Raw genomic sequence first — 72089 nt, 5'->3', positions numbered from 1 at the left:
TCGGAAGACTTTCTCTGACTCAATGAACCTAAAGTCCAGAGGAAGGCTGTTCCAGTACTTGGCCGCAGTCACTCCGAACGTTCTGCCGCCACTCCTGGCGATCCTAAATCTGGGTGCCACCAATAGACCAAGGCTGTTAGATCTCTGGTGTCTGGCTGATGCAGATAATTTGAGTCTTTTAGTCAGGTAAGCCGGTCCAGTTCCATGTATAGCCCAAAAGGCAAGGATCAAGATTTTGAATTGAATGCGACGGGTGATGGGGAGCCAGTGTAGGTCGTTCCGGTATGCTGTGACCGAGTTGAGGGTAGGGATGTTTCCAATAAGTCTAGCTGCCGCATTCTGAACAATTTGCAATCGGTCAATAAGATAGAGGGGGGCGCCGGTGTACAGGCTGTTGGCACAGTCCAAGTGTGCCGTGATGAGAGCATGGACAATCGTTTTGCGGGACGTCTGGGGGAGATAGGCAAAGATCTTCCTGATCATGCGCAGCTTTCCGAAGCAGGCCGCGGTAACTTTGTTTACCTGGGCTTTGCAGGACATGGCGTTGTTGAAAAGGAAGCCGAGATTGCGGGCCGACTGTACAAGACTGGGAGTGTGGAAAAAGGTAGGGCTAGGACCTTTCTCAAGATTTGCCCGGCGCTAACCGCCCTTGTACCATTCAAATTACCAAGCAATGAGGCAGGCGCCGGAGACCAGAAGGCAGGAAACAGAAGTTTATTCCGACGGAGCAGAACACATCAGATCAGACAACAAGGTATCGTCTCGAGGTGCTCTAACAGCCTCTCGGAGGCCTGGCCTCTTATACACTGGTTTATGGCATGTGACCTTTCTTTATTACAATCAGAACTTTGTAAAGCAAGGAAAAGACATCCCCGTAATCCTCGTGTCAATCCCACCCCCATATACCTTCACAATAGAGGTCCTCAACCTGTTGATAAGAGGAGGGGGTCATCACGCAGCTGAGTGTTCCGTCGAGTCTTAGGATGTGTGCGCCTGATCATATCACAGGGGGTGGGGAGGCCTGGATCAATAGAGGGTCCTTTGAAGGAGAGCGACCTCATACAATAAGGGGCAGTAAATGATATCTCCCGGCTTAGGCAATGGCCTCGGACCTGTGTGGACAGTCGGACACGGGGTGAGGGGCCATCAATGGAGTGGTATTCATGCTGCGTGGACAATCCAGCGCAGGAGGGAGGTTTATCAACAGAGGGGCATTCATGGGAGGAGAGGAGGTGTTGGTCAGGCGCTGGCGTGACTCCCAAGGACAGGGTCATGCAGAAGGGTCATGCTCATGAGGGGGAGGGAGGGGGAGCCAGGGTGCGCGGAGGCTGCTTGCTGGGTCAGAGGGGCGCGCTGGCGATTGGTCGTGGACGGGGAGACCATGATATCTAAAATGGCTGCCGTGCACGTAGTACATACGTGACCTTAGAATGGCTGCCGTGCACGTAGTACATAGGTGACAAGCTGGCGCAGATGATGTTCAGATCGCAAACTAAAATTCCACAGTCCTCCCTTTTAACATATCTCGCCAACTTGTCAGTTCGGATTTATCCCCATAAGGCCACGTATTTCTACTTCATAGAGGTGGCTCATGTGCTCATTTCGGAAGTCCAAAGTCTTTGGGCACATACAGTTAGAAACAAGGCCGAACAAGGGTGGCAGACATTGGATACCTAGGCAACACCCACATAATATTACAACAGGTATCAGCACGAAGGAGAACAACTTCCAACCCCAATTCTTCAAAGAGTCCCAAAACCAACTCCCAAGCGACCATCCTTCCTGTTCTTGGTGAACCTCTGAGGACAGTCTGTGGAGGTGTTCAATGGCTTTGTAGACTGAAGGCGAGTTGTCTGGCACGTAGGTGCAGCAGCTGGATCCGATGATGCGGCATGCTCCTCCTCGGTCGGCTAGGACCACGTCTAGGACAAGACGATTTTGAAGGGTCACGAGGCGGACCGCCTGAAGCTCCGCAGTGTTGTTGGCGAGGATGCCAGCCGTGATGTTGATCGTTGTTTCTACTGCCTGGGTCAGGTGTCGGATAGCACGGCTGTTTGCCATTGGGCCCCACAGAGGAACAAGTCCCTTTGCTGCATCCAGGAACTGTGCTCCGGTGGAGTCGGCTTGTCCAAGGTCGTCTGCACGCCTCTGCCGGTGATGGTTGGCAGGGGCTACATATGTGGGTGGAAGAACGAAGGCAATGTAACAGATACCTTTCCAGCCTCTCGGGAGCCAGGTGTAAGCTTTGGTGCCACACACAAAGTACATGTTCGGAGAAGCAACAAAGGAAGGGGGGTCAGCTGAGTCCAATGTTCTGGTGATTCGGCAGGCGCTGTGACCCACCGGCTGCGTTCCATGGCCTTCGAGACACACGAGACCTGTGACATTGGTAACAGACAGGGCCACAGTTAGAGTGGCGGTAGTTTGTTTTTGCAGATGAGTGAAGGTGGTTCTGGCTGGATTGTGGAGCACCTGTACTTCGACTCGTTCTTTGGCTGGAATGTCTTTGATGAAGGTGGCGCCTGCGAGCGCAGGACACAGAGCAGCAGGGGTCTTTCCTGTTTTGTTCAGCCAGAACCCAGAGTAGAAGTGTGACACTGTCCGGCTGGAGGTGGCGTTGTGTTTGTGGCTCTCTTGCATGAGGATCAACCAGGCGAGGCAAGAGCCGTGAACTGAGAAGGGTGAAGGGATGAAGGGGATGGAGTGTCCAGTGGCATGCGGGAGCAACCCGCAGATCCAACAGTTCGTAGCATTCGCAGCAAGGTTGTGTTGGTGCAACAGTTGCACGAAGGAATTGTTCCAGAATTCCCTGCGCCTTTCTCGGAGCTGAGGCGACAGAGAGATTAGGTGATGCTCTTTCAGGGGTGTTGGCTGTGCAGTAGGTAGCAATGTCTCATGAGCCGGTGTGCTTTCCTCCAGAATCCAGAAGGAGGTCATGAGGAGGAGGCAGAAGAGGAAGACAATGAAGAGTGCGATTGTCTTTGATTTGTGCAGGTTGTCAGTCTTTGGATTTCTATACTGGGTATTTCCTGTTGCTTCCATCATCTTCATATCTGGCGCTTCCATCATCTTCTTATCTGGCGCTTCCATCACCTTCAAGGGGCTCGGTAGTGGGCAGAACCACGGACTTCGTTTAGCTTCTCTCCCAGCAACCCTTGATTGTGTTTAGGTCACCGTTCTGAGATTTAACTTAGTCCGTGGCCTACTTAGCCGAAACTCCCTCCTTTCGACGCAGGAAATACCCTTCTCTGGATGGCACAGTGGGATCAGAGAATTTTGCAAGTTCGAGTGCCCCAGTATCGGGATAACAGTCCAATATCGGTCGGTCTTTGCTCAGGAGCTCTTCTTGGGCGCTGACGTTTTCGGTCGTGGCCAGGTTTGCAGAGACCTTCCGGCAATGATGCGCGTGCAGCCAGTGCTTTTTCCCCTCCACTCGGAGTGCCGTTCGGGTGGTGATCAGCACTTGCCAGGGGCCCGTCCACCGAGGTTCCAGACTCTTGGTTCGCTGGAAATTTCGTATCAATACGAAATCTCCCGGTTGGATGTCGTGGCCGGGGCCCCTGGAAGCATCGGGGATGGCCTGCTGCACCTGTTGATGAATGACAGACAACGTTTTAGTTAACTTGCACAAATAATCAGACAGTAGGACGTCCGGGACGTCATGAATGGAGGTCGGTTTGGGAGCAGTCCAGAGATTCATCGGTCGCCCAAACACGACCTCGTAGGGGGTCAAATGGTGCTTGGTGGGAGTGGAGCGCATCGATAACAAAGCCAGTGGGAGGGCATCCGGCCAGTTAAGTCCAGTGGTGGCCACTATTTTTGCCAGTTTCAGCTTCAGCGTGGCATTATGGCGTTCCACTAGACCGGCGGATTGGGGGTGGAAGACCGCATGAAATCGTTGCTTCACCCCCAACCCCTTTAGGATTAATTGGATAACCTCAGCTATGAAGTGGGGGCCATTGTCGCTCCATAAAATTCGGCAAAGGCCATAGCGAGGGAATAATTCCTTCAGTAGTACTTTGGCAGTAGTCATGGCAGTGTTGTCACGGGTGGGATAGGCTTCTACCCATTTGCTGAAGGCACACACAATGACTAGTACATACTTCAGGCTTTGGCATCTCTCTAGTTGGATGTAGTCCATCTGAAGGACCTCGAAGGGGTGATTGGGGGTCCCAAACCCTCCCCGGGGTACTACAGTTTCTTTCCCGGGGTTGTGTTGCAGACAGATAAGGCACTGCTGAACTAGGCGTCTGGCTGAGTCAGGGATTTTGTCGTTGTGCCAGACTTTGGAAATGAGTTCGATCATGGGTGCAGATCCTATGTGTGCGGGGGAGTGAGCCATTGTCAGTATGGGGATCAGATATGAGTCGGGCAGCAACCATTTGCTTGCATCCTTCGTTCGCCAGCAGCCCTCCTCATCCTTCAAACCCACCCTTGCCCACTTAGTCAGCTCGTGAGGGGTGCTGGCCGACTGTATGTCTCTGATCATTATCCTTGTGTCACTCCATGTTTCTGCTTGTGACCTGGTCACGTACATGCGTGTCACCGTCCTATTCTCAGCTGTGGTTCGTGCAGTGATGTCGGCCAATGCATTCCCTTGTCCGACCAAGTCTGTCACCCTTTTGTGTGCCTGACATTTTATCACCGCTAATCGTTTAGGGAGGAGAACTGCTTCAATCAGAGCGGAGACTAGATCTCCGTGGAGGATCGGGGTGCCGTGGGACGTCAGAAATCCCCTCTCCCTCCACAGGAGCCCAAAATGGTGGACCACTCCGAAGGCATACTGGCTGTCCGTATATACGTTCGTGGTGGTCCCTGCGGCTATGGTGCATGCTCGGGTGAGGGCTATCAGCTCTGCTGCCTGGGCAGATCGTTGTGTGATGCAGGCTGTCTCAACTACTGTTCGGGCTGTTGTTACTGCATAGGCAGCTGAAGTGGTGCCATCTGGGAGTTTGATGCATGAGCCGTCTACCCATAGCTCTCCATCGGGGTCAGGAAAAGCAGTGTCTCGGAGGTCAACCCTACTCCTAGTTTGTTCGTCCGTGAGGGTCACACAGTCGTGGATGGGAGGAATGTCGGGGTCATTTTCAGGCAGGGGTAACAATGTGGCAGGATTCAAAGTCGTGCATCTCTTTAGTGTGATGTGGGGTGCAAGCAGAGTCAACTCGTACCCTGTCAGTCGTGCGCTAGTCAGGTGTTGGGTCTTGGTCTGGTTCAAGAGGGTGTCGACTGCATGGGGTACTAGCACTGTGAGGGAGTTGAAAAGTACAATTCCCTCGCTCTGACGGATAGAGACAGCAGCGGCGGCTACTGCTCGAAGGCAGGCAGGCAAAGCTCTGGCTACAGGATCAAGAGTGGCGGAGAAGTAGGCACAAGGGCGCTGCTTAGGACCAATTGATTGAGTTAGGACAGACAATGCACATCCCTCCCTTTCGTGGGTGAAGAGGGAGAAGGGTTTGGAGTAATCCGGGGTTCCTAGGACAGGCGCTGAGCAGAGTGCATCCCGTAATTCCTTAAAGGAGGCTTGACACTCAGTGGTCCAAGGAAGCGGGGAGGGGACATCTTTGGTCAGCAGGGCAAGTAATGGTTTCACAATGAGGCTGTAATTAGGCAACCACTGTCTGCAAAAAGATGTTAGGCCAACCAAAGAGCGGACCTGCTTTTGTGTTTTCGGGATGGGGGTGTCTAGGATGGTTTGGATTCGGTCGGGTGTAAGTTTCCTCCCTTCTTTGGACAGAAGATGGCCTAGGTAAGTCACCTGTGGCTGGCAGAACTGTAACTTCTTTTTGGAGACTTTATGGCCATTTTCTGCAAGAAAGTGTAGGAGTTGGACGGTGGCTGTCGTTGCAAGCGGGGTGGTGTCGGCCGCCAGAAGGATATCATCGACATATTGGATCAACACCACTCCCTCTGGTAGCTGGAAGGCATCCAGCTGTCTTTTGAGGGCCTGGCTGTAAATGCTGGGACTTTCAGTGTACCCCTGGGGAGCTCTACAAAATCGGTACGAGCGGGATTTTAAAGTGAAGCCGAAGAGATAACGGCTGTCTGGATGAATGGGGATAGAGAAAAACGCGTTTTTAAGGTCGATAACAGAGAAGGTGGTGGCAGTGGACGGGATGAGGGTCAGAATGGTGGTGATATCAGAGACTACAGGATATTGGGGTACAACCACTTTGTTAATCTCTCGTAAGTCGATGATGAAGCGGTACGCTTTCTCATCTCCTTCACCTTGCTTCTTAACAATAGGTAGGATTGGGCTGTTGCAGACGTTGCTAACCACCTCTTCAACCACTCCTGCATCTACCAGAGACTGAATAATCGCTACCAGTGCCTTCTCACCCTCTGGCGATATCCGATATTGCGGGAGTTTCGGGAGCATAGCGTCCTGTCGTACAGTTATGTGAATAGGATCAATCATCATTCGCCCCACATCAGAGTCATTTTTGGCCCACAGGTACGGAGGCAGGGTGTCAAGCAGGGACAGGTCAGCGTCAGTTATGGAGCACATGTGTCGTGGGGGACGGGATCTGGGCATGTCTGGGTTGTCGTACAGGATGACTCGTATTCCATCTGGGGAACACCTAATGGTAGCTCGAAAATGTTTCAGTAAGTCAATGCCCATAATGGCGTCAGGGGAGTTGGAGGAGAGTAGAAATGTCGCGTCAGTGGTGTTGTTTTCTAGGTCAAAGGTAATAGGTACGGACAGGGGGTTAGTGGAGGGCGTTCCATCGAAACCTATCGACGTTATGTGTGAGCCAGACAAGGGTGCCCTTGGAATCAGTCGTTTTGATAACACACTACGTGTCGCCCCAGTGTCTACCAAGAATGGAGACTCTGTACCCAGGACCTTAGCGGTGACATAAGGACCTTGCTGGTCAACACAGAGCTCGACTGGATCCCTCCCTTGCCCCTGGCAGTCCTATGCAAAGTCGGGGGCATTTTCACCTTCGGACAGCTGATATTGGTTCTGTCGGGGACGGTCAAATGTGTTCAGTCTCCCTGATCTGTCATTGCTGGTGTCGTTGGTGCTCCCTCGTCCTTGTACTCTATTTCTCGGACCACCTGCCACATCCCTGGAGTCTCTATTTCTATTCACTTCTAGCAAAACCGGACACTGGGATTTCCAATGGCCGAACCCTTTGCAGAAGGCGCATTGGTCATTGCTAATGTCTCTCCGTCCAGTGTGGGATGTTGGGGTGTGATCTTTAGGAGGTAGATCTCTGGGGGTGGTTGATTGGTAGTTCCCCCTTTGGTGTTCCCGTCCTACCGCTATACCCTGTATCTGGGCTATCATTACCCTTTCCTTTAAATCTTTCTTCTTTTTCTCGGACGCCCTATCATTCTCATTCTTTTGGTGCTCGTAATACTGAGCCATCTGAAGGATAGCTGCGGTTTTGGAGGCCCCCCAACTACTTTCACTCGTCTGCAGTTTTTGGGAGACCTCTTGTGTTAGTCCCTTTACATAATTTTGCACAAACAGGTGCTGTCCGGTTGCGGTGGTCATGTCTTGGCCACTGTAGTCGGAGAACACTGTCTCGAATCGGGAGAAGTATTCTGACACATCTTCCTGGGGTTTCTGTCGACAGGCCGTGACTATCGACCAGTCTACTTTTCTTTCCGGGACCAGTGTTTTTAACTTCTGGACCAGTTTGTCTGGGAGTTCCAGTATGTCTTTCACTGGTTTACTCCCCGGCTCTCGCTGTCTATCTAGTTTACCGAGTTGGTCCCAGGTATGTCCAAACAGATCCGTGTGGTCAGCCTTCCGGATTTGCTTTCACACATCAGCTGGCAGGCATAACCCAAAGAACAAGTCAATGTCCGCTAAAGTCATTATTGTCGAACCCAAGGCTGTGCCTAATTCGGTATAAAATGCCGTCGGGTTCTTTCTTAAATCGGGCAGGGTTTGTTTGAATGTTAGGATATCCTGTCGGTCCCATGGTTGGTAAACCCAATTGTACACAACCCTCCCTTTTGCATTTTCATTATTAATATCATCGCTCGTTCCCTGGCCCCGTGGCGGGATCCAGTAAGGAGCCGCTTCTCTGATAGGCATCATAGTATTGGCTACTTCTACTGAGGTCGTGTCAGGGACTGTAACCTTGGCTTCTGGTTTCTGTTCCGTGAGGTGGCGGAAGACCTCAAGCATTTGCATGAAGAGCTCCGTCGCCTCACGTTCAGTCCCATCTCCAACATCAATCTTCCTATACAGTGTTGTTAGTTTAGCGGGACCCTTACTCTGATACCTATCTTCATACGCGTTCAGGGTGTGGTAGCTGAATCGCAAGATGAAATGCCGTCTGTGGCTGTCGGCATGTGAATTATATATGCTCATTGTGTATTCTTCGCTCTCCCTTCGTTCTACCAATGTCTTTGCTATTTTGTTGATCCCATCCCGCTCATCTTTGCTTAACCTACTTAGCCTGGCTGATGATTGTTTGCTAGCCTCGGGGTCGTCTGACGAAGTTGTTAATGTGGCTGGTGCGGAGGCCGTGAGGGCCGGTGCACTAGCACTAGGGTCACTTTCACTCACACTCGGGGCTTGCAGGTTTTGTTGGCTGGGAGCATATGGAGGGGGCATGTAGATGATTGGGGGACCTAACAGTAACTCATCGTTTGTCCGTTGTTTGGAGGGCAATTCAGGGTAGAGCGCAGAGGGGGTCCTAACAGGGCATTGGCCTGTTGACCCTGATTCTGGGTTTCGTGTAGCTTCTTTTCTTTCTTTTATTTCCTCTTCTAGTTGCTTTGCGGCTAGGTGGGCTGCCTTTCGTAATTCTTTTCCTATTTTTGCTTCTTCTCTTTTCTTTCGTTGTTCCGTTTCTTTGCGCCACATGCCGATACTGTCGAGCATAGTGGGTGTGGTCTTATTCTTCTGGAGCGCTATTTCTAATGTTCTTATTTTATTTTCATTAAAGGACCCTATCAGTGGCCACTGACTTTCAGGGTTCCTTTTCGTATATTTATGCCATAGTTTAGTGTAAGCTATAGCGACTAGTCCATACTTAGTGAACATGTCCTTATTAGGGGTGCCCTCCAGTGGAGCTGGATGGTTCATCTCTAATAAGCGGTCCGGGCTAAACAGGCTACCAACCAGTGGGGAGAAGATAGGCATGACGGATTACAACGGGGACAAAAGTCTGCACTACCTATCTTATCACGGCGGGCAAAGACTAGACAGAATATTTCTATTCTCCGTTGTTTGCCGGCGGTGAATACCTCAAACGAACCAATACCGAACAATCGGTCAATCAAAACAATTCAGTGGGGAGAATAAGTGGGCACGAAAAGTTATCGTTACCTACTCTTTCTCTCCCTGCAAAGAGAGACCTTGTTCTTCCCTGTTTGCAGAAAAAGAATCTCCAGACAATAATCCACGAACGACAGTCCGGGAAACAGTGGGGGAGGAAGATAGGCACGACGGATTACAACGGGGACAAAAGTCTGCGTTACCTATCCTTCACTGTTTGCAAAGAGAGAGCCTGTTGTTTTTCTCCGTTTGCAGACAGCGAATCTCCAGAGGTTTCAACAAAGCGTAATACTAGTATTATCCAAACAAAACAATTTTCCTCAATTCGTCGTGTTTACACGACCTTACCCGGACCGCATGGACGGTTTCCTGTCCTCTGGATCCAGCGCCCGATCGTCCTCTCTCCTTCGCGATGTTCGTGGCACTCCTGATGGTTCCCAGTCAGGACCGTAGATCACTCGAGAGAGGTCTGTTCAGAACTAGTGAAGGTCGGATGATCGGCTGTCAGACGAGGGTCTATCGGACACGAGCTCTTCCCGATCGTTGCAGTCGTTCACTCTGTCATCGGGACCTCTCCCACTGGATCCACGTGTCGCTGATGGGCCCCACGCTTTGGGACGCCAATTGTGGAAAAAGGTAGGGCTAGGACCTTTCTCAAGATTTGCCCGGCGCTAACCGCCCTTGTACCATTCAAATTACCAAGCAATGAGGCAGGCGCCGGAGACCAGAAGGCAGGAAACAGAAGTTTATTCCGACGGAGCAGAACACATCAGATCAGACAACAAGGTATCGTCTCGAGGTGCTCTAACAGCCTCTCGGAGGCCTGGCCTCTTATACACTGGTTTATGGCATGTGACCTTTCTTTATTACAATCAGAACTTTGTAAAGCAAGGAAAAGACATCCCCGTAATCCTCGTGTCAATCCCACCCCCATATACCTTCACAATAGAGGTCCTCAACCTGTTGATAAGAGGAGGGGGTCATCACGCAGCTGAGTGTTCCGTCGAGTCTTAGGATGTGTGCGCCTGATCATATCACAGGGGGTGGGGAGGCCTGGATCAATAGAGGGTCCTTTGAAGGAGAGCGACCTCATACAATAAGGGGCAGTAAATGATATCTCCCGGCTTAGGCAATGGCCTCGGACCTGTGTGGACAGTCGGACACGGGGTGAGGGGCCATCAATGGAGTGGTATTCATGCTGCGTGGACAATCCAGCGCAGGAGGGAGGTTTATCAACAGAGGGGCATTCATGGGAGGAGAGGAGGTGTTGGTCAGGCGCTGGCGTGACTCCCAAGGACAGGGTCATGCAGAAGGGTCATGCTCATGAGGGGGAGGGAGGGGGAGCCAGGGTGCGCGGAGGCTGCTTGCTGGGTCAGAGGGGCGCGCTGGCGATTGGTCGTGGACGGGGAGACCATGATATCTAAAATGGCTGCCGTGCACGTAGTACATACGTGACCTTAGAATGGCTGCCGTGCACGTAGTACATAGGTGACAAGCTGGCGCAGATGATGTTCAGATCGCAAACTAAAATTCCACAGGAGGGGGGTTCAAAACAGTAGGCCACCACAGGGTGGCGGGGGGGGCTGGTTTCTGGCAAAAAAAAGCACCTCCGTTTTGTCCGTATTCAGGGCCAGATGATTAGAAGCCATCCATGCGCAGATGTTGCCAAGGCAGTTGCGAAAGTTGGAAAAATGGGAGTCAGAGTGGTCTCTAAAGGAAAAGACAAGCTGAGTATCATCAGCGTAAGAGACCACCCTGACCCCCCAGGACTCAACTACCCTGGCAAGCGGGCCCAGGTACACGTTAAACAAAAGAGGGCTCAAGGCCGAGCCCTGAGGCACACCGCACAGAAGGGGTTTATCCTCTGATTCAAAGGGACGAAGAAGTACCCTTTGGGATCTTCCTGAGAGGAAAGATTTAATCCATGGCAGGGCCGTGCCACCAATCCCCAACTGCTGTAGGCGAGTCACAAGTATGTTGTGTGACACTGCATCGAATGCAGCGGACAGGTCGAGGAGGACCAGCATGGCCTCCTCGCCCATGTCCACTGACTCGCGGAGTGTCTCAGATACCTCCAGCAGCGCAGTCTCGGTGCTGTATCCGGTTCTAAATCCGGACTGGGAATCGTGCAGCAACTGGTTAGATTCTAGGTACAGGGCCAATTGTTTCTGGACCACTTTCTCTAGGATCTTGGCAGGTTTAGGCAGAAGAGATATAGGGCGATAATTACTGAGTTGGGAGGGATCCGCATCTGATTTCTTTAAAATGGGGAGCAGCCTAGCTTGTTTCCAAACTGAAGGGAACTGACCAAGGGCCAAGGAAGAGTTCCAAATGGAAAGGAGAGGGTTAATTAAAACCGGGGCAAGATTACCCATCACTTTGGCAGGGACAGGGTCTAATGGTGATCCTGACTTAACCTGGTTTAGATGTTTCATGGCTGTATCTGGCGTGAGCTCATCAAAATAATTAAATGAGCATTTCTGGGGGTGTGATTCTTCTAACCAGAGACTAGAAGGTGCGGAATCAAAGGAGGAAGAAAGCTTAATAATTTTTTCCTGAAAGAAATCAGAAAGTCCATTACAAAGGGCTTGAGTAGGGGAGTTCTGGGGCTTCCAGGCAGGTGGATTCACAAAATCTTTCACAATTGTGAAGAGAGTTTTGGAAGAGTTCTCTGCCAGTTTAATGAGTTGTGAAAAGTAAGCTCTCATCGTGGAACGTTTAAGTTTTTGAAATTTATTCAAGGCCATCTTGTAGGCTGATTTGGTAGTAGGGTCATAGGACTGGCGCCATTTACGTTCGAGCTGTTTGCACCTACTTTTTTTCTCTCGCAGCATGGGGGAAAACCAAGGAGCAGACGGACGAGATCTAGAGGAAGTGATAGGAGCTAGTGGAGAAATGGTATCTAGTGCAGAGGTAAGGGCAGAGTTATATCTCACAACTTCCTCGTTAAGATCTTCCGTTGAATTAAACTGATAGAGGAAACAAGGGTCAATGGTATCACAGGTAACTTTGGACCATTTACGACCATTTTCTCTGTTGATAGAGGAGGGAAGGGGAAGGGAGGGGATAGTGATTTCAAAAGGGAGAAGAAAGTGGTCTGACCATGTGAGGGGTAGGGAAGGAAAGGAGATTATGCCGGGGTGATTCGTGAAAATAAGATCAAGGGTATGTCCCGCTTTGTGGGTAGGGCCCTTAATTAATTGGGACAGAGTTAATCCTTGTAAGGTTTCGAAAAGAAAGGATGCTTGTGCACAGGAGGGGTTATCGACATGTAGGTTGAAATCTCCCAGCACCGTAAAATAAGAGTGTTTGAGAGAGAGATCAGCAATAGAGTGCAGTAGAGTGTTAAGAGATGAAGTAGTGGCTGTGGGGGGGTGTAGACCAGGATGCCAGCAAAGATGGTAGTGGCAGAATCCGTAATCGTGAAATGCATGGCTTCAATAAGCCCAAGGTTAGGTATTTTTTTAATACTCAGGTTGAGATGAGATTTCAAGATAACAGCAAGGCCCCTCCAGATTTAGAATTGACTCGATTGATACCCAGCAATCGATAGCCAGGGGGAGTGGCCAAGTGTATGTCCGGTTTGGAAGAGTCTTTAAGCCAAGTTTCCGTAAGGAATAATATATCCCACTTTTGAGAATCCAACAATAGCCAAATATCAGAGGCATGCGCAGGCAAAGATCGACAATTAATTAAGGCGGCCTTTAATTTAGAGGGGGACTGTGGATTAATGACTTTCTGAATGGGAGGGTTCCGATTTCGCTTGACGGAAATGGCGAGTTTGCACAGAGAACAAGTGTAAGTAGACTTTTCAAGGCCTAGGGGGTTGCAACAGGCAACGGGGGTACAGACGCCTTGTCTTAATAGATTAAGCTGACTGCTGGGCCAGATGATTATTGGGGAACGAGAGGCAGGGGGATGAAATTAATCAAAATAAAAACATTAAAATAGAACTGTAAATTCATACTTGCAGGGATTTTGGTTGTCAATATATTATTTAACTACGATATTCTGGTACCACAGTAATTAAAACTTAATAGTCTGACATACAACTATCCAACTATGGGCCTGCAGGTGTTCTTTGCAGCAATGCACGCCAAGTTTCTGACTAAACTCTCACTTAGAATTCCTTTCTATTTCAACTATAGGGAGATTTATCTTCTTGTGGTACAATGGAAAGCTAATGCATCCTGCACTTCATTAGAAACTATGTGGCATAACAACAGAATCTGTTTTTTGCTGCTTTGCCTAGATGAGTTGGATGATAAAATTAAAGTTTGTAATAGGCGCTTTATTGGACAATATTCCGGTTTTATGATGATCTGCTTTTAAAACATTTTAGTAGAATGTGTAAACTATCTTGTTTAATATGTTCAGCATAGCTGAGCTATTTTTAATGTGTTTACTGTTTTAATTGAGTTAATTGGAAGTAATGTCTGTTTTGCCTAGTTACAATGAATATGGCCTGGGATCGCTAGATCACCAGGACTCTAGTGCGACAACGAATGATAAATTTTTCAAATGAAACCATTTTTCAATACATGTTTTATCTTTTGATTTATCACGAGTTTAGTGAATCAAAATTATTTTCATCAATTCAAATTATACATAAACGATAAACAATCATTGTGAATTACTCATACACATTTCTCGAAACAATAAATGCACAACACAATTATATGTACAACCCAATGCATTTCGGGGTTTACACCCCTTCGTCAGGGGTCTATAAAAAGGAAAGAAGAAAAGAAAAAGGAAACTCGATTAATCTAGGTGCTTTAGGAGATATGTATTATGTAGTCTAAGTTAGTACGCAAATCTCTTACCGAAATAACTGGTTGTTGCGTGGTTGTGTATGCTGTGAAGTTTTAGGTGAAATCTGAAGAAATTAATAAAAGAATTGATGACATGATTCATACGTGAGAAAGCACTATACATTGAATAGTACTTAAATAAATTACCTTGATTCCAGATTGAAAGAAACCTATCTGTAAAACTTTAAAAATATATGTCAAGTACTGTCTTTATGATGCCTGTTAGTTTTAGATGGACTAAAGCACAAAGCTCACCTGCAGTTCTTCTGAAATTAGCCGCAGAGTTGTGGAATCTATTAAGATAAATAGACGAATACTGCTTAAAACTTCATGTAAACAATTTGGTTTGCTGTGTGATTACTGAAGTCTGTTAAGAAAAAAGTTTACCTGCGAGCCTCGAGTTTAAACTGTTATGGCCTCGCTTGAATACGACGTTGCTCCCATGCTGGAGAAAAGAAAATAAACAAACACCGAATTATAGTATTTGGTTACCTTGATTGGCAACCTTCGCATACAAGGGCTTTACAAAAATCGGCTTACCGGGAGAAAAAGTGAACCGGCTTTGTAGCGGCGTCCTTGCTCGATGTTTGTACCGATGGCGGAATCATGTATGGAGTCCTTTCTCTATATTTGTTCGTTAGACTCGATATTGAAGAAGGACTAATTTGCGGACTGATGGCGGCCATTTTTGAATGGGAAAATATCCCGAGTAACTAAATATATATTCAAACGAGGTGAGAATGTTGTTTATGTTCGTAATATGCACTAGCCTTTCTATTAGTGTGTGAGCGAAAGTGATAGACATCAGTTTAGATGAAGGAAGAAAGATAAAGAAACACTTTCCTGTATTGGTGGCCAAAATTCTGCATACGATAAACAACAAAGTTTCATGTTGACACAAACCCTTAATTTGACAATCAAAAAACATTTAAAATATAAACGGTCAGATTTACAGTTTGTGGTGGGCTATGTGTTTTTTTTACAACCTGTTATGATGATCTGCTTTTAAAACATTTTAGTAGAATGTGTAAACTATCTTGTTTAATATGTTCAGCATAGCTGAGCTATTTTTAATGTGTTTACTCTTTTAATTGAGTTAATTGGAAGTAATGTCTGTTTTGCCTAGTTGGCATAATATCAAACAAATAAACGTAAAACTTGAAAACACTCATTGCATTGTGTTGTGTAAGAGTACATCTTCTACTCATTACACCTCCATCTGGCAGTACATATTTTTTGCATTGGAATCCCTAATTATATTGTGCACAATACGTTAGATTAATTCAAGTATTTCCATACTCCACATTTTTGCTGCCTAAGTGGTGTGGATGTGCTGCACACAGGACATTTGCTTACTTCGCTATAGGGGGCTGGATTGTTGGGATGTTCTTTATATGACCTTGGGCAATGTCTCTATTTCTGCTGTTTTCCCCTTTTAACGAGTGTGGAATTCCGAACTGTCACTAATTCTGCTTTAAACCCTGGAAATCACTTTTCAGATAGACAATCGCTACAGATCCACTCTTCCTGTAGGCTGGTTAAAAATAATTGAAACCTGACTACAAGGGAGTTTGCAGGAGGGCCTTCTGCTGCAGCTGAAGCCTCTAATGTGTTTAGGAGATGTAGATGAACTAAGCGATAACTTAAAATATTATGGGGCAGATTTACAAGCCTGTTGCGCCACTTTTCTGTCACTTTTAACATGGGAAAAATGACGCAGAAGTGGTGCAAGGGGCTTGTAAATCTGCCCCCATGTGTGTTGCATTTGTATAGCGCCAACCAGGCGTGCAACACCCATTGAACTCACCGGGCTTGAGCCCCCCCGTCGTGTGTGGCAGCCCGGGATGAGACAGATCCTGGGCACACACAGAGCCCCACCCGAACGTTTCACAGGTCTTTAAAAGACCATTTGAATGTTAATGAGTCCTTGCAGTTGTTTCACCCCTTCTAAGAGCCCCTGCAGCTCCACTCTGCCTACTAATTAAAGGTTCAGCCCCCCCCCAAAAATTTTCTTTGACCCCCCCCCCCCCGAAATTTGGCTCTAGTTGCGCCTCTGGCACCAACCACCATTGTTACGGTATCATAGAGCACTAATTAGAACGTTCTTTCATGCAGTTCTGAAAAAGCCATCTCAAAGAATTTAAAACCATTGCTTGATACTATTCATTATTTTGCTGGTGCTTGGTTGGTTTTCTGATGTTAGTAGCATGTTTGTACAGTGTTTTGATTTTAAATGGTAAGTTTGATCTAAGAAGATCTTGGTGGTATTTTATGTGTGTGGCTAGGTGCCTCAAAGGACTCTTTTTCTCTCTATGGGGTAGATCCAGTCTCCTTTTCCTGGCAAGAGTATAGAGCTCTTCTTATTCAAGCTTCACAAGCCAGAGGGATGTGATAAGATGCCATGTGTGTGATAGTATAACATGTTTATGCAAATGTTATCTGTGTGTTTCGAGGATATATGGTGGGAAACGGTGCTATTCAATTGGCCGTGCTTTTCCAACTATGCCCATGAAGGCTAATGGTTTCAGTCTAGCTTGGTTGCTTAAATATGACTGTTTGTATTTGAGAGTGGAAGTATAGTCTGTGGTATAATAGTTGGTCATAAAGTGTTGCTGTATGCCAAATGAAATCCCAAATATGGCTTATCGTGGTGAGTTGTCACTATCCTTCACCAGCAGAAAGCATTGGCCCACATTTCTATGATAACAAAATCTTGTCTACTTGGGGAGATTGTAAGCTTCTTTTTAAGGAAGAAAACTGCACTCATGCTTACCTTCACTAAACTTGTTTTGAACAGTAGTTTTAGAAAATGTCTAATTGGAATTATGAGCTTCGTCGAATGTTCGATCGTTGCTTCAGTAATAGCATTATTTGCATGCCTGAGTCAGTAAATTAATGTTTACATTTATACAGAACATATTACGTGCAAGTCTGTCTATGTGTAGTACATATGCAGAACATATTTTGCAAAATGACCTCTGAATCACGACAACATGGGTAACTCCAAATTTAGAGCTGTATAAATAGCCAATATTCCTGAACTCAGTATCTTGTGCATATTAAAAAAAAAACGTTTCCTTTATGCAAATGTTTCATTCATTAGATTTTAGAAAATTAATTGCTGCATGGTCGAACACAATGAAATATCACTATAAACTCCAGCTCAGTTTTTGGCAATGGGTATCACATTTTCCGACAACAAACAAACAGTATATATCCTTTGAACAGAAGAGTATGACAGATGTAACAGTAGGGGCCTCATTACGACGGAGTAGGGACCGCCACCGACACGCTGTTGGCGGCAGTTGGTTCGCCATCGTAATAGGGATGTCCGCCTGCCAGATTACAATGGCAGGAGGATGTGTGGCGGTTGGAAAGACCGACCGCCACTGTCCCGACGTGCTGATGCAATCCGACCACCAATCTGACCTAGTCCCTGAATGGCGGCAGTGCCTTTCAGGCACCGCCATAAGGATTACAATATCCCTTTCCTTTGGTTGTTCTGCGGCGGTCCACCAGCCACGAAATGGCTGGTGGAAACATATTTAGGGGCCCAAAGCGGGCCCCTCTTACCCCCCGGGCCTAGAACATGGGCCGTGGGATCACCTATTGTGTCCTCCAACATATACCTGTACCACGTGGCAGGCACTGCATGGTACCTGCACACCTGGTGCAGGGATATGTCAACACCCTATTTTTTGTATTGCGGCAGAGGCTGCAGACTGCATACCCGGGAATATAGGGAATGCAACTGTCGTGGTAGAGGTCGCATCATAATGCGGTATGTGGGATTTCTGTCTTGTAGGAGGGCGGTCCCAAATACAAAATGATGGAGGACGGACTGAAGTCTGTCCACATCGCAATCAGCCCCTTAGTTACTTTTGTAAATCATCAAACAAGACTAAAATTGAACAAGACCCAGTAGGGTATCAGAGTGCTGTACAACGAAGCCAGCTGGTAGGCTGGTACAGGAGGACATAATAGATAGCTAAGCTTTTTCAATAGAAGAGCAATGGATACAAAGTAGACATTTAAACAGGTAAAAAGATGAAGATTGGAAAGTAGACAAGAGAATACAAGGTCAACACCTTTAGTTTGTTAGGCTATTGTCACATGTAACTGTTATGGAGCAGACCTTTGACTTCTTTTTTAAATGCATAGGTTGAGGGGTTCATTCTGAATTTTGTTGGGAGAGAATTCCAAATTCTCAGCGCAAGACCTGAGAAGGCACAGTTGTAGGTTGTCTTCTTTTTGAACACTGGTGGTTTCAGCAGTAGAGTGTGTGAACGTCTTAGGGCGCGATTCTCACACGATAACTCAAGTTTATTTGCCAAGTAAGTAGACGTGTTCTGATGGAGTGCTTTGTGTGTTAAGCAGACTATCTTATTTCTGATCCTTGTATCGATGGAGAGCCAGTTGAGTTGGAGTAGGTCTGGGGTGATGTGGTCACGCTTTCTTGAGCCCATGATGAGTCTGGAAGCAGAGTTCAGCATGGCCCTTAAAGGGGCCAGTTTAGCTTCTGGGAGCCATGCCAGAGTTGCAATTCTGTAATCTAAACAGGATTGGACAGCTTGTTTTAGGTCAGTAGGTGACAGGAACGGTTTAATTTTCCTGTATTCTGTTTTGAGTGTATTTAACATAAGGTGGTTGTGAGAAAACCACTACAGAGTTTTCAAAAGAGCATGGTTGAGAGTAGTTATGTCGTCCTGTGAGGAGATTTTCATATACAGTTGAGTATCATCCACGTACATGTGCTATTGTATGTCCGACCGTTTCAGAATTTCTGTGAGAGGTTCCAGGTATAGGTTGAAGAGAGTGGGTGAGATCCTTGTGGAATTCCAATAGAGACTGGCTTACTATTGGAGAGGTCACTGTTGATTTTGATTCTTTGAGATCTATCTTGGAGGAAAGAGGCAAACCAATTTAGGACTGTACCTGATAACCCCATCCTTGTTTCTAGAAGGTTGATTAGTTTGTTGGGTTTGACCATTTTAAATGCAGAGGAAATATCCAGCAGAATAATAAGGCATGGTTTGTTTTTGTCAAGAATTCTTAATGCATCGTCTACTATGTGTGTTAATGCAGCTACGGTACTGTGACCAGATCTGAAGCTGATTGGAGTTGGCCAAGTAGTTGAAAATTCTCAATGTGGTTGCAGAAGTATGAGCGTACTTCTCAAGAAGTTTGGAGAGAGTCATGATATTGGATATTGGTCGGAAGTTGTTAGGATCAGATGAGTCTGCCTTAGGTTTCTTTGGGATGGGGGTGTCTTGCCTGATCTTGAGGCAATCAGGAATCACTCCTTGTGTGAGTGATTCATGTACAATCTTCGACCATAGAGGGAAAATGGACGAGATAAGTTAATTAAAGAATTTGGAGGGCATAGGATCAAAGAAGTGATTTGACAGTTTTAATGTAGTCATTATGTTAAGAAGTTCAGCATTATCAGGAAGTCTGAAGGTATTCCAAGAAGCATCATTTTTAAAATGTCCCAAACATCAAAAAATGGTTCACCACGTCGGGTGGGAAAGCCAGCCTTAGTAAATAGGGGTTGATTGAGCACATTTTAGCCAGTTAAAATTCCAGTTTTTAGACAGATAAGCTATTTTTGTTATTATTTACCCACTCCACCACAACCCCAATTAGACATTTCACCCAAAAAACTGATAGGGCATTAAGTTATTAGCCTTGAAACAAACAACAAGGTACTTGAGATGGGATTTTTCTGGACACATCTTGCACACTGACATTTCTTGACAATGAGTGTAGGCACCCTCAAAATGATTCAAGGCAGTGATGGAGTTCCTGTTTACATTTCAGATTTTTATGGTCTGGCTTGACAGCACAGCTGTGACCGTACAATTACTCGGGCATCACTAGAGGGGGCTTTGGTTCTACCCACATATTAGGAGCCAGAAGTAACGTTTTTAATTGGGCAGCACTTTGCGTGCCTCCATAAGAAATGCTTTCCCCCAACACAGCTGTGATCATTTTGTTCATTTATCTAGCTGCCTGAGCTTGAACGTTTGGATCAAACACACATCACATTGTAATGCCATTAAAGTGCCTTCGATCACCAGATACTTTATGGTGTGTTTCTCCGGCAGCAGTATAGATGGAAGGAAGGGCACTCATTAACCTTCAAGGATGTTTGGGTCTAGCTTGAAAGTCCAACTGTCACCTGGCCTTTTAACCTACACCAATACTATTCTATATGTTTTTGCTTTCACACAAATACATATCCATGTACATGTTATTTCGCTATAGTGCTTCATATCACCATACAACGTTCCCTTTAAACCACCATATTGCCATTGCCAATGCCTGTTTTTCAGGAGCCAGGCATCTGTGGCCCTATTCTCTATGAGTATTTCCTTTTCCCAGATGTGCTTCTGTATATTTATTTTACATTCAAGATATGAGCTTTTGTAGCACATACTTTCAGTCGCTTGGATGAGTTCATCGTGTGAACTGGTGTTCATAGATGGACACGTTTGAGAGCCTAGGCACAGGGAGTAGGAGTTTCTCACAGGGCTTGTCACTTGTTGCTTCTGGGGTTATTTAGAATGCATACTCATCAAATGATAACAAGCATTGGCAAAGCAAATTGGTCTGTCTTGTTTTAGGTGTATTAGTTCTTTGTTGTAATGGCTGTCATGATGTGGTTTTTTTTATGCACTAACTGAAAACATACATAGAAGAACCCAAATGCTGAATGGTATACTATATCAAGCACATGACATGTCGACCAGTTTTAGGCCACTCTCAATTAAATAGATGACGCCTCTTGTAAAGGAATTCTAACTTATGCTACTTTGATGTATCCCTTTTTAAGCCACCAATAGCCTTTTTAGTCCTAATTAAGGCACTCGCACAAGTACATTGTAGCGCAATTCTGTCTTTTACCATAAGGTTCAGGAAGGGTCTCTGCAGGCTGACACACACAGTGTTATCCCTCACTTATTGTTACCAGGCACAAAGACAGGAAAGAGGGCCACCTCCACAAAAGTAGTGTTGAATTGTATCTATTCGTATTTTCAGTATACAAGTGTTTACTTCACGATAACTTGTTTGTGTTACCACCAATAACAATTTCGAGTTTCTTCAGTGTGCAAGTCACCTGTCTGTGAGGTGATCTTCAGACTGAGGAGATGGAGTGATTGCATTTTGAAGTGGGAGAAAGCTGAAAATGATGCTAGCCTAAAACCACGAGTCTCCCTTTAAATTCCGTAGTGCTATCATGTATGCATCTTTTATAAGATGATCAGACCTTTTGACAGTGAGACCAGTGACATTGCTAATGGTGATCGCAGCATCCATCTGTGACGGGAAACTTCCTTTTGATCTCAGCTGCATCTGTCGATTGCTATGCCTCTGACACTTGAATGCATTCATTTGGGTTCTTTGTTCAACTTTGAGCCACATGTACCTTGTTAATCACATAGGATTGTATGTACATTTGCCATATCTATTTGGCAGCTTTGTGACACAACCAAGGCCCTGCATCGGAGCAACCATCCCCATTCCCAGTGTCTGCGCTCTTCAATATGACAATATGATAGACTGGAGAAGTGTGGCTCACTGGTTAGAGGAGGCATACCCTGAAGCTAAGGTCAGACCCGTGACCAGGGTTCGATTCCCGACACGGCAGGGTCCTGAGCCCAATTGTCCACGGACTCGATAATTCTCGCTTCGGTGCCCACTCTAAGCACGAGTTCACACTATGCAGCTCTGGGCAACAAGCTTGCTTAATCTCCACAACGATCCCCGCAGGCGTGGTGCGTCCATTGGGGCGTAGCCCCACTAAGCCCCATGGACCCACCGCGAGCCACTAAACCGCATACAATTTTTTAAAAAAATCGCGCTACCTGCCGGCCGGTAATCCGGGAGACACCCGACTTTCCCGGAGTGCGCAGGGGGTGGGGGCCTGATGGGCCTGCTAAAGCTGCGCATGTCGACTTTTGGGCACAAACATGCCCGCGCATGCGCAGATTGTTTCCCCCCTGATTTTCCCTTTAGAGAGAGGACATGGGGCCGGCGGCAGCCCCCGGGGTTGTACAGGGCGACTGGGCGAGCAGTTATGGTGCCCCCCAGCCAATCCTGGCTGGGGGGGCACCATACAGCGCCAGGATTGGCTGGTCAATACCTAGCCCGGGTACATAACCCCCTGTCAGGGGGGCCAGAGCTCTCAACCTCCCTCGTACTGCGGCCTCTGTTTGTTTATGGGGTTCGTTTGATGGAAGACTTGACCTCAGACCTGACCTGACCGGACCCAGGAAGGAATACTTGAGAGGGCGACACTGCGACAGTCAAGTCCCGAAGGAACCGCTCGGCCAGGGAGACCCGGCGTTCACACCAGCTCAGGTATGATCAGAGTGCTATGAAGGAACATTGTTTACTAAACGGGTTCACTGTAGTAGTGTAGTGTACACGGAAAGTGAAATCCGACCTTGAGAAATATAGATGCCGAGTGATTTTTATTTATTAAATTATGCGGCAGTAGCAATCGCCAGTTAGGCAGCACAGGTTTGCTTATGAAATGTGGTGATAGAAAAGTAAATACCTGATTAACTCATTAAAGAAACACTATAGGAAGTAACGTCGTTATGCACGCGCTTGGAATGGCGGTTTTTGGCGCGCTGCTACAAATGAGTGTAGCTTTGTCGGCCATCTAACTGCTAATGACTCGTTTTGCTGCCCTTATTTAGACTCGTTTTGCTGCCCTTCTGCCCTCATTTACACTCGTTTTGCTGCCTTTCTGCAACTCGTTTTGCTGCCCTTCTGCCCTCATTTACAGTCGTTTTGCTGCCCTTCTGCAACTCGTTTTGCTGCCCTTCTGCCATCAATTAGACTCGTTTTGCTGCCCTCATTTACACTCGTTTTGCTGCCCTTCTGCAACATTTGTGTTTGTCAGTGTTACATGCAATGTTTATTCCCCACGATCCCCACCCCTTTATGAATGATGGATGCAGGATGGATGCAGGATGGATGAGTGGATGGGTGGATGCATGAATGAATGATGGATGCAGGATGGATGAGGGATGGATGGGTGCATGAATGAATGATGGATGCAGGATGGATGGGTGGATGGATGGATGGGTGGATGGATGGATGGATGGATGGGTGAATGCATGAATGAATGGTGGATGCAGGATGGATGCAGGATGGATGGATGGGTGGATGCATGAATTATTATTATTATTATTATTATTATTATTATTATTATTATTATTATTATTATTATTATTATTATTATTATTATATTTCTTATATAGCACCAGAATCGACGGATGCAGGATGGATGCAGAGTTGGTGGATGGATGGGTGGATGGAAGGATGGATGGGTGGATGCATGAATGAATGATGGATGCAGGATGGATGGGTGGGTGGATGCATGAATGAATGATGGATGCAGGATGGATGCAGGATGGATGGGTGGATGGATGGGTGGATGCATGAATGAATGATGGATGCAGGATGGATGGGTGGGTGGATGGATGGGCGGATGCATGAATGAATGATGGATGCAGGATGGATGGGTGGATGCATGGATGGATGGATGAATGAATGAATGATGGATGCAGGATGGATGGGTGGGTGGATGCATGAATGAAAGATGGATGCAGGATGGATGGGTGGGTGGATGCATGAATGAATGATGAATGCAGGATGGATGGGTGGGTGGATGGATGGGTGGATGCATGAATGAATGATGGATGCAGGATGGATGGGTGGATGCATGAATGGATGCAGGATGGATGATGGATGGATGGGTGGATGCATGAATGAATGATGTATGGATGCAGGATGGGTGGGTGGATGGGTGGATGCATGAATGATGTATGGATGGATGCAAGGTGGTTCCGGCTCGCTTGCTGCGCTCGCTCTCTGCGGTGCAATATGCAAATTAGTTTACGCCCCACCACTTTCAAATGTCACTAGCCGCCCCTGGGTCCCCCCCCACTCCCCGCGGCGGGATGCCTGGCTTTCACCTTGGGGATGCCCAGCACGGGTGATCTCACAGGGAAAAACCAGGACGGGTTCCCAGGCACCGAGATGCCCAAGGGTGAAAATTGGGTGCTATATACGAACACACATATATACATACCTCTCCCAGTAGCGCACTGGCTGTGGCCATGTGTGTTTAGATGGCAGTCTGCCTGTCTGCAGTCCAAGAAGATGCATGGGCCAACACCACATGTTTGGACCTTGTCCCAGCTGGATTAGACGGGTGCCACTCCTCGCACTCTCTCCCTGTTTTCACACCGCTTCATGCCTGTAGGATGAGCAGTGGCAGGTGTAGCCAGAAAGAGTGGGAAATGGCGTAGGACAATGCGTCTCATCCCACTTCCATACTCTTCTGTGCTTAGTTTTGTTAACATGAAGAGCTGTGGGAAGAGCTAGAAAAGGGCAAACTAACTTATTGTCTCTCCCTACTACTCTGCTCTTCTGCAAAGCAGGTAATGGCGGGCGGGTGGAGTAGAGATGCCATGGTACATGAGTACAGCCAAATGTATTTATTTTTGTGCCCAATGCAATAAATCCAGGCCGGAACACTGATACACTGGCAAAATATTGGGGGCATCACTTATAGCACAGATCAATGCACAAACGTGTAAAACAAGGTGAGGAGGGAAAGACGATGGTTTTAAAGAAATTATTTCTGAACTCTTCGTAGATGTTCTTCTGACTGCGCTGCGGGCCATAGCAACTGTTTTCATGGACCAGACCGTGCATGAACACACCATCTACCATGCCCTTCTAGAACATTAATTATTCTCCACAATTATTTAATCTTGGTTAGTCATGACCAGACCTCTTCCTCCTTATTTGTCCTTCCATTCTTATGGCTGCCTCTTCCCGTCTTTTCCTTTCTGTCCACTCCCGGCTACAGGAAATGATGTCCAGTATCCATGACCACTATTTGATACATGATCCTAGGGCCAGATTAACAAACATTTGACGCTATACAATGCAGCAAGACAAGTTGCTGCGCTGCGTCAAATGAAGAGAGGAGGATTGTGCCATAGTTACTAAAATATGGCTCATTCCTCCTCTTACAAGGGAAATAAACATATTTCTCCTCATTACACCTCTGTTGGGATGGCGTAGCATTTTGACGCATTCCTATGTTTCCTTACCTTAGTGTATCTGAGAATGTGCCAGAATTCATGTGTGGAATGCGTTGGAATGCCCACACTCCACCCATGCAATGCTTTCCCAATTTTCCTACTTTTCTAAGCCACACAGAGCCACGCAAGGTGGCTTTCATTGGGTTAGTAAGTACCACTTAAGCACTTGCATTGCCTTGGATTGCATTGTGTGAGACAATAGCAATGCAAGGGCTTAGTATATCTGGGCCCAACTGTCTACACTGTTGGACAGCTCTGCATCAATAACCAATGCTCATTATTCCCCATTGACTGTGCTTAATATGTTATGTTTATTTGAAAAAAACTGTATGTGATAGTCATGTACATAAGTCACATATGCTCAGTAGTATTTGTATATTTTTGCAAAAGTTGGCATAACCCGATACCAGCAAAACATATGCTCTGTCCTCTTTTTTCACTACATGTATCACTCAAGATGCAAACAAAGTGACACAAAGTGGGTGGGTGGCGTTAACACAAAAACCTTGACATAGTACTAAGACTTTGCTGCCATGAATAGAGCAGCAAGACATACCATAAGACATAATGGTTCTTGAAAATAGGGACTATCAGGCCTTCATACTGATGTTGTTGGAGAAGGGGAGGAGCTAACCTTTACACTGGTTTTAGTAAGAAAAGGGTGAGGTGTAGGCCTCAGCAGTGGCATTCCTAAAGAAGCGGGGGTAAAAGCGGACCACTATACAGAGAGGGGAGAAGATCAGGCTTCTGCAAGGGTATTCTTAAAGATGAAATAGGCACAGGCCCAGATCTTTTATGAGATGGGAGAGAACAGACGTGCACACTAGCTAAATATGGTGTGGTAAAATATCATGTAAGCAATGTATGATTGAGGCATGCAGCCTAAGAGACCCCCACTCTACATATGGTTGCCTGCTTCCAACCCATAGACTTAATTTTCGAAAGCTTTGCACATAAATCGAGTTGACATTGTGCAACCCGGTGGAATCGGCTGAAAAAAAGGGCCCCAGGCAGACATCACGTCTCTGCAGAAAAGATTCATGGGTACCACAGTTCATGAACCTGAGAATTCCACTGTTGTGTGTCCACTAAACAAATCCTCAGAGGAAGCATGTCAGTGCACCCAAGGGTATCATCAACGTGAGGCGTGTGTTGTGAAAAATGAAAAAGTAAGCACATGCTGAGGACAGAAACAGATCTCAGTTTTTGTTTCACTGGCTAGAAGCCAGCTCTCCCATGCTAGAGGCCCGCCTCAGACAGTAACCATGGCTCCTAGAGCATAAAGGGCTCCTGTTTTGAGGACATACACATCATGTCATGTGGGCGCTCATAGTTTTGACTGAATGAGGGATAAAAAAGCCTCTTTGAACATCTGGTACAACTGGCCCTGTAGAGTTAAACAGCATCTAGAGGATTGACGGAGAAAAAACCTTTCCTGGGACAAGGCGGAAAATAAACACAGATGAAAAGCTTATCTAGAGGGAATAAGCTATAAACTGAGTGCACGCAGAGCCATGGCAGTGATGGGAGAGCTGTAACTTAAACAGAAGAGTTCCATACCAATCTCCAGAGGCCTGATTCCATGAGGTCAAAGGTAAAATGTCTGACATTTGCTCCCAAAGGGTTAATATTACTTTGGGAGAAGGTTTCTGGCTTGTGTATTTTTAACAAGGAATTTAAAGAACATCGCAGAAACTCCAGGCTAGACCTAGAGTTTCTAAAGTATTCCAATATGGAAAAATTGACCATGCTGAATTTAATTCACATTGATAATTTGCGTCTGTTAAATGTCACAAAATATGTGTTCTTCACTTTGTATACCAATAGGGAAATATTTTTTCACTGCGCAGAAATCTCTTCCATACACAATGATTTTTACATGGCTCTTTCCACATTTGCACCTTAGAAAGAGCAAACTTGTGTGTTTTCGGAAAGGGGAAGAAGATGGTTTGAAAGTAATATGTGAATTCTCACAAATGCACGAGTTTGTTAGGGTTCCGCTACTTTTGCAGGCCACCTCACAGAAGAATGTCTAGAATCCTAAACTTTTAAGTGCAGAATTCCACAATAATAGCAGACCTCCTGTGTTTATCTATGTACCTTACAGAAATAAAATTCTCCATATGTGTACCTTAAAAAAGTAGAACTCTCCAAAGCCTGATTCTGTGAAACAAGAGTGGCAATATACTTTTGCAAATTGTATTTTTTTCTCACTAAATTTGAACTTAGGTGCAGAGAATGATCTACTACCGTACCTACTGTAAGGGACACAATGTTTCTGCTTCCTTTGTCCATGCCCTTAAATTCTAATCAGAGAAACCAGGCCCCATACATTTCCAGGAGGAGGCGTTCTTCTTGGGATACTGCCTGAAAGGCTAAGGAACATTGAGAATCCAGTGTACGGGATGCAGCATCCACAGACCGATATACAGAGTTTGGAGCATAATATAAGAATGGAAACTATGTTGGACAGGGACATGGAGATTAGCAGAAGAGATAGCGTGGTTCCACTTTCAGCTTGATGGCGGAACTTCTGGGGCAATGAGGGTAGCATTAGTACGTAAGATTCTCACAGGTGCCTGTCAACATCCTCAGATGTTGTGGGTTTTCGCTTTTGAACCAGTTTGTTACCTGACCTTGCGTCACTGCACTTATTTTTCCCCTTTCCTGGTCCCCCTGATCCTTTTTATCAGCTGGGCCCTTGGGTCCCTCTTATTGCTGTATATTCAGATGGTATAGTGGCTTAATATCAAGGGACATAATTTAGAATTCCCAAAATATCGACTCCAAAATATCGAAGTACAGAATGTAGAATCCCTATCTACAAACAGGTAAGTACTAAAATATCGAATCCAAAATATAGAATGTTAAAATATAGTTAACTAAAATATCAAATGTTTTAAATGTATTAAAAAATATATAAAATTAATTAAATATCAAAAACAATTAAATAAAACATACTTAAAATAATGTAAAAAAACTTAAAATGTAAAAATAATAAATGTAATGTAAAGAATTTGTTGTATAGTGAGAGGGTAAAAATGACTATTTCCACTCCAGTGAGTGCAATAGTAGGGAAAGTGTTGGATAGCGTAGGGGTAAAAACTTATTATTCCCATTCCAAAGAGTGCAACAGTAGGGAAAGCGTTGGATAGGTAGGGGGGTAAAAATTACTATTACCACTCCAGGGAGTGTAACAGTAGGTAAAGCGTTGGATAGCGTAGGGGTAAAAATCGCTATTCTAACTCCAGTGAGTGCAACAGTAGGGAAAGCGTTGGATAGCTTAGGGGTAAAAATTACTATTCCCACTCCAGAGAGTGCAACAGTAGCGAAAGCGTTGGATAGCGGGAGGGTAAAAATTACTATTCCCACTCCAAAGAGTTCAACAGTAGTGAAAGCGTTGGATAGCGGGGGGGGGGGGTAAAAATTACTATTACCACTCCAGAGGGTGCAACAGTAGGGAAAGCGCCGGATAGCGTAGGGGTAAAAATTACTATTCCCACTCCAGTGAGTGCAACAGTAGGGAAAGTAATGATTTAATATCAAGACAAAATTAAACTAATTATCAATACCAATAAAAAATGTATTAAAAATAATTACCAATTAATGAAAATTAATTACCATTCAAAAAAATTAATTACCAATCAATTGCACCCTATATTGCTGCCTGCAAAGTGTAAATTGGATTAGCTGCTTCAAATAGAGGGTCCACTTTTCACTAATGATCCTAAGCAGACCAGAGCAGTCCCCTTTACAAAATACAGCCCCTGATACTTAGCCAGCAGAACCAGTGAGTATGTAATGCACCACCAGCTTCCTTTCCTTTTGCCAGAAGATTGAGATAGGTCGATATCACACTTTTAAGAAAATCTCTGAACTCACAAGCAAAATGCCAAGGTGATCACTGCTGCTGGGAATCAAGTGAGGCTGAAGAAGTAAAATTCATAGGGAATCAGTAACTGAAGATAGGATACCTATGCACAAGAGACAACAGTATGTCTTGATTTATGTTCATGTATAAAGCACAAACTTAACTGTGAAGCAATGCAGGTGGGTGGATCAGGTGTATGAGAGTTGAATGCTATCACGACTGCACATGGAGAGGGTGCAGTAGGTAACCATACCATCAGACTGGCTGTGTCTGTATTCCGTCCATAAAAGAAGATGTGTGTGTTATGGATCTGTGTTGATATAAGGGCTCCAGATCTTGGGTGCACAGCAGGAGAAGGCTTGCTTCTGGTGTTCTCCTTCTTGTTCTTCATGTTCTCAAGCCTCTCAATATTTGTGGGGTGGAGATCTTGAGTGTGCCTGGAAGGTATGGTTTATATTGGAGCTCTTTGGCTTGAAAGTAAAGCGATGCATCTTTATTGATTTTGCTCTGGAAGGTTTATTTACAGTTTAGCCAAGAGTTGACATGCCAAGAACCTCTACAGAGTGGAAAGTATTCTGTAGTCTTGGTTTATTTTTCCCAGCCAAGGTCATAGTCATTAAAACGGATTTTTTGAACTAATGAACTGAGCTTCTGTTACTTGTTGAATTCATGCAAATCCATAAAATCAGCTAAAGAACCATTGTAAACTTGCAGGACTAAATAACTGGAAACCGTGTTAATAATGATAATTTTTATGCACCACTGTGCCTAAATATTAATCTTATGGACCAATTTGTCAGTGACTTTCCTCAGAAATGTCCCTATTAATGGTCTGTGGCAGGAAATCTTCCATAAGTAGCATTCTGAACCCAACCTTCAGCAATGTTCTGAACACACACTAAAGGGATATCCGAAGAGTACTGATCAAGGCATATTGATTAGCAAGTTAAACATCTAACTTGTTTGTTTTTAAGGTTGTTTAAAAAGACAGTCACCTAAAACGGAGGAATTGAGGTCATGCTTATCTAAACATGCTTGCGTACATGCATGTTGGCTTTATTTGTCGCAGAGGGCTTAAATCCGCCTTTCTGTTCTGGCAGATGCCAATGCTAGTTCAGGGAAATGACCTCAACTAGCAATGTACCTTCTCTGTGCTTTCAATAGAAGCTCACACCCTGAGCTGCACCATCTGAACCTCTTCTTTTGCGGTTTGCTCTGTTACCCGCTGCCCCAATGATGCCAATCATTTTAGATTTTGTATAATTAAAATGTGTTCACCAAGTTTCACTGATATGCAACACTACTTCAATTTGGATAGCAGCAATGCAAGCCTTCCTTGCAAAAAAAGTTCCAAAATATGTGGCAGAGGTGTATGCTTCCTCACACCTAGAACAGCCATAACGTGAAATTATCTTTTGTGGTATAGTGTATTACTCAATTTTGCAAACATATTTTCATTATATAAATGTATGCATTTAGGTGATTCGTAGAGCATAAATGTAGCCACAAAGTACTGTAGATAGAGAAGGATATGGGATAGGGAGGCAGGGTGGGTGAATGCACGATGCCTTGATGGAGAGAGTTGTGAGGAATAGGTTTCCTGATAGACGAAGGGTGAAAGGAATAAGGGGCTAGGTGAGGGTTGTCAGAGTCGTGTGAGAGGACAAAATGATTAGCATTATCAGTGCATATTTCTAGGTATGGCGTTAGCCAAGAACTTTTGATTTTACTCAAATTATATGTATGATATACTTACTTACAGGGGCATTCAGCCACTTCTCTTTATCCAGTGGTCTGTTGTGTTATTCACAATTGATTCCATCCTCTGCAGCATGCAATAAGGTGCAATGGGTCTGCCTACTTTTGCAACAGGTTAACTTTAATTTGAGTGACTACATTATGCTCTTTCACAATGAGCACATCCACACAAGGTAGTCTCCTTCAGTGCTAGTGTTTTTGCTTTTTACTTCATAATTACTTTAGTGTTGCCCTTATGTTTAGATTTGTGTGAAGTAACAGACCCAGGCAAAATATTTAAAGAAGGCAATGTGAGTGAAAGAAACAACATATGCACTGAAAGTAGAAAAAGTATTCAATTTAATAAATTCAAGATAAAATCATAAAAGTACTTTGTGATATGTATGCTTAAAAGTACATAGAATAAAAAATTATATATCTCAATCATTAGATACAGTTTGGAACAATATGGATGGCAATAGCCCAATTCATTTGGGAAGACAAGACGGTTTCTTCTACGCGTTTTGACACAGGCGTGTCTTCATCAGGTGAAGCATGATGTACCGCTATCAACATCTTCTTCTAACAAAAATGTCTATTTCTAATGTTTGGTAGACCAATTAGTTTACAAAAGTCACAATTCATTTCCTTAGTGCTTATCACAGCTTTCTTTAGCGCACCCCTCATTTTCCCCCAGGTTCATCCAGTGTTTCAACCTTTCTTACAGTTTCTATACTAACGTCATTTTTCTAGTTAATTTGTCGTCATATTGTGACCTTCATCCAATATTCACCACCTCTTTGTGATAATAAGGTAAGATAGACCTAGCCAACGATACCAATAATAGACGACTTAGACGTTTTTCATCCAATAATAAAATAAAGTCTGAATTCAGCTTATATCTCCCCTGTATGGGTCCAAGCTAACGATAACAATCATAGACGACTTAGACGTCTTCCACCTAATAACAAATTTAAGTCTTTATTTAACTTAAGCTTCTTTTGTATAGGTTATCAAAAAAGTCCCACCTAAATGCAAAACCCTTTCTATGTATAGAGTCCTATTATAAACATATACACGTTGCTGCTACCCAATATGCAATAAATACCCCTTTATCGTGGTCCATTATTCCAAACAATGTACCAGTATGGCTAACTTTCTAGTTCTCATCTCCATCCTTTTCTCATTTTCATTTTTCTATTTACCCTTCATACCCTTCACTAGCACTAAGAAAATTAATTGTGACTTTTGTAAACTAATTGGTCTACCAAACATTAGAAGTAGACATTTTTGTTAGAAGAAGATGTTGATAGCGGTACATCATGTTTCACCTATCAAACTGAAGGCAATGTACTGTACCTCAAATTGGTCTTTGTATATGCACTTTGTATAATAAGCTTATATACTATTTTTTAAAAACTGTTTACTTGTTTTTAGATTCGCCATTAAAGATGGTAGTTTCCTGATGAAGACACGCCTGTGTCGAAACGCGTAGAAGAAACCGTCTTGTCTTCCCATTTGAATTGAGCTATTGCCATCTACATTGTTCCAAACTCTATCCAATGAGATATATCATTTTGTATTCTATGTACTTTTAAGCATACATATCACAAAGTACTTTTATGATTTTATCTTGAATTTATTAAATTGAATACTTTTGCTACTTTCAGTGCATATATTGTTTCTTTCACTCACATAGCCTTCTTTAAATATTTTGCCTGGGCCTGTTACTTCACACAAATTGTCTTACCCTGCCCCAGGAATTTAATCCATAATCAGGGGGTCCTTGTTATTTTCAAAGCCCTTATGTTTAGAGCCTGAGGTGACAGCAGGATGGTTTCTACCAGATTAGAGCACAGGCCACATTCGAGCTTCATCAGTTTCTGTCTCATAACAATGCTGTTGTAAATTCCTTTTGGAGAGTTCTTTGTTTATTTGACTACTGGTACCTCACAGAATAACAGATTATATCCGCATGACACAGTTCTTTGTTAATTTATTCTCTTTTTATTACGCATGCAGTACACAACGCTAAAGATTGAATATTATACATGTGAATTCATAAGCAAAAAATTCTTCAGATCACATATACTCTGCACTCAATTTTACCAATGGTTTTTTGATTAACTTTGCTTTGGAAGAATATCAGCCTTTATTTTGTTTAATGTGCAGCACCTGTAACACTTCTTTTTAAATGTCTTTCTTTCTTTCTGTTTTCCTTTGTTCTTTCTTTGTTGCTTTCATTCTTTCTTCCTTTCTTTCTTTCTTTCTTTCTTCCTTTCTTTCTTCCTTTCTTTCCCACTATCCTTTATTTCTTTCTCACTGTCCTTTCTTTCATTCTCTCTATCCTTTCTTTGATTCTCTCTTGCTTTACTACATTCTTCCATTCTCTGTTGCTTTCTTTCCTGCTTTCTGTCTTTGTTTTTGTGGTTTCTTTCCTTGTATTTGTGGTTTCTTTTTTGTGTTCTTTTTTCTTTCCTGCTTTCTTTCAAATTTGCCTCTTTGCCTTTTTTCTTGCTGTCTTTTGTGCCTTCTTTCTTTCTTTCTTTCTTTCTTTCTTTCTTTCTTTCTTTCTTTCTTTCTTTCTTTCTTTCTTTCTTTCTTTCTTTCTCGAAGTCAGGAGGCTGGCTGACAATTGCACACAAATGGCTTTTCTTTAGGTCTCTGTTAGCCAAGACCCTTGGGGCCTCATTTATGAAAAGTGACGCATCGCTGCGAGAAAACAGCGATGCGTCACTTTTCATTGCGCCCTCCTTGCGACCCCAATGATGCATCATATTTACAATATGACGCATCATTGCGCAAGGACATACAGATATATCAGTATTTCTGACGTATCTGTAAGCGCAAAAGTGACGCATTGCTGGAGTGTGTCACAAAAGTGACGCAACTCCAGCAATGCGTCCTTTCACATGGGGCAAGTCCCATGTGAAAGGACCTGCGTCAGTCTTACGCCTGCTGTGAGGCAGGCGCAAGATTTTGACGCAACGGCGTCCTAGAAGTGACGCAGTGAAATCACATAGATTTCACTGCGTCACTTCTACGACCTTTCTTGCGTCAATACGCCCCCCTTGCATAGATTATACCTGGCGCAGGTATAATGTGACGCAGGGGTTTACAAAGTGACACATCTACCTAGATGCATCACTTTGTAAATATGGCGCAACAAGGCGCATTTTTTACGCCACTGGTGCATCACATAAAAGTGACGCACCGGCGGCGTAAAAGTGACGCAAAGGCTCATAAATGAGACCCCAAGTTTTTCTAAAAGTATGTGTATGACACCGTTATTTATAGGGGCTTTCAACCACACTTCATTCCTTTGTCTGTGGTTGTGTTCTCCAACTCATTCAAGCATGCATCAAGGGGCACTACATCTGCCTACTTCATCCATTGGCTGATTTCACTATGAGTTACAGTATGCTGCCTTTTCACAATGAACACATCCACACAGAGTAGTTTCATTCATGGTAATGTGTGTTTTTTGTGAGCCAAAAATATTTTTGCCTTTAGTTTTTTTGTTTTTTTTTTAGATTGATGAACACTTAGCAATTTCTTGAGCAGTAACGTTTTGCAAAAGTTCTGATAAAATAAGAATTGCCAAAAGGCTGTCAGACAATGCCTGGCCTATTGACTTTATCAATGCTTGTTTGTTAGTGTGCCAACCTGTATTTGGCCACTCATAAAATACCTCTTTGTTGTGTATTGATACAGTCTCATGAATAAGCTTACATGTGAACTTAAAAACATATGAGTTTGAACTGTGATTCCACTTCCATTATAAACAAGTTGATATTTAGCATACTTAGCTTTACAAAATCAAAACAAACTCACAAGATCATTCACAAACCTTTTACGAGTATTACTCACCAATTAATACATTCCAAAGCTTAAAAAGGTGCACAATGTTAAAATAACTCAATGGGAACAACTAGACACTCCAAACTGAAACAGAGTAATTGCTTTTACAACGTTCAAGTGACTCATCCACTTTTTTTATAGCAATTGAGCAGACCCGACCACATTGAACAGTCCTGAGTCACCACACCCACGTCTGGTGGCTCAGTGGACTAATGTGTCGACTGCAAAGGCCTGTGTTTGACTTCATGGTCACAGGTTCAAATCCCAAAGGTTCACTCAGCATTTCATCCATCTGAGTTCGATAAAGTGAGTACCGTTTAATTATGTCTGGGTTTTGAGTTCAGAGAAACTGGAGGTAGTAAAATCAAATCCCTAATTGGTAAAAATAATGACAGGCCTTATGTATGAAAAGTATTACACCAACTACTGTTCTTCCAAGCCTCATCGCATACCAATGGGCTGAGAGCCTTTTATAATGCTATGGATTTGGAGACAATTCCGGCACTTGCTATCTTTATATAAGGCAGTTTCCCCCGACACTTTGATATGGCATTGAAGCAATCAATTTGTGGAAGTGTGATTTCTTAGAGAAAATGGAAGTGCAAATTGTGGAAATTTAAATTTGTCTGTCCCCGTTCCTGCTTTGAGACTAGAATTTGGCTTAACAGGTTGTTTTGTGCAAATATTGGCTAGTGTGGTTCGGTTGGGTTTTGAGCTCATGAAAGGCAAAGAGTATTCATTGTGGGGCTTTCTGAACTCAGAAATGTTTGGCTCAGAAGTAGGAAAATATACATTTTCCAGGGATCTTGATCATGCATTAAACCAATTTGGCTTCACTGACCTCTTTTTCTCATACTCTTATTAGTCAATGGTTGGACGTAAAATATTACGAATCAAAGAAAAAGTGTGAGGTGTTGACCTCCTCCTGTCAGTTACAGGAAGCCCAGCAGTATTTCTCTTGGAATCTCGAGCCTAACCTTCGTCATTTTTGGACATTATGATGTATACATTTGCTGCCTTTAAATGTATTAAAAGCTAACTAGTCTAACTCCAGAGACAAAAAGAATAAGTGTAATCTGTGCAATATGGGTAGAATTGTAATCATGTTTTATTTGTTCTCCCCATACTGATCCTTCAGCATTGTTACATCCTAAAACCATTTTTAAAGAGTAATATTAAGACAGTAGCAGCGGCACAACGATTTCTCTTTTTTCCTAAAAATATGGTTATTTGTTCGAAGGTTATTTTCCATTTTTAGGTCTCGCTGGTGTGGGCTGCGCACGTGCGCAGTCTCTCTGGCGAGATTTTACGTTTGATAGGGCTTTCATGTATCAGGCTTTAAGCCCGCCCCTCTTTCCCATTATCCGGCGTCACCGTTTATGCTAAACGGTGGCCAGCCATTTGGAAAGAGTTTTGGCTGACGTAGACTTTCTGTTTTTCTGCCGTCCCATTTGGACAGCCTCGCCTGCTTTCCTTCTGAAGTAAAAGGTTTCTTATCTTTATGGGGCCAAACACATGGCCCCATAAAGATAAGAAACCTGTTTCTTAGAAGGAAAGCAGGCGAGGCCATCCAAGTAGGACAGCAGAAAAAGAGAAAAGTCTACGTCATGGCGAGCGCTTGTTCTCCCTTTCGAGTACAACATACCAATGAATATGAGCACTTTAGAAAAGAAAATAATTCTTGCCACCTGAAGGTATACAAGTCAAGTCCTCCAATGATAACCGACAAACTTTCGGTCACAGGTGGAGGGACCTATTATCATTAAAATTAGCTACATAAAGAGTGTCCTTAAAATATGTTGTTAAAAGGGTCACTGGTAAAGTCTGTACGTTTAGTAGAAAACCTGATCCACACGAGGTTGGAATTCATTCATTTTCCTCCTGAAGCGTATCTCTAAAGCAAACCAGGTAGCACACGGAATGCCCGTACCAGAACCGCAACATCTACCTCCTGTAGGGTGATGATTAATGAGGTGTGCTGTAGGTGTGGGAAAACAGTTGAGGTGCGCTGTCATTAGGGATTTTATCATAGAAGAAGGCAAAAGGGATACTCCCTACGCTGTCCCAGCATGTTTTGCAACACCCTAGAGCAGCGGTCCAGAGCACCCCGTCAGCAGGACTCACCAGTCGAGTCAGTGACTCCCTGCCAATACTGAGACCCGGGACGGGGCTTGCCCTCAGCAGTGGTTGCGTACTGGCTGGCCCCGGGGGATATGACCTAAAAGTCCTGGAGGAAGTGTGGTCGGATTGAGGAGGGGCGGGGATTCAACTTACTACCACTGGAGTTGTGCTGTCTGCGTCCCGGCCGGCATTCGCAGCCCAGGCTGCATTAACTGTCTCAGCATCATGGCCCCGCATGAGAGCCCTAGGGCGCTGGGGGAGATGCAGTCTGCCAGTGTTTTGCGGTTGCGACCCCCAGTGCAACTCACAGTCACTGCCCACCCGCGCTGGGACCGAACTGGCGCTCAGAGACAGAGTGTCAGAGGACAGAGATTGACTACAGAACAAGTAAGTTGCACTAGCCCTTTCTTTGGCCAGGCAGCCTGCCCAGTGGCTGCCACCACTGACTTTAGTTCAACTTCAAGTTGTTGTCACACATAGCCGGTCAAGTTTCTCACACAGTAACACACTAGTGCTCCGTGAATAACCGTGGCATAATTATTTATGCAGATGCAGCGCACGATCTGTAGTTAATTATATTTATGTAGTTTGCCGGCTCAGGCTGGGGCATCGCCGGTCACCTGCATCGGATGGTGGATCATGCTCTGCTGCACAGCAAGCACTCACAGTCACTGCAAGATCATTGATGCTTTCATTTATTTCAGACAGTTCTGCAGACAGGGCTGCTCTATCTCATCATCCTTCTGAGGTATATGTTAAGCACGGGAACAGCTGCGACCCCTCATAGCATCATGGAGGTGGTCAAGTGCTTAATGCGTGCACGCCGGTGCTTACTGTAGTTAATTACCACCAGTCGCGGGGTATCACATGATGATAATCCCAGCTCTCTATTACTGATTCCTGGCCAGCCAGTTCAACCAACGAAATGCACTAGCACAATCCAGCCAGATACTGGCGCCCAGAAGACCAATTCCCGACCGTGGAGAGAGGCCCCTGGATTCAGGGGGATGGTGAACGGACATGTTGACAAAGGCCACTGCCCTCCCTTTGATGTGCTTTCTTCTACATGAGAGATATGCTATAAAACAGGACGAACAAAAATAGCAGGGCACATCATATGTCGGGGCAAGACAATCCTATGATAGAACCGGCGGGGAATATTATGCTTAAACTTTCTTCTGCTTTATTAAATTACAGCTCCTTTACCAAATAAATATACTTGAATTCATGTACAAATGTACAAGCACTGAGGGCTTTAAGTGGGCAGGGTCCTGCCGGTGCTCAGTAACGCCAGCTCTAAAAGCAGGTGCTGAGATGGGTCCCTATCGGGCTGTCCATTTTTGCCTTCACCCTCAGGGTGGGGGAAACAATATTTAACTCTGCAGCAGTTCACTCCTTTAGCTAGAACTTTTTTTTGTTGCAGTTCCATATTTGAGGGAACTTGGAGCGCTTACATGAGCACCAGTTACATTACCAAGGGCACATTCATTTATTTCTGGGTCTCGCCTACGCAGCACTCATGCGCTACTTAGGAGACCTTTAGCTGTCGCTCTGCTCTTTTTGGAAGCACACACTCGTGGTTGTGGCGGCATCCAGCTTGCGGGAGTGAGCAGGGGTGCGCCACAAGCACGAGTGCAATGCTTCTAAAAATAGAAGCCTGTGTGCGCACGCATGCACCACTTCCCGGCTTTTTTTATGTAGAGTGGGAAAATATCTTTTTTAAACTTTTTTAGAATCAGCCAGGTTGGTCAAACATTTGCTGATCACTGCAGCCTTTAAACTATTTGCTGCTGCCAGCTGGAGAACATGACACATCTATTATGGCCGGATCTCAATTTTCTTGGTGTTTACTGTAAGTGGACTTCTCATTAAGGATATTCAATAACATAAAAACCCATCATCAACATACATGAATGGGTTAGCACCGAAACCTCCCACTGCTGAGGGATGGAATAACCTCCATCTGATTTAAACATATGGAAAAAAAACATTCATACACAAGCTAAACATACCTGGAGCATGGGGACATCTCTCACAGAATGGCTGTAACGATGTCTTAGTAAAAGAATACATTCAAAGAGATGTCCTAAACCAGACTCATTGTTAGACTCGTGTTTTAATGCAGCATTTTACCAGAACCAGAGAGCCCCAAGGAATCTTGAGGCATGTCCATTTTACCAAAGAAAGCCTGTTGGGGCTCTGTCAAAGGCGATCAACAGATCAACAAACAGCCTCCATTATCGGACTCTACAATATTTGTCTGTCAGCTGGGCCATCAAAAAACACCTGCTCAAGAATTAAATATGCTGCATAGAAATCTGTATCACGTTTGGTGTATTTGCCAGTGAATATTTTTCAATGGGGCTTTATAGGTGCTCCTTCAGGTCTCCAGGTGTACCCCAGTCTCTGGCAGATACTTAAATTCTTTATGGCAGTGTCCCAGTTGGTGGACGGTAGCCTGCGAGTGGCCATATGTGGCTTCAGAGGTGCAATAACCTCAAGAGAATGTGTAATCCAGCTGTTATTGGAGGAATATTGGAGGAAGCTAATCTTCCATTTGTAATGATTTTATGATTTCAGCTTTGTCACTATTGATTTTCTTACCTTTTCTTTACCAGTAAGTACTGCTCGCAGGGGAGCCTGCAATGATTGCAGGGATTGCTGGACCCCAGTGTCAAATCTCTTTTCATTTTACAAATAGTTTTTAGGTCTCGCGAAGCATACTGCGCACATGGGCAGTCGCGCTTCGCGAGATTTTATGTTTTTAGGACAACTTCACTAGCGAGGGTTAAGCCCCGCCTCTCTTCTCCATTGGCTGGCCTCCTAAACGGTGGCCAGCCATTGGAGAAGAGGTCCTAGTGACATTCTCCATTCTCTTTTAGCCCCGTCCTTTTCAGATTGGGTTCCTTGACTTACTGCTGCAGTAAAAGATTTCTTATCTTCTTTATGGGTCCAGATGGCCCCATAAAGAAGATAAAGAACCTTTTACCCCAGCAGGAAGTCAGGGCGCCCAGTCTGAAAGGGACGGGGCTAAAATCAAACCGCAGCTCCCACCACCCGCCTCTCCCACAAAGAGGAAGGTAGCCTGCGAGAGCCAGCCTACCTCTCTGGTGCCACGAACGTTCATGTCCTAACTCAGCGAGTTCTGAAGCTTATAAGGAGGCTTATTTCCATACATATGTGCCTCCTCTCCCACCACGTTCGTGTCGACGTTTCTCTCCAACGTCACCATTGTGTCTGAAATGCGTCGCATCTTGTCACGCTAACCACAAATCAAAGAAAGCACAAAGTTTACACTTGTGCATCTTACACAACACCGACGTTTCTAAGTCACTGAGAGCAGGGTGTTGTGAAAAGTTGCACATTCACGTTACTATGGTTGAGGCTGTCCCCCATTCGTCCGTGGTTGATGACATTGCCATGTGTTCAGTTTGATAATTTGCGGTTAATATTAATCAGACAATCATATAAGTAATTCGTTTTATTTTATATTTTGGTCAGTTTTGGCTCCACAATAGCCCCTTTCTAGGCCGGCCAGTTCTGGCTTCAATTCTCCCCCCCCCCCCCTTGCCTCTTAGTTCGACCGAGGGGTGCGCATGAGAGAGCAGCGTGATGTCACCTCTTGCCTTGTACCTTGCACCGGACCCCTGCAGCTCGAGGGCCCGTGCTCTCCTGTATGTCAAGGGTTGCCATGGCAAGGATCCAGTTTATAAATAAATTGTCTTCAACCACAGTTCTGGACTTTTACCGATTTCAACCCATTTTAATTCAATGCTATGACTGTGAGGCGACACTTGTGTTTTTTTCCTGTAGTTTGTTTGTAGTCCTTCCTTTCCGCTTGAATGTTTACATTTTTTCATAACCGTAATTAATCCGTTAGATACGTTTGGGTGACTGTGTGGGCGCGCTTTATTCAACCTACTATGTTTAGTGTTATTTTACGATTGCACCTTTGTGCTCTCTGAGCCAGTGTTCAGCAGCAGGCGTCGCCAAATAAAACTTTTATTTTGATAGTTTCGTAGCATTGCTGTCCTTCAAACGGTTAAGCAATTTATTGAGAAAAGTAGACTGTTCCTGATAGTTCAGGAGGAGACTGTGGAACATGGTGAACTGTCCAGAATGTGTGATCCTTGGCAGATCATTTACTCTCCCCTCAACCTTTCACATGATAACATTAGAAACACGCGAAACAGGCTGATGACGAGTATTAAGGCCATTAAACAAAATAAGTGTGCAAACAGGTGTCTTTCCATTGCACCTGGCTCTGTGTGTGTGGCTCTGAGTGTGTGGCTCTGTGTGTGTGTGGCTGTGTGTGTGTGGCTCTGTGTGTGTGTGTGTGGCTGTGTGTGTGTGTGTGGCTGCGTGTGTCTCTGTGTATGTGTGTGTGACTCTGTGTGTGTGTTTGTGGCTCTTTGTGTGTGTGTGTGGCTCTGTGTGTGTGACTCTGTGTGTGTGGCTGTGTGTGTGTGTGTGTGCCTCTGTGTGTGTGTGTGTGGCTCTGTGTGTGTGTAGCTCTGTGTGTGTGTGTATGTGTGTGGGTACAAATGCAATAGGTCTCGCATTTGCGAGAGATTAAGCTATTGGCATTGTAAATGACAATGCCATTTAATTATCTGTTTTCAAAACCAACACATAAATACAAAAATTGTCATTTACAATGCCAATAGCTCTAACTTTTGCAAAGGCGAGACCGTTGCATTGTAAATGCTTGTTTCCTCATGCTCTGGTGCCGTTTTGGGCTACGCCCCCTACTCTGAAGGGCTATTTAATGAGGATCACAGCGTGTCCGCGCAGTGTGTCTGCGCAGTGGTCCTGCCCAGCGAGTGTGCCACTGGCACGCCAAAGTCAAGCCTGTCTGCACCCGTCTGTGGCCGGATAGTGCCTGCTAGCGCCAGAATTCCTGCTACGTTCGCTTCAGGTAAAGCGCCCATCCTGTATGCATACTCTAGCAAGGAACTGCATGTTTTAAATACTGTCAATAAAATGGCTCAGCCTGTCTGTGCTTGTTTCGACCTAACGGATCTCTTTACAGAGTCCAAACTTACTTGCACCGTGCCGCTCGCGGACTCTCTCTGAAGGCTCAACCCATAGCATTGCTAGATTCTCCACACCCCGCTGCTAGAGATATCCCTAATCTCAGAAACAATAGCTGCACTTAAAGATTCAGGCAGCCCTAATAAATGTGCGCTCTCTTCCCAAACAAAAGCACAAGATAGCTGAGTTAAAAGAGAGCCACTATCTTAATCTTTTATTTATCAATGAAACGGGGGCAGATCCTTCACCAAGTCCAGATTTTTGTACAGCTACTCCAGTGGGCTTCTCAGTCTTTAGGCAGGATAGGCCCAAAAAAGAGGGGTAGGTTTATAACTAATTTATCGTGATACCATCCCAGTCAAAGGAGGGTTAGTCCCCTCCACGGCCTGTGAAGCTTTTAGCTTCAATATTTCAGTTTCGGAGCACCGATCTTTTAAAGGGATGCTTCTCTACTGCCCCCTGGCCTAGGGGAGATTTTTTAGCTACACTGGAAAACGTACTAGAAATCGCCACTTGTGAGTCAAATTTCACCATAATGGGGGATTTTAATTTTCCTCTACGGATCAAGAATGACAGAGACTCAGATTGCCTCATTACGGAGCTTTCTGCAAAAGGCTATCAGGAAATAAGGTTTGCACTTGATATGGGTGGTGCAGCGGCACTTGTCCTTTTGGACTTATCACAAAGTAACAACAGGAGAGAGAGGAACAGACCGTGGTGCTTGTCCTTTTCCCCGGAAATATATTTTAGAACAACATGGACAAGTCCTACAGCAGGTAGAGGTCAGGGATGGTCCCCTGCCACCTGATCGCTGGATGCTAACAACAGGTCGTTGTTGTTTTAGAAACCCCTCACCAACCTACCTGGTAGGTGGCATGCTTCATCATCTGGGCCCAGATGGATTACCGAATGCATTCCAGCTGTGCTGCAATGCCTGTTTGCAGCGGAGAGGGATTTTATGTGAAACTGAAGGGCTATGTGAAGTGAATTTATATGTTAAAAATGCCTATAGGAAATGCCCTTTTAAAAGTTTTAATGGAAGGGTCCTATGGCATGGGTAAAAAAACATAGGCTGGATATATCCCTATGCAAGGTGTAGGTCGACTAGTTTCAGCCTTCTACGGTAGTCGTGAGGCTTTCTTCAGGACCATAGGTGTAAAGTGGCCAAAACTCTTAGGCGACCACTATGGTGTGTTTTTATCAGCGCACACCCTAAAGTGCGCTGTGTATGTAGTGGATCAGCATACTTACAGATCCGGCACATAAAGTATTTTATCTTTACGAGTTTCTGGATACATGGATCCCGTCACACGCAGTATCGCAAGGGGACCGTTTGTCTCCACAAGCGTATCCACTGTTACCTAGTTCATGGATCGGGACCCTTTTGGACTTATCTGCAGACTTTGATACGGTTGATTATGGTCTCCTGAGAAACTGTATCTCCTCCCCAGGCATCAGGGACAATGCCAAAGCTCTGTTAGCATCCTTCTTAGCCAACAGAGCTGTTAAATCCGGCGATTTTTAATCCCTTCCTTTTTCTCTTCAGTGTGGAGTCCTACAGGGCTCTTCCATCAGCCCTACGCTTTTTAGGTCTCGCCTATGCAGCGCGCATGTGCTGAATAGGAGGATCTTTAGCCGCCTGTCTGCTTTTTTTGGAAGCACACACTCGTGGGAGCGAGCCTGGGCGCGCCACAAACACAAGTGCAGTGCTTGAAAATGAGCAGACTGCGCGCGCACCCACGCACCACTCCCGGGCTCACCTCCTGCTCCCCCGCTCTCTCGCACACGCACCATAAATCAAGTGCTAGCTATTGGAATTCAAAAGTTTGATGGTAGTGAATATGTCTTTTGTTGCTTTCAGTAGATTTTTGACTATCAGTTATTTTTATTTATGCAGCCAAATGGCAATATTGTCTCTGGGCTGGTTAAAAGTAGGCTGGGAATTAGCTGTACAAAATATTGAGTTAGGCACCAAATGTCACTGATACACGACACATGACCAAAATATAAGGCAGAAGGCACCAATATTACAGAAATCCTTTTTAGTTATGCAAGTGTTTATTTTTATTTATTTTTGCTTTTTCCTATGGTCGGTAAGTTCATGAAATTTTTTATCTAATCTTCTCTGTAGTTGTGCCTTTTTTGCTGAGTCAACCAAGTTATCTTTGTGTCCTCTTATAGCGTAAAGAACTTCTTCTTTGCTGATCCTTGCATGAGCATTTGCTTTAGCTTTCCCTCCACAGCCGTTGACCTGGAAGGGATACAATAAATACAGTTGTAATTGTGTGACACGCGCAACTTCATTTTTATTGTGTTAACTTTTGAGTTCACAATACATTGTTATGTATAAACTTTCCCTTTTTAAAGTAACCTATAATATTTAAAATAAGTTGTTAAAAAATTGCTATGGTGTTTCACAGACATTCGAGCTTTTCACAATAAATGTATGATATATTTAAAACATCGGACTATTTCAAGACCACGCCGTCCTCTGGCTGCGTTATATAGATGACATTTTCTGTGTATGGATTGGCACAGAAATACAAGCTAACCAATTTGTAGAAATACTGAATGAAAATCAACTTAATCTCCAAATCACACACCAGATCAGCCCTGACTCCATGGAATTTCTCGATCTCAAACTTGAGATTAGAGATAATACCATTGAAAGCTCACTGTACAGAAAGGCCACGGCTGGTAACAGCTTACTACATGCAGGCAGTTGCCATCCGCGCAATTTGATACACAGTATACCATTCAGGGAATTATTACGTGCCCGAAGGAACTGTAGTACAAATGACAAATTTGAAAATGAAAAAGCAATCTTGAGTGCAAGGTTTCTAACACGAGGCTATAGCTCCAAAAACATCAAGAAGGCTATCACGAAAGTTGATGCCCTCGATCGTAGAGATCTTTTATTTCCCAAAGTCGTTGACTCTCAAAGTAAATCTAAAGAGACTATAAGATTTATAACGACTTATAGTACACAAGCATGGGAAGTAGGAAAGAGCCTTAAGAAATTTTGGGAGGTCCTCAAAACTGACGATGACCTTAATGAATACATTGGAGATTACCCCTCTCTGACCTTCCGCAAACCGAAATCACTACGTGATTATCTTTGCAACAACATGATTCAAACCCCCCAAAAAAGTAATGCAGTGAAAGGTTTCTTTACCTGCAATCAATGCAAGGCCTGCAAGTTTAGTACTAGTATCAAATCCCTCAAATTTAACAATAATGAGGATCCATGGATTATACAAAAACACCTCAGTTGCAATACTGAATTTACCATTTACACCCTGAAATGTCTGTGTTCAAAATATTATATTGGCAGCACCATCCACAAAGGTAAGAAACGGGTGCTAGAACATTTCAGGGCCATAAACAAAAATGATAAATCCTACCCAGTGGCTCGCCACTTCCAAGAGCACCACACAAGCAATGCCAATTTAGTGAAATTTGCTGTTATCGACTGCATCCCCCCCAATGTGAGAGGAGGGAATAGACTGTTGGAGCTCAGGAAACTAGAGTCCAAGTTTATTGTGAGATTTAATACCATGGTGCCCCATGGGTTAAATATGGACGAAGAATTGTCTGTGCATCTACATGGTGACTAAACAAATAGTTAACCATTTATGTTACTTGCTGCTTACTATTTCTGATTGCTGTTTTTTAGAATTTGTGTGTTTTATACTTTACAACCACTATATTTAGGCTGTAGAGATTTTAATAGACCTTTGTCTTTATTATCTTATCTGTTTCAGATGCAATAACTTACCTTGGACTTCATCTATGATCAAGAATACAATAGCCCACTAGGGCATGATATGATTTTGGTTCCAATCTGCTACGATGAACTGTACTTAGAGATGATTATGCCCACTGGGGCAATACAGTTATGTTTGCTTATACAGACTATGCCCACTGGGGCAATACAGTTATGTTTTCCTATCCAGTATTTATGTTGGGTACAATCATAAGTTTCATATGCCTAGTCAATATGTAGTGTGCAGACATTTATTATGTACCTTTATTGAGTGGTAGTCGACATTGTCTTATATATACTGTAAGGCCTTGGACACTGACCTATGACTATTCCCCTCACCGGGGCTCTCAGGTCTGGAGCTTTTATTTATTCTTTGGTTTGATTAATCTCAGAGTAATACTACATCCATTGTGCAGATATATGTCCACTAGGACAATAATATTGTTTGTGTTCCTAAAAATGCAATTTAGTCAATTTGGTTTGGCACAGTTAATTTACGCTTGTTGTTCTCGCAAACATGCTGGTATTGAACTTCAAGTATCTCAATTTTCCCGAATCTAACATTGCCACCCAAATAGCACAATGCATTATTCATGTATAACTATCTTTTGGGATGGCCGGTTCGAGCCCCAAGCCCGTGTATTTCATTTTCTTTTTAAATTTGGGGTATGAAGTGCCAATTTGAGTTCTTTAATTCTGAATCTTGAATTTAAAATTGACTATAAAGTATTTTTTATGCTTTAACATGATGAACAACAATTATGAACTGGAATGTTATATGTAAAACAGACGGATGAGACATACTAAGTCAAAGTATATTGTTTATTTTCATTGTCACGTGAGACATTACTTTATTTTATTAACACTATTGAAACGCACATTCTTGCCCGTGAGGAAGGAGTAATCTTACTCCGAAACGCGTAGGTCGTTGTGCTCGCAATAAACTGCACTTTGAATTGTGGCCACGGCTCCTGTGTGGTTTCTTCCCGTGACTGGAGGAGGGAACCTGCCGGCGAAACTGTGCTAATAGACGGGGGTGGCTACCCCTGCCGTGTGCCCGCCGATCCAGAGGCTTGGGGAATGGCCTTAATTGTGTGTTCTGGATATATTTAATGTCTATATTTGAACAAACATATAGAGATAGGACTATGGCTCATTTCTAAATGGATAGTCTTCCCTGCTTTGGAGCTTCTTTTGAGCTTCTGCCAACAACACTCCGTTTTCCCCCCAAATCTGGCTTCTCAACGCGCACAGATGCAACACCACTGGCACCCTAGGCATCTTCACAGGATGCCATCCTGTGGGAATGGCAACAGCTAAAGAGGAGTTCCCGGCCATTTTCTTCACAAGACAGAGGGTGGAGACCTCTCTGTAAAAACCGCTGGCACAGTTGCTGGAGTTCGGCAGTGGGCACCAGATGCTCCCAGCCCTCAGACACAAGGGCTGTGCATCAGGAACTACTTGCCTGCGTGTAGGGCCCAACGAACACAGGAAACAGCTTCTTGTGTTCAGAAGAACACAAGCTTGGGAGTGGCTAGCCCAGGAGAGAAGTAGCACATCAGATCCCGTGGGACCCTGGCAACCTCAGACACAGTAAAAAGATCTCTCACTGAGGGACACTTTGCTAGGAAGAATGAGTGGGTCCATATATAATGTGGCTCCCACCAGATAAAGACCAGTCTGGACTATCCATTGGCTCACAGGAACGGGCAGCTGGACCCTGAGTGGTGCTTCCCTTGAACCAGTCAGCCTGCTCTGAGGGAGTAGTAGAGTAGGACAGTTTAGGGTAGAGTTCTACAACTGGCTAACAGTGAGCTCTTGAAATTATTTTAAAAATCAACCCTCTCTGAACTCATAAAGGGAGCATTGGGCATAGTATAATCAATCAAACCACAATATACATTTTCTTTGGTTAGAAGCGTGTGAAGGGGTTAAACAGCCTTGAAGAACTGTATCTCAGGGAGATGTAACTGGCCTATTAATAGTAAGATTGCGACAAAGCCTTACTGAGATACTGAGCCAAGTTCCCACACTATCTGGACTCAGCTACTTACAAAGTGATAAATGTAAGTACCTCCTTGCTGTACCCATGGCTTACCATTGGGTGCACGGAACAGGTTAAAACTTCAATAATGTAATAGGTAATTACCCAAGGAAGAAACAACAACGCAAACTAACCACCTAAAAATAAAGACTGTAATGTCCAGACAAAACAGATCTTAGGGTAAACAATTTAAACAATTCAATAATAATAAGACAATAAGAGCTAAATATTTATTTTTGGAATCAATTACATCAATACAGGTACAAAAATGTTCAGAAAAAGGCACTTTAATCTTCAGTGGGACTAGTGTCTGTGACTACGCTAGACTTTGCAATGGTTTCCTGGGCACATTTATGTTGGGATTTAATGTTTTCTCCAAGCAATGTGCTCACAATTGTCTCATACACAGGACCCGGTCTTGCAGAATATCCGACAAAGAGGTTTTCTTAATTTCAGTGGTGTCATGAACAAAACAAGCATTGGCATAGCCAATAGGGCTCACCTTTGGGACCTTATAAGTGTTTGGTTATCCAGCACAATATCCTTGGTGCAACAACATCAACTGTTGCATGGCTAAACACTTATAAGGCCCCAAAGGCGAGACATATTGGCTATGGCAATGCTTGTTAAAATTTAGGTGACAGATTTGGCTCGAGGGATTAAATCTTTTGGTCTAGGACTCACGTCATACGCTGACGATACTCAAATCGTTCTTTCTGTCCATAAGGATAGCGACTGCGTCTCGGCCAACTTCCATGACAGCATGTTAGCACTTAGCAGTTAGCACCTGGATGTCAAGTCACTGTCTCAAACTAAACTCCTCTAAGACCGAGGTGATGGTTTTCAGTAATCTCTCTCTGGCATGGTCCTGCCGCTGGTGGCCAGCCAATCTTGGACAACCTCCTGTCCCAGTCACCAAAGCCAAACATCTCTGGGTCATCCTCATTGATAAGCTCTCATACACATATCACGTCAAGTCAGTAGTCTCTTTATCTTTTTACATCCTTAAAATGGCAAATAAACTGTTTCCCATAGACACTAGGAAGACTATTATATCTGCCTTGGTTCTGTCTAAGGTAGAGGATTGCAATGGTCTATTGATCAACGCTCAGCAATCAGTTATAAACAAATTGCAGCTAATTCAAAATGATGCGGTGAAACTACTGTCCGGCACACCGAAATTTCACTCTTGTCTCTGAAGTGATCAGAAACCTACATTGGCTGCCTAATGGAAACAGAATAAAATTTAAGGCACTCTGCGTCATGTATAAAGCCACTCACAATATAGAACCTGTATTCCTGAAGAAATTGCTAAAGATCTACATCCCTAACAGATCACTGCGCTCTGCTGGCGCAAATCTGTTGGTTGTTCCCAGAACTTTTAGAAACAACTCGGGTGATAGAAGCTTTGTGGTGGCTACCACTAAGCTTTGGAATTTTCTTCCGGATTAGAGACATGCCTTCGCTACTTTTGTTCAGGGAAAAATTCAAATCCTGGCCTTTAAATTATTAGGTCCCCCCAGCCGCTTTCTCTTAGCTTGGTCTGGTTTCCGGAGAGGTTAGCGCCGAGACACCTTTGTTGGTATGTGTGCGCTTTATAGATAATTATAACATAACAAAACATAACATTAAAGAACGCAACCGTTGAAGAGATATTGGCGTTAAGGACAACGAGTGCCACTTTCAGAGTTTTATTTAAGATCCGTTACAAGAAGTTGAATGTCAAAATATCTTACTGCTGTTAACACTCCTAAACAGCTCACAAATTTCCGAACTGTTAAGGGCCACTCGAGATTTCCTATCCAGTTTATCAGGAATATGGGAAAAATATTTTATTTACTTCCTGCCTGGGTTTCTCCTTTTAACAGCTACTCCTATAAAGAGGCAGAGAAGACCAAGGTTTACAAGAGGAATTATCACAGACCACTACATCAATAGCTCCATCATAATATTTACATTGCTTCCAAAGGAAGGCTCCTTCACTAGAACTTCCACCTGCATGTTAACACCTGCGTGTGTCAATTTACAATTACCTGCTTTATTAAGGGTGCATAACAATGTCTTTATGTACCTGGTCCTCGCGAAGACTGTTTGACTCTCTTTGTACCCTTGTTTAGTTTAATTTCATTGGTAGTCTCCCACTTCGATTCACAAGGAGATATTTTTCTTCTCTAGACTTTTCTTTTTTTCCATTCATAATTCTAAGAAGAACTGATTGTGTATCAACCGTGCTTAGCCAATCCTTACAGACTGCCAAAAAGTCATCACCATTCAGCCGAACCCGGGACAACTGAAGTTGCAATGTTTCTCATATGCATTACTTAGGAGTTCCTAAAGAAGGAAGAATTCCCTTCTATGGGTCCCCTCATTAATGCTGACAGACGACCTAATAACACATAGGGGAGGGAGGGTAAGAACCAAAACTAGACTAAACAAGAAATATGAAGCTAGCCCCCTCTCCTTGAAGAAAGTATGATGTCCTTGAACTAGAACAGGTCACAAGAATGGTGCATAAACAAATGCCACAGACTACAACTCGTTATGCAATGCTTCTTTATTAAATAATGCATCCATATTACTAGTGCATCTACTTCTGCAGGAGCTTGCCTCACACCATATTTCACCCTGACTTGTGCAGGTACGAAAGCCCCTCGTCCCCGCCTACCCTGTCTTTCTCTCACGCATGGGGCTGTGTCTAGTGTGCAGGTGGTCACTCTGGTCCATCCCAGTGTCCTACTGCCTACGGGTTGGTGGCATAACACGGTTGATCACCTGTTGTATTTATTGTTCAATGATTAAAATAATTAGGCACCTCATTTTTCAGGAACAGGGAGCTTGCAAATCAAGAATCATCAAAATGTGGGTTAACCTGTAAGCATTCCTAAATTCTGAGCCCAGGACAAGGAGAGCTCCAAACTCAACAGTTGTTTGTCAGAGTTTAGCACAAAGCGATGATGGGAATACATATAGCAGGTGTTCCATGTGGATTCTGCCTCATCAAATTCCCACCCCGATAGGAAACCAAGATTAGTTGAGTAAATGATGTAGTCACATTGACAATCAACTGCCAAACATACAGGGTTAACTAGCTTGGGGTTCTGTATTGAACCACACATTTAAACAAGTAAATCAGTTCGCAAGCACTCTGATAGGGTCATAAAATCAGATAGCATGTCACAGAGCAAGAGACAAACATTGGAGGTGATCATACAATAACAAAAGGTTGAAGTTCTTTCTTCCTGTTTTGCAGTTTAAAAAAAGTACCTACTACTGATTAAAACCACTCCAGGTTCCAGAAAGGAAGTCTTTATCTTTGCAATCATTCAACTCCAATCTATGCCGACTAATGTAAAAAACGGTTGGCATGAGTTCAGAAGGCGCGCCGGCGGGCACGCCGGTAACAGCCTACAGCAAACAGAATCTGGCTTGTAATGTAGAATACTGGATTGTCAGGAGTGGAAACAACAAACACCATTGTCAAAAGGCTTTTACAGCCCTATAACTTTACATAACTTATTAATGATAACACAAGTTATCTAGCACCAGTCTAACACAAACTGGAGTGTTTCAACTGCGTTGCAAATCTTTCAATTATTGTTATGGGTTCTGGAGTAGCAGGATGCTCGCCATATATGCACTTGTAAATGTAAATGTAAATGTAAAAATCTTTTATATAGCGCAGCCTTCACTCCAGGGAGCATCTTGGCGCTTTAGAAGGGGAAGACAGAAAATGACGAGCCTTGCTGATGGTAGAAGAATGGTCTGCGTATTCAAATTAGGTTTTTGCATAGGGTATCGGATAGATTGTATATCCATCTTTTGAGGGTCTTTCTGAAGATTGTTTCTGATGCAATTTGACGTAGGGATGGTGGGAGTATGTTCCACGCTTTTGAACCCAAAACTGCCAGGGCCTTTCCTCCTCTCGTTTTCAGTCTGAAATTAGGGATGGTGAGGAGGTTAGCCTTTTGGGATCTCAAACTACGCGTAGGAGCGTAGTGTCTGAACATGCTCTGAATGTAGTTGGTTCCTTTTCCATAGAAGGCCCTAAAGGTAATTAGGAGTATTTTGAAAAGAACCCGTTTATGAATCGGCAGCCAATGTAAAATGTCCATTGCTGCTGTGGCTGAATTCCTCCTATTCCATCCCAGCACCAGTCTTGCCGCTGCATGTTGCACCATTTGCAGCTTATGGCAGACCATCCTATTTGTCCCTGCATATAGGCTGTTGCAGTAGTCGAGGCGTGATGTTATAAGTGCAACTGCAACCATTTTTCGTGCTGGGAGTGGTATTAGGTCAAAGAATTTTCTGAGCCCCTTAATGATGCCGAAACATGTTCCTGCTATGGCCACTGCTTGCTGTTTAAAAGTCAGAGAGGAGTCAAATCTGATCCCTAAGTTTCGTACTGATAAAACAGTTTTTGGGGGGGCGGTGGCGTCCTCCGGCCACCATAACGTAGGGTTAAACTGATTACCTTTTCCATACGGCAAGATCTCCGTTTTTTCCTGAATTGCATTTGAGATGGTTCATGCTCATCCATTGGAACATGGCTTTTAAGCAGTTTTTGAGCTTCATTTCGGCCTCACCGGTGTCATCCTCCATCACCAAGATGAGCTGTGTATCATCCGCATACGAGATGGCTTCCCAACAGGGGTAGCAAGCACTGTATAAATGCGAACCTTTTTCCCTTGTCTATCCCTCCACTGTCCTTCTCAATCCAAATAACTGACTAACATATCCACTACTCAAATTAAATTCATATTTCAGTATACTAATTCCCCACTAATCCTTTAAGAGTTCCAAAGTTCTATGCTACTCGCCGAAAAAGCACTTCGATGCCTCAACAGGGGTAGTAAGCACTATATAAATGCAATTTATGCCCCCGTCCCCATTCTGCACATAATTGTCTCCCGCACTGCCGTTTTGGCGGGCCTGGATCCCGGGGGTGGCTCACTGTGGGCGCCATTTTGGATTGGGCAGTAAGTGTAGCTTTAGGCGCCATCTTGGAGCGTCCTCGCGCTCGCGCCACGATTGGAGAGCCTATTTAAAGCTCCCCCCTCCCGCGCAGCGGGACGCGCAGATGTGGACGCCGTCGCTTAGCCGGAGTCGTGCCTGAGTCCTGCCCGTCTGCGCTCGTCCGCGTCGAGGCAGCGCGAGGCAGGGCAGGCTCAGTCTTATTTGCTATCTCAGCGCCGTTTGCTGCGCTGCCAGGTATGATATCTTACACACGGTCAGAGCTGTTGGCCATAGGTCATTCGTCCAGGGGCTCTGCGTGTAAGTCTGTGGACCCTTTAGCTGGCCCTTACAGCTGCGCCTGTGAAGGCTGGTCTCTTAAGAGCCCAACCAAAATACGATCCTTGGAAAACGTCGTCCCTGTCACACGGCCTTGTGCTGTATCGCGAGATCTCCGTATTTGGTGCCTTAACGTGAGATCTCTTGTAAAGCACCACTTGTCCATCTATGACCTGATAGATAAAGAGGATCCCGATGTTTTCTTAATGACAGAAACCTGGCTTCAGGACTCTGACTCTGCCATATTGAACCTGGCATTCCCCCAGAACTACACCATCTTCACCTCTAATAGGACCACAAGAGGTGGTGGCATCGCTATGGCTGTCAAATCCTGCTTCCCAGCAGAATGGAAGCCATCAGGACTACCCGCATGTGAAAGCGCTATTTTTAAAGTCGCCATCTCCCATCAGTTCACCTTCAGCGGGCTGCTGGTCTACCGCCCCCCCGGCAATGACTCGGTATTCAGATCCGCATTGGCCGATATGGTCAGTCCTATAGCATTGGGCTGCGCCAATTTTAACATCTTGGGTGACCTTAACATCCATTTTGATAATGGGTCATCCACTACCGTGAGCTCCCTGTTGGCCGACTTGGAAGCTCTCCAACTTACTCAGCTTGTCACCCGTCCAACCCACGCTGGAGGCCATATCCTTGACCCCTTCTTTTCCACACTTGACGGGTTAAGGGTGTCAGATCCAAGGAGGATAGGGTGGACTGATCATCTACTTGTAGAAGCACTCTGCCCGGTCCATGACAAGCCTTTTATATCCAGGGAAAGGCTAACCCTTAAAAGGCCGTGGCACAAACTTACGCTGGAAGAGTTCTACGGTACATTAGAGCGGAAACCTCTGAACAATTTCACCAATGTGGAACAAGGCTACCAACAGTTCTGCATGTGGATCACCGACGCCTTGGACTCTCTGATACCTTTACGATGGGCGAAAGGCCGGACAAAAACACCTAGTCCCTGGTATAACGAGTCTCTGGCAGAACTGAAAAAATCCTGCCGTAAAACAGAGAGGGAATGGAGACGATCATATGACCCTGCTCTGAAAATCCGGTATTTCACTGAGTTGAAACTTTACCACAGAGCTATTTGCAGAGCTAGAGCTGCATTCTACGCCCAGGAATTTGCCACCAGTACTAACCGCTCAAAACTGATTTTCAAGGTACTGAAGGACCTTATGAAAAACAGATCCTCATCAGAGGCGATTTGCACAGACTCACACTGTGATAAATTGGCCTCCTTTTTTGTGGAGAAAGTGGAAAAAATATATCACGGGTTCGACACACTCCACCAGGATCGAGAAGCCACTGTCTCTGATACATTGGATCATGAGCCCCTGGCTATCTTACCTGAACTGTCGGTTGAGGCCTTTGACAGACTCAGCCTCAGGGTCAAATCAGGCTCCCCGGCGGACCCGTTAAAGCCTGCCTTCATTAATACACTTTCCCCGCTGTGTCGTAACCCCATACTGGATCTCATTAATATGTCTTTGTCTTCTGGAACTGTACCCGCGGCTTGGAAGCAGGCAGTGGTTACTCCCATATTAAAAAAAGCTAACTCTGACCCCCGACTGCCAGAAAACTACCGACCTATCTCCCTGTTGCCTTGGATCGCCAAAGTAACAGAAGCGCACGTCAACTCGGTTCTGTCTGAGCATCTGGCTTGCAACCAGATTTTGGACCCCAGCCAGAACGGCTTCCGGTCAGGACACAGTACCGAGACGGCACTACTCTACATCTTGGAACATCTTCGCCAGGTACTTGACTCAGGTCATACTGCAGCGCTTATATTATTAGATCTAAGCGCTGCCTTCGATACTGTGTCCCACCAAATACTTATCCAGCGCTTACAGGAGGCGGGAGTGACTGATGTCGCTCTCCAATGGTTTCGGTCCTTTCTGGCTGATCGTACTTTTAAAGTGGCTATACCACCTGGCCAATCCACCACTTACCCCCTGAAGATGGGGGTTCCACAGGGATCTTCGTTGAGCCCTACAATATTTAACCTCTATGTGAAACCGTTGGCTGGTGTCGTCAAACAGTGGGGTCTTACGATGGCCTCATATGCGGACGACACACAGCTAGCGGTGACACTTAGCGGAGACCCCGAGGTAGCAGCTCCGAGATTCCGTGCGGGTCTCTTGGCAGTAGCCAGCTGGCTTCGCACCAACTGCCTCCAGTTGAATGCCACCAAAACGGAGGTATTGGTTCTAGGGAAGCACGCTGAGCTATGGGGTAACCAGTGGTGGCCGTCAGAGCTTGGTGTCACTCCTATTCCAGTGGCTGGAGTGAGAAATCTAGGAGTCTCGGTGGACTCTGCGCTCACCTTCAGGGACCACACCAAGAAGGTGGCTGCCACGTGCTACGGAATATTGCGTGGTATTAGGCCAGTCTTGAAGTACTTTGATCCCCCTACCAGACAGCTTGTAGTTCAGGCCTCAATACTATCTAGGCTGGACTACGGCAGTTCACTGTTGTTAGGGGTGAATCAAGCGGAGGCCTCTAGGCTCCAAAGAGTACAAAACGCCGCGGCACGAGCCATTGTGGGCCTTCCCAGACACTGTTCAATGTCTGGTACCATTACGGCCTTGCATTGGCTCCCGGTCAGACAGCGAATCATGTTCAAGGCGCTGTGTCTGGCCTTCAAAATTTTGAAAACTTCTTCGCCACCGGCACTTGTCACTCTACTCACGCCCTATGTGCCGTCGAGATCTCTAAGATCTGAGGGGCTTCATCTGGCGGTCTGTCCACGCTTTAGGTTGAGCAGGATGGGTGGCCGTTCTTTCAGGGTTCTAGCGGCAGGCCTATGGAACTCGCTCCCAGTTCACATTCGAGCTCTTGAGGATATGTTCGCCTTCAGGCAGGCGATTAAAACTTTCCTCTTTCCAGTTTCTAGCTAATTTCTTTTGTGTGTTATGTTACAGCATCTGTCAAAGCGCCAGGACGCCCCTTTGCTGGGGCAGCTGTGCGCTATAGAAATTTTAATAACATAACATAACATAACATAACATTAATATTGTGCTGAGAGACCAACCACTGCTGAGCAGCAGGAAGCAAGGAAATAATGACTATGAACGACATTTGCAATAATGGGGATCTATTGGACATTGCTAGAACTATTGCTGTTGTTTAATATGGTGACTGTATATGGTGGTACTTATTAGGTGCCTTGTCAGTGAGATAAGTTTCACAGACATTTCACTAGGCACAAATACATAGGGGCAGATTTATAAGCCCCTTGCGCCACTTTTATGCCGCCGTTGCGTCACTTTTGTGACGCAGCGGTGGCTCAACAGATGCGCCATGGTGTGGGGTATTTACAATGTGACGCATCTCCCAGATGCGTCACGTTGTAAAGCCCTGCCCCAGAGGAGGCGTACCTTCGCAGGGGGAGGCGTTCCAGCGCAAGAACGCCTCCCAAAAGTGGCTGAGTGAAATCTACAAGATTTCACGCCGGCACTTTTAGGCCAATGCTGCGTCAAAACCTTGCTCCTGCTTGAAGCAGGCGTAAGGATTGACGCAGCATTGTGCACATAGGGCCCCCCTGATCATTGCTGGAGCTGCGTTGCGCTTGCGAAAACAACTCCAGCAATGCGCCGCTTTTGGCACAGATGCGTGACGCATTTGTGCCGTTTTTGCCCCTTGGTGCGCCGCATTGTAAATGCAGCGCATCAAGGGTGGTGGAACTGCGGCGCACAATTACTGGCGCATCCCTGCCGATATGCAGGGATGCGCCAGTAATTGTAAATCTGCCCCATAGAACCTAAGGAAAGATATGCAGAGACTTCAATAATGTATGCAGCAAAACTCACGTTAGAGCATTGCACTGTGTGAAAACATGACTGGCAGGCACAAGGAAAGGTGGGGCACTCTTATTGCAACGGCATCAGTCTGATCCAATACAACACGGTACAGCCATTCATACCATGTATCAACAGGAGAGAACACAATACAACATGGGGAACTTTTCTATCTTCAGGCAGCAAATAGTACAACAGACACATTGGACGCCAAGTCAATTACAACATACGTGGACTATAGAGTACACATGAAACTGACCACACAGGGCGTATGCACTAGTAAAGGGCTCACTAAAGTAACTAGGGATGGTGGGTGATGTTATACTGAAAAGAAGCGACCCTGGTGGTTGGAGACATGCTGAGCCCTTTCTCTTCTTGCAGGCACTTCCAATTCCGTGGAAGGCTGCAACAATGGTAAGGCTCAGCCCCTAGGTCATCCATGTGCTGAACAGGAGGTCAGGTATGGCCATTACATGCAGCGTAACTGGACATGGTGCACTGCCGGAAATTAGGAAAACAATTGAGTCAGCCAATACAGTGACCTGCATCTTCCCACCGCCAGCCTAGCCCAGATTGATCTCTTATTATCTTCTCTGCAAAAAAAAAAAAAAACTACCAAGTGTGAAAATGTAACTTTCTGGGCGGCCTGCCTCATTACTTTACTTCCTGGTCTGGGATTACAAGATGCTGGGATGGTCAGATCATTAAAAAAACACATAGTACTTGCACATGTCAGCAAAGGAAAATGGCATTCAGAGAAAACTCACCAATTACTTCCTGACTAAAAACATCAGTCGCAAAGGTGAACTTTCTTTCATGTTGGCTCCTAAAAGAGTCAGGGGCAGATTTACAAGCCCCTTGCGCCTCATTTATGCCACCGTTGCGTCACTTTTGTGACACAGCGGGGGCGCAAATCCTGCGCCATGGTGCAGGGTACTTACAACGTGACGCATCTGGGAGATGCGTCACGTTGTAAAACTCTGCGCCACATGTAGGCATTCCTGCGCAGGGGGGAGGGCGTCCCGGCGCAGGAACGCCCCCTAAAAGTGGCTGAGTAAAATCTACAATATTTCACTCAGTCACTTTTAGGCCCATGCTGCGTCAAAACCCTGCGCCTGCCTGAAGCAGGCGTAAGGATTGACGCAGCATTAACTAGATAGGGCCCCCAGAGCATTGCTGGAGCTGCATCGCGCTTGCGACGCAACTCCAGCAATGCGCCACTTTTACGGCATAGATGCGTCCCGCATCTGTGCCTTTTTTGCCCCATGGTGCGCCGCATTGTAAATGCGGTGCATCCATGATGGCGGAGCTGTGGCGCACAATAACTGGCGCATCCCTGCTGATTGCAGGGATCCGCCAGTTATTGTAAATATGCCCCTACGTGCTTAGAGCTCTTATCACAGAACAACAAGTAGCACATGTGAAATGTAAGAGCATAAGATGATACATGCTTGATGTCCTGTGCTGGTTGTACAGTGACAGACTATCCATTGGGTGGGAGCTACCAAAGGTAAGCTACAGATAGATAGTTGGTTTGAGCTCCCCTCCTCAGTAAGAGAGCGATGTAGGAGAGACCCGTGACACCATTTCTTGGTTCCTTCTGAGAAGACCTGCACACAGCGAGCAGAGTTCTTGGCAAACCTAGGTTCTTCTTATCCTGCTGTTGGATGCCTAAAATGTGAATGAGAGGGGCCTGTCAAAATTTAGTGGTAATATCAGCCTTTGTTCCCCACTCCGTGTAGAGGACATAGACCCTCGGTCTTCCCACCTAGCCTACATTTCCTATTTTATTGTGACAGAAGGACAGAACATTTGCCCTGAGAGGAATCAAACCCACTCACTGAGAACAACAATGCCATTGAAGGGGGTACACTTACAAGAAGGGATAGCTACAGTTAGAATGTACACCTGGGGCGTGGCTTACGCGCCGGCGAGGAATGGCGCTACCTGCGTGAGCTCCGGGACAGCGCGGGACACCTGACGGATTTTCTGCTGCTTTCCCAACACGCGGAGACTCGGGATAGCCCTTCTCAAGCGGCGGAACATGGTCCCCGTACACAGTGAGCAGCGGCGGCGCTTGTGACTGCCGCTTTGCCATCATTTTGACGCTGCATCTCTCCCTCTTCATACGGGACGCGGGCGGCCGCCATTTTGTGCCGCCGCGCTCGCGTCCCGTTTTTCAGCACATGTAATGCTGTTTCAGCCCGTCTGCTGCAGCTAATCCCTATACTGCAACAAGGTATGTGTCGAGCCCTGCGCACCATGCTCCACGTGCTTTTTCTTCACTTCTGGCGTCAAAGTTCTCCACAGCACCTTTCATTCCATTAAGACTGCTTCTCGGCGGACATTTTGTGGTGCTCTTTGCGTGATGCTCCATATCTCCCTTTCCTGTGCTATCACTCTTTTCTGGATTACCTACTAACTCAAATGAGTCTCATATTTTATGGACGCTCTGCTGTTTGTTAGATATCATATTCCTGGATGGTGCTTCCTTGGCTACGTAAATATTGAGTCTTGCTGATGCTTGACGCCTGAACTGTAGGTCTGAGGTAGCTTCTCCTCAGTGCTTCTTGGCGCCTCATATTGGTCATCTCTCTCCCAGTACTACTTCTACCTCTGCATGTAGGGTCTCATCACTTCTCCCATTGTGGTGTGGCTCCCAGTCCTGTGGTCTTCTCAGTTTGCCCCTCTGTTGACATCATGTCTCAAGACACAGGCCATGCAAGAGCGTCTGTCACCGGAACCAAGCCTAAACGTCCTAAGAATGACCCTCCATCGCCAATTCGCTCCTCTCAGAATCCAGTATTGGACTCCATCTTAGAAGAGGTACGCGGCCTACAACCCTTCATGGTGGCGACTAATGAGAAACTCAAGCAGATAGAAGATAGATGGGTCGTCATGGAAAACAAAGTCCTGCAACTGGAGCAACGCATCAGCGACGTCCAGGATGTCTCTACAAAAATTCCTCTACTTGAAAAGGAAATTCAACAGTTGAAGCTTCACACAGAGGACCTTGAAAATCGTAACAGGCGGAACAACCTACGTATTTATGGTGTTCCGGAGTCCCTTGGGGAGGGCGACATGGTGTCCTTCATCCGCAAATTCCTCTATGAACTTTTGGAACTTCCACCGGAATCTACTCCTCTGAACATACAGCGTGCTCACCGTCTGGGACGTCCGACATCTAATCCGGCCAAACCCAGAGGCATTATCCTACTTTTCTGGAATTCACTGAATTGATGACTGTTCTTAAGGCTGCAAGAGCAAAACGTCGCCTCATTTGGTCGGGCCACACCATCTTCATAGCCCAGGATCTCTCAAATGCCACTAATGCACGTCGCAAGGAGTTCCTCAATCTGCGTCCACGTATGAGAGACTTAAACATTCAATATGGAATTCTTCATCCTTGTCTCTGCAGAATAACACACAATGGTCGTTCCCGTACCTTTGATGATCCACAGAAGCTGCGAGAATATCTGCAAACCGTCTCTGCTCCTACGATGGACACTAATGACTGAAAATAATTCTTTTCTATTTTCTGCACTCACTTCTCTTCTGTCTTGACGACTGTTGTGGCCTTGTCTGGTCTCTGTCGTGTTGTTATTTACTACGAATTCTCTTCTTGTTGATCATACTCTATCAATATTCCCGCGTTGTCCTTGCTCTGTGAGGTGGGCGCCCGCGTTGGCGTCTCCATGCTCCTTCTATCTAGACATTCTCTTTCCTCTCAGATCTGGCGCCTTTGCCTTGATCTGTTCCTTATCTATTTCCTTCTTTTTCCTTCCTTTCTCTTTCTCTTTCTTTTCACAGGCCATTTTTGTTTCTCCCTCGCTCATTTATGCTCCGATATATTCTTTATGTCACTCGTTTCCTTTCTTCTTGCTAACTCCAGTACTCCTCATTGCTCCTCCTCGCTTCTTCTAATGATCGTGGTGCTTCCTCGTATATTGTTTCTCTATATTTACCCGATTTGTCTTACCTTTGTTTGTATTGCGTATTTGACTCTAGTTGCTAACATGTTTGCCTCCATTGTCTCTCCTTGTAGTTCCCTTCCTGCAGTGTCTTAGACCCAGCTGTTCCCCTCCTCCCTTGCCTTCCAACATGTGTAATTTTGTGACGTGGAATGTTCGTGGTCTCGGCAACCCTGTTAAACGTCAAAAGGTACTGTCCCATTTATCCAAGTTGAACGCTCAGATTGCTTTTCTCCAAGAAACGCATTGTACTGATGTGGAATCGTTAAAACTTAAGAGGGCATGGGTGGGTCAAGTTGTATTCTCTCCTGCTGTTGATAAAAAAGGTGGTGTTGCTATATTATTTCGTAAAGGTCTAGATGTTCAAATTCTATCATCTCAATCGGATACTGAGGGACGTTGGGTTATGTCAAAAGTGACTATACAAAACAAAACAATGGTGCTCCTCAATATTTATGGCCCTGTCCGACCAGACCCTAAATTTTGGACTGATGTAAAAATCCTCATTTCCTCCATTGACTGCCCTAACATTGTCCTAGCTGGTGACCTTAACCAATGGCTAGACCCCTTTTCAGATAGACTATCTTCTTCCAAATTCCAGCCTGATAAGACACATAAATCTTTCCAATCAGCCATTGCCTCCCGTCCCCTCTTCGATGTGTGGAAAACTTGTAATCCTGATTCACTCGAATACACTTTCTACTCTAATGTTCACCACACCAGGTCCAGAATTGATTATATTCTAGTCAGTAAATCCCTTCTCCCTGCGATTCAGAAATCTGAAATTGGTTCTATTTTTCTTTCGGATCATGCACCTGTTTATGCCACTTTTGACCTGGCCCAAACCTCCTCCTCTTTCAATCGTTGGAAATTTAACACCTTCCTACTTTCCGACTCTGTATTTATGTCCAAAGTTAAAGATTTCATCTCTGAATACTTCACCCTCAATTTACCCCAAATCACGTCAGTTTCAAACAATTGGGATGCTTTTAAAGATGCTTTGCGCGGTTTCACAATCTCTTATGTATCCCGCAAAAAGAAACTCAACCGTGACAAATACATCGCCCAACTTTCCAACATTAAGACCCTGGAACACTCTTACTTCTCGTCCAAGAATCCAGACGCCCTCCACCAACTTATCAAAGCCAAATCTGAACTCAATCAACTTGCCACGGTTGAAGCTTGTAACACCCTCTTGAAGGTTAAATCTAAATTTCATGGAGGTCAGAATAAAGCGGGAAAAATGTTAGCAAATTACCTCAAAATTAAATCTGAGCGTAAATCTATTGGCTCTATTCTCAATGAAGTAACCAATACAAAGGTTTCCTCTGATGAGGATATTGCTCAAGTCTTTCATAACTACTACAAACTCCTTTATACTGATGATACACACCCTGACGATGATGACCTCTCCCGCTTCTTCAAAGATCTTTCCCCCCCCCATCTCTACCTACCGAATTCCATCAACTAGAGTCTGCAATTACCCCTCAGGAAATTCTCAAGGCAATTACCTCCCTCAGAAAGCGAAAGCTCCGGGTCCAGATGGTCTCCCCATTGAACTCTACGCCAACATGCACACTATTTTTGTCCCCCATCTCTTACAACTTTTTAACTACTTTATAGCAAATGCCAAAGCCTCTGGCTCATTTTTGGATGCCCTAATAATCATAATCCCCAAACCTGATAAAGACCACTCCCTTTGTAAAAATTATCGTCCCATCTCCCTTATTAATTTACGATTGTAAAATCTTTGCCAAAATTTTAGCGGCCCGCCTCGAATCCCTTATTCCCCTACTAATCACAACCGATCAAGTTGGCTTTGTAAAAGGTCGACTTGCAGCTGACAATGCCCGTGTTTTTGCCAATATTATTTCCCACAGTAAACACTTTAAAGCCCCTCTAGCTGCCCTATCCCTTGACGCAGAGAAAGCGTTTGATCGAATTAATTGGAAATTCATGTTTAAAGCTTTACAATGGTTTGGGTTTGGTCCCCACTTCATTTCCTTAGTTAAACTACTTTATTCTGCTCCCCGTGCCAGTGTTTTTGTTAATAATCAATTCTCCAAATTTTTCCCCCTATCCAGGGGGACGAGACAAGGTTGTCCTCTTTCCCCTTTACTTTTTATTCTATGTCTTGAACCATTCCTCATTAAAATCCGCTCCAACCCCCTGATTCAAGGGTTCAAACAGTCATCGATTGAGATGAAAATTTCGGCCTATGCCGATGATGTCCTAGTATATATGGCTAACCCGGTCTCTTCCCTTCCTCCATTTTTAGAAGAAGTACGCCTATACTCCTCTGTCTCTGGTTACAAACTTAATCTCTCTAAAACGGAGGTCCTACCCCTCAATTCGTCCTGTTATCAATATATGTTTGCATCGACTGATTTTGCTTGGTGTCCCTCTAAGATTAAATACCTGGGTATTTGGTTCTCCTCTACCTTGCGGGACACACTCAAACTGACCTTTACTTCCCTTACTCAAAAAATTCAGTCGCTCCTTCAACTATGGTCTCCCCTTTTCCTTTCCTGGTGGGGTCGTTTAGACACCATCAAAATGATGATTTCCCCACACATTTTATACACTGTATCCATGCTTCCTGTGAAAATCCCTAAACTGTATTTCAATCGGCTAAACTCCATCTGCTCCAAATTTCTATGGAATAATAAAAGACCTCGTATTGCCCTCCATAAACTTATACGCCCAAAAACTGAAGGTGGGGTTCGCTTTCCCGATTTCCAATCATACCACTCTGCCTTTTTAGTAAAACAAGCCTTCTCCTTGGCATTCGATTTCAATGATACCCCCTTACCCAGATGGATTGTTATTGAACGGTCCCTGTTAAAAGACTTTTCTTTCCAACACTCCCTTTTCATGTCAAATTGTTCATTCTTGTCTACACACCCTGTGCTAAAATACTCCCATACTCTATTGCACAATATCTTCTCGAAAGACTCATCCCCCCTACAAACGTTTCTTTCCTCTAGCGTATGGTACAACAAATATCTTAAGTACAAGGGTAAATCCTTCTATTTCAAGTATTGGAAAGAAAAGGATATTATGTTTGTGCACCAATTTTTTTCTGATTCATCCATCGTTCCATTTGATGCAATGCAAACTATGTTTGATTTACCTGCACATTATCGCAAAGAATTTGACATTATTACTTCTGCCATTTTATCTCACCTGTCTACCCTTCCTACCTTTGATCTCCTTCCCTCCCTTACTCCTTCCACTCCTTTATATCCTATCTTTACTCAACAAATACCCAAAGCTGCTCTGATTTATAAAATGTTACTTGAGAATGTTGGTCTTAGACCTAAAACCGTTACTGAAAATGTTTGGGAAAATGATTTATCTTTCTCGTTATCTGTTGATGTTTGGGATCGCTTATGGACTAAGCTGTTTAAGACCTCGATTTCAGCACGTATTACTCAGTCATTATTTTTTCTTTACCATAGAGCTCTTATTACCCCTGTAAGCATATCTAAATTCTCCCCTTCCTCCTCACCCCTCTGTTGGTCCTGTTCCTCGCACCCAGGCACACTCAAACACCTCTTATTGAGTGCCCTTCTGTTCTTACTTTTTGGAACTCAGTTTGGAAATATTGTATGCGTATTTTTCATTTCTCTGAACCGTTTTCATCATTGCATATTTTTCTAGGCTCCTTATCTGATGTTTTGGACTTGCACTCGTATAATGCTAAATTGTTTGATCTTCTCATTGCAACTGCTTTCAAAGTAATTTTGTCTTGCTGGAAGGATAACTCTAACTTGTCTGTGCATACATGGTGGAACTTTGTATGTGATGAGCACAGAATTGCAATTGCTTCTGCTTCTTCTGTCGCCTTAAAAATTAAATCTGATCTTACCTGGCTACCTTTCTCTACTTTCCTATCCTCTTCTCCCCCTCCCTAACCTTTCCTTTCTCTCTCTCTTCCTCTTTTCATCTTTTCCTTTCTTCTCTTTCTTTCTCACTACTATTCTCTTCCTTTTCATATTTTCTCTGAACCATTTTCATCTCCACTTTTATTTCATGATTATCGTATATTGGTTCTGTCCCATGACATGCTGTTATATTATGCTGTACTATTTTTCTTAAACAAAATAAAAACCTTATTAAACTGAAAAAAAAGAATGTACACCTGCTAACCATTATTTTGGGAAGATTGGTAAATATGCTTTCTTAGTATAACACACCTCAAACAGTGGACATGAGTAACCTGCTTCAATCTTACTAGGGTCTGCTCCTGCAATGACCCTCCATTGGTTCATACTGGCCTCCATACTGGACCGAAGTCGAAACCTTGAGATCTGATGTGGGTAACCTGGAACATGCAGGAAACTCACCACAGCTCTGGGCAGTGCCTGCTTTGTGTTACAAAGAAGAAAGAAGTGTGGGCCATGTGATGTAGAACAGGGTCACAGCTTTATTAGATGTTAGTCAGATCCTTTAAAGTGCCCCACCAGGAGCAGCCTCCTCACTGCTCAGCCCATCCACACCAACTGATTCTCCCTTCAACACAAACACACTCAACATTCTATCTGACCTCATCATAGGCTGAGCAGCCAGGGAGAGAACTTCTGTAGGGAGAGTGCATTGAGTAAAAGGTGCATTACAACACTTTGCTCTTGGTGTGAGTAAGACATTCCGACACAGGGTTAGTCTAGTCTCTTAGGCAGTTCTCTGGCAGGCAGCTGAGTTCTTCACAACAAGATGAAAAACAGCATGTGACAAACCAAATGGCATGCTAGACATATAAAAACATGGAATATGTACACGTTCAAAAGAAAATAGTAGCTTGATTCATCATTTTAAATTTGATCACAACACTTAAACACTCATTTCGTTACTGAAATCATTATAATTGTTGGAAAATAACTTCCCTCATTTAAAGACCATGAAATGTTATTGCATTGTATTTTTAACACCCTATAGTGGAATTCAAGCTAAGATGCTACCAAGTGGTGGAAAACATTTTCCTGTTCAATGATTGGGGAGAGACTGTGACCTATTGACTAGGGCTGTTTGAGTCTCGCCAGGGACACTCAGCAATCTGTGATTCTGGGCAAATCACTAAATCTCCCAGTGTCTAACAAAAAAAAAATGAATGTGTCAATCTGTAAATTAACTGGTGCTCATGTAAAGCGCTCCGATGCCTTCGGGTCTAGTTCACACTATATAAAACACCACAAAAAAAGTAAAGTCCTGTGATGACTCTCAGTCATGCTTTTTGGTTAGTTGATGCAGTGGGGATTCATGCTTGTTGAAGATCAATGTTGATGGGACACATCTATGTATACTTTTCTGCAAAGCACCACTCTCTCCTACAAAATTATGATTGCATCTGGTTTTCAGGGGAATTTGAAATAATCAAAATAAGACCTACAGAGGACCTTGTGGCAGGCTTCTGGGATTAACAGCATGATTTTGGAACTACCGTTCAGCTTTAAAAAATATATATATTTTTTATTGGTTTTAAAGACAAACAAAACAAAGCACTGCATTTCAAAGATAGCCGTACATTCAGCGTCATGTTGTGAAAATAAAATACACTCTGGAGAGATCTCTTGCTTCTAAGTAGGCATTAGACATTATGGAAAATGCGGTCCACAATATATTGTCAGCTCTCCAAACTTCTCAACATCAATCAAAAGTCTCAGGTAATAACGCCTTCGTCAATGCCATACGAATGCAATTATCCATTTCTCAGGGTATCAAATAACACGAAATGCAATCCCATTCCCTCCCACATATCCCTCCCCCCTCCCTAATGGCGTAACATTGATTTGTAAACAAGTCATATTTGCAAGAATAGCAGCGGTGCCCTCCTTAGTCATCCAGGAAGCCATTCTATGGTGTCAGAGGTAGTGGCATGAGAGGAAGCAGCGTAACTGTCCTTCTAAAGAGGTGGAAGCCCTCGAGGAGGAGTCTCCAATCCTAGTGTGCTCGAGTCATTGTCAGAGTCAGTATGAGGTGTTTTCAATAAGTGTACTAGCGCCACCCAGGCCCTTGCCAGTTCCAACACCTTATCACTGTTAGCGCGGATCGCCAACTGCAGTCGCGTGGTTCCCTCGCAATCCGCCCATTTGAGAAATTCGGTTCGCCACCTCTGAAAACTAGGCCCCTTTGTAGCCTTCCATGGTGCTGTTATTTCCCGTTTCGCCAGCAAAAGCCCCAAGTCTATAAATGTACTCGTTATCTTATTCCAAGAGGTATGGGGGAACCAGTGCAGCAAACAGAGGCCCATGGTGGGTTCTACATCCCTGTCTGTAACAGCACGCAAAAGAGCAACCACCTCCTCCCAGAATGTGCCGGGTTGAGGACAGTTCCACAGCATGTGACCGAAACCGCTCCTACTGTATTGCAGCGTGGGCACATTGCTGAAGTCAAATTAAAATATTTATAAATTCTTTCAGGTGTGAGGTATGCTCGACGAAGGATAAAAAAAGGACCGGCTGGAAGCGCACATTCCGAGTACTTTTCCATGCACGGTCCACCAGTCCCGCCCATGCCGTCTCAGGATTTTCGTCACCTAGGTCTACTTCCCATCGCTGCTGGAGCTTTATTAGTGGGGTCAGTCGTTCACTTGTCACTCGACGATATAGACAAGAGACTGCCTTGATGGAGCCAGCAGCCAGGACTACATGCTAACAAAGCATGGCGGTGGGCGGTTCCCTAAGTCCCATTTTCCAATGCGCCAGAATGGTCATTACAAGCGCTAGGTGTAATAAATAGTCTCCCCGAGCCAAATCATATCTGTCTTGTAATGCCTAATATGGAATCACTGAGCTTGCTTAAACATTTCTGGATGCAGTTTGACTCAAGGTCTGTTTCTCAGCAGCTAGACCTAAGAGACTGAATTGAAGACCTGTATTAGTTGGTACTAAGCAAGGTTTCCTATTTTCACATTCTTGTCTCTTTCTACATAGATTTTATCCTTAAGAAAGCAACTCGCTTACAATAAAAGGGATAATTTCCCATAAAGTCAACAAAAGAAATAATTATGTGAAGTACATCTCTCTGCTTCATGGTGATAAGTATCTATAATCCTACCACATCTCTCTGCTTTTCCGTGGTAAGCATCCTACCACATCTCTCTGCTTTACCGTGGTAAGTGTCCTACCACATCTCTCTGCTTTACCGTGGTAAGTGTCCTACCACATCTCTCTTCTTTACCGGTGTAAGTGTCCTACCACATCTCTCTGCTTTACTGTGGTAAGTGTCCTACCACATCTCTCTGCTTTACCATGTTAAGTGTCCTACCACATCTCCCTGCGTTACCATGGTAAGTGTCCTACCACATCTCCCTGCTTTACCATGGTAAGTGTCCTACCACATCTCTCTGCTTTACCATGGTAGTTGTCCTACCACATCTCTACTTAACTGTGGTAAATGTCCTACCACATCTCTGCTTTATGATGGTATGCATCTTACCACATCTCTCTGCATCATAGTATGCAAAAGGATGCCTACAAGCACACCACACGTGTTTGGAACCCGCTTCTGAGCTTTATGTACACCACCAAAGTACTACCCACATATGCCACACTATGAAACACACACTACCAAGACTGAACAACAAGGGGTAGCTGCTTACTTCGCCACTCAGAGAACTGGTTGACCCCTTGTCAGGGATAGGAAAGAGCTATAGAAAAAGTTAAATACAATACAATACACAATGGTAAAACAAACAGAGATAAAACAGAGAGATTTGCAGTAAGAAACCAAAGACAGTGACATTGTTACATCTTTTGCTCAAAAGAATTCACCCTTTCTCCTAGAAATGTTTTAATTTGGGTGAGCACGCCTAGAATGTTGTGCATTCAGTATATTTGGATGTGATGTTCGGGAGTGGAAACAGTTTGTAAATAAAGAACCTAACTGTGAGCAACCGGGATACGGAGAGTGGATGACCATCATTAAAGACGCTCATTCTTTACCTGCTGCCTCAAGCATCTTTATTACTTCACTAACTTCAGGAATTATTCTGTAAACTGCCTTGTCAACATTAATCAGTTAACAGTGTGGTATTGTTTATTGCCACGTTATGGCTCATGTGATGAGTAAATCAGTTACTTCTGCCGGCAGGTGCGTTGCATAAACCCACAGCAGCATGGACTGTGGAGTGTGGAGCCACAATTGTGTATACTTTAACCACACTATCGTACTGTATAAATGGGCTGATTCTTTCTTATCGCTCGTTGGCCCACCTGGCACTCCCCTCAGCATAAAACATTTTCCTACGAGGGTGAAAATCACTAAAGGCAGAGAACTTCAACCTTCTGAACCAGACCATTGCGGTGTGCTTTGTGATGTACTGCAGCCTTTATTGTGGCTGTAGTATTGGAATGAAGGCTCAGGTCTTTTGTATCGATATCACCAGCCTACAGTACAGGCTTGGTTCTTTTTCCAAGGTGATTGAGTGATGTGCGTGGAAGAAAACAAACACAGGCACTACATGGCAGAAATATCCGCAGGGGCCATGTATGTGTGATGGTGTATCCAAACAAAGCACTTTGCACTTTCTTTTGATCTGTAATCTGTATATGAATTTCTGTACACAATATTTAAAACCTATGTTCGTTAAATATGGTGTACGCACAGTTATTCAGGCTATGATGAGTCTTATTTTTAACCTGCAACATGTCGATGTCTGTTTTTTAACTGCTACGTTTTTAATTCAATCTATTAAGGCCAGGAAAAGTATGTGTTTTTAAACCATTGTGTTTTGTGCTTTTATGGTCATTTTTTATGCACCGAATAAAGCTTCATGACTTGACTTGACTTGACAGCAGGGACGTAGAAAGCATGCCATGGGTCTCAGTGCAAGTAGGGGAAATGTGCTCCATGATGGCTGATTGGTTAGTGGATTACAGATTACAGCATCAATTCCCAGTCCACAGAGCCGCTGCACTTGCTGTGCCACTGATTAATACACCTCTGGAATACAGAGCACTGAAAGGGGGTTACAAAACCAGCAAAGATGGCTGCCTGTTACCTTAATGATTGGTTACTTACCGGTAATATTCATTCCTCTGAGTCTTAGATCTCCCTGTCACAATCCTTAACATATGAGAGCCACAGCTCCCCCGCGGACATTCTCAAGCTAAAAACTCCTATGCTCCCATCCAGGCCATGCCCACATCCTGTGGAACATAACCCCTGACCTTACCTCCAGAAATCCTGTAAATCAAAGCTCAAGAAGCCGAACACAGGGAGGGAGGGGTGGGACACAGGACTTTAAAGGGGCGGTGTAAGACTCGGAGTAATAAATATTACGTAAGTAAGCTCCCATTAGCTCCTCATAAGACTTCCTCATCACAGTCCTTATGTATGTGAGCTGATACCCAAGAAAAAACAAAATTGGCTTCAAACCACAGCTGAAGAATAGACTTTATTACAAGCAACATGCAGCACCCCCTGTAAAGAACGCAACACTGTGTCCCTAAAACTGGTCGACACATTCTCACCCACCACAAAGCAATAATGGGACATAAAGGTGTGAGGTGATCTCCAAGTGGTGGCCCTTCAAATCTCAGCCATGGAAGCCCCTTGGAAACAAGCCCAGGAAGCAGCCATTCCCTGGGTAGAGCGACCCTGCACATCCCCAGGCCCCGGCGCCCCCGGCACTCATAAGCCGCCAAGATCCCCCACTTCAACCACCTACTGAGAGTAGCAACAGAAGGCTTCAGACCCTGGCCCGCCAAACCAAAGGCCATAAAAAGGGAATCCACTTTATAAAATGGGCGGGCACAATCCAGATACACTCCAAGGCCCCACTTGACATCCAAACGGTGCAACAGAAACTCCTCCTCAGACTGAGGATCAGCACACAACACAGACATAACCAACTCTTCCAAACAATGGAAAGAGAAAGGAATCTTAGTAAGAAATGCAGGATCTGGCAGCAGAACCACGCTATGCGGATAGCACCGCAAAAACGGCTCAGAACACAGTAACAGCCCAACTCTACCACCAGCCTGGCCGTAGCAATAGCCACCAGGAATACCGCCTTGATAGTCAGAAAAAGCAGCTCAAACAGGGCAGAGTGCAACACCAACAAGACCAACTGTAGGTCCCAACCAGAAGCCAAGGACTTAATCACTGGATTCTTAAGAAAACAATTCCAAGAGTCTTGACACAAAGGGCACCAACCCATCACAGTCCTGACCTCGAAAAGGCCTCAAAGCAGCCCACTGAGCTCGCAAAGAGGAAACAGTCAATACCAAATCAAAACTATCCTTCAGAATATCTAAAACCTTCACAGTGTCCACCGTCAAGGCTGACCAGCCCTTCCCAGAACACCATCCATGAAATGAAACCCAGTGCCTGGCATAAGATATCAGCGTAGAAGGCTTCCAAAACTGCTGAATAAAAATGAGCCACTTTAGGAGAACAACCCAGCGCCACATGATTCATCCTTTCAACAGCCAGCCCGCCAACTGCAACTGGACCAGACACTCTTGAGACAGCCCCGGAATCCTCAGAGGACAGGGGTCCAGGGGGAGCTTCCAACATGGCAACGCCACCAACTGTACCAACAGAGGGAACCAAGGCTGCCTGCTCCAGCCCGGCACTACCATGAACACAGAGGCCTGTCCAGCTTGACTTTCAGGAGAACCCTTTGAATCAATGCAATCAGAGGAAAGGCACACATCAACCCGCAAACAACATCGCATCCACCTTCCAAGCCATGCTCAACAGATTCAGAGAGCTAAATCTGTCCCTCAATGGGTTCTGTGGGGGTCAGAAACAGGTCCACTTTGGGCACCCAAACATCCGCATGAGGACCCCAATCATCCCCTTCTCCAAACACATCTCGGACAGGGAGGGAAACAACCTGCTCAACTGATCTGCCTCCAAGTTCAACACCCCAGGAAGATGAACTACCCTCAGTGACAACAAATTCATCTCTGACCACTGGGAAATCTGCTGTGCTAACAAATGCAGAGAAGCCACTTTCGCACTCCTCTAATGGTTGACATAGTACCACACCACCGTATTGTCTTTCCTCAATAGAGTATCCCGATGCACAACCAAAGGGAGAAATAAAACCAGGGCCAGTTGGACTGCCTTCAACTCCTTCCGGTTCAAAGACATCCGAGCCTCCTAGACTGACCATATCACCTGAACCAAACCTTGAGCAAGCACGGCCCCCAACCCTATTCACCTGAGTTGTCAAAGCTATCCTGTCCTGTAGCACAGAGAACCCTTCATGAATTTTCCACATCCAGCCACCGGGCCAACTTCCGGGAGATCCCCGGACCGCCCGGATTCAATTTATAGTAATCATGTGACGTCTGACACCAGAGGAAATGGTGTGATTCACCAAGGGGTGCAAGGGCAACCATGGGCAAGGAACAATCATGGAAAAACACACTATCTTGCAGGGCTAG

The sequence above is a fragment of the Lissotriton vulgaris genome, chromosome 6 (assembly GCF_964263255.1).
Source record: "Lissotriton vulgaris chromosome 6, aLisVul1.2, whole genome shotgun sequence".
In the NCBI taxonomy this organism is placed as follows: domain Eukaryota; kingdom Metazoa; phylum Chordata; class Amphibia; order Caudata; family Salamandridae; genus Lissotriton; species Lissotriton vulgaris.
Note: the sequence above shows the minus strand (reverse complement) of the source record.